Raw genomic sequence first — 72089 nt, forward strand, 5'->3', positions numbered from 1 at the left:
CTAGGATTTCGCCTCAAGGAAGAATTGCTAAGTAATTCTAGAGACTTAAACTCTCACAAAGGTTTAGTTCAAACTAATTAGTGACACAAACCATTTAGTCAAGCTATGAGCACAATCAAGAGAGGCAAACTTTCAACAATGAAGGGCAACCAACATGTTAACTTAAACAGGCAGCTTAAAACTCAAAAAGAAAGACATTCAGTTTCAAGAACTAAGTGGAAACACGACATCGTCATCGAGCCCCCCTAGGCAACACTAACAAAGACAAGATACAACCCGAACATAAAACAACAAGACAAACAACAACAACTATAACAGAAAAAAAAAACAAGAACACAAATAGAAAAGACAATTGAAAAATAAATACTGAGGCTGAAAGAAAAAGTACTCCCTCTGTCTATCCCTCGGGGTCATCCTCTGAAGCGCTAGAGTCTTCCGGAGCTTCTGGATCAGCCCATCGAGCAAACACTTCTTGTGGGAACACTGGGAAGTCAACTATCGGCCTTGGCGCCATTCGCTTTAGAGATTTTGCTAATGCAGTGTCACGCGCCTGAACATAGCGAAAGTAGGTAAGTTGCTTCTCCTCAAGGTGTGCTAGGCGATCCATGATTTGTTCGTGCTGAGTGCGAGGAAGATTGGCGGAAGTCGTCTGACTGCTAGATGGCTGGTGACGTTTGGGAGGAGCAGTCGAGGGTGTGCAATGAGTGGCAACACGCTGAATCGAGACCAAATCAATGCTGATCCGCTCTCTTAGAAGTTCTTCATCGTTCCCAATAGCGGCATTACCCGCTAGGCAAATCTGAGTGATGAGAGCTGGGAAAAATAACTTGCCACCTTTTTTCTGAAAACACTTCAAAATTTCCTCATAAATGATCTTGCCCACATTTATTTTCTTGCCTGCCAGGATGCAATACAATAAACAGAGGCGTGTCTGACTCACTGTGGTGTCATGTGTTGTGGGCATCAAAGAGCACTTAATAAAAGCAAGCCAAACACTCGCTTCAGGTCGTAGAGATGAGTGTAACAAGGTGCGGTGGCCGGAAGACGAGATAGACCATTCAGAACCCGGGTGAGCAACAGCACGAAGCACGGCGTCATATGGAATAGAGGCTGGGTTAATCCTCCAAAGAGCAAACTCATCCTCAAGCGGAGCTCTCAATCCATATAATTCGTTAATCACATCAGGAGAAAAAGGGGACACTCTGACCCCTCACTCTAACGACATCAGGATACTTTGGATCAAGAGCAGCATAAAATGCAGGGGCAACCGAGGCCACAGCGGGCTTAGGAATTGCACAAAATTTCTCCCACTTGTGCTCCGCAATCAAATTGGTAATATATGCAGGTAAAGCTTCCGGGGCAGGGAGAAAGCTGCGCTTGGCCAACTGGCTACGGGTTCGTAATATCTCAAACCGCTCTTGATGACGGACGGGGTCGGCTTTGGCTTTAGGACGAGTAGTGGGGTTCTGTTTAGGTGGTGGAAATGTGGAAGCGGTGCGCTTAGGCTTGGGTTGGCCCTTGGAGGTTGAGGGAGCGGCTTTGGCGGGTGGAGCTTTGGGTTTAGGTGAGGAGGCCTTACGGGGACGAGTACAGGGTGGTGAGTGTGTGGTGGAGGAAGGCAAGGCAAGAGTTGGTGGGATTGGGTGGGTTGGTTGTTGTGGTGGAGGTTTGGGTGATGTGTTGGCCGGAGCTTTACGCTTACGCGATTTGGATTTGGTGGTTGTCATGGCTCAATCTCACAATAATAAGCTCGAAAATATCTGCTAAACAAGTCACACTCAACAGAGCATCATTAACCAACAAAACCACATCAAGATCAACAGCATATCAACTCATTTAAATGACATTAACAACCAGCCCAATTGCAGAGCCACCACTAGAATTCAAAATCAACGTTCACCACAATTAGCCCGAGAATATTCAATCTGTTGAACACGGTGAATTCTCAAAAGGCAGTCTTCGATCAACAATAACAACACAGAACCCCCACATAGCAACAACAACAACACACTTAAATCATTTTACCACCCTCATATAAACATCAAAAGAATGCAACCTTAGCCATGAAACAATCACAAGATACCTTAAATGCAAAAGGGAATCCACACTCCGATGGTGGCTCGGTTGCAGGAGAAACGAAGCAATGGCTGAGGTACAATGGTTTCTTAGGTGGGTTTGGGTTTCTAAGGTGGAGTTCATCGATTTGGGTTCTGGCTGGGTTCGGCTGTGGGGAAATCGGAGCAAGGGGCGAAGGTGAAGGTCGACTCGGCTGGAGCTGGGTTCGCCTGGAAAAATGGAGGACGGAGGTGGGGCGGTTGCTGAGGTGGACAGAGGCGGATGGGCGTGGGAGGCGGTCGGGTCTGGAGAATCGAAGCAGGGGGCTTGGTTGAAGGTGAAGCAGGGGGCTTGGTTGGGGTTCGAAGGTTGAAGGTGAAGGGGTCTGGGAGAAAGGTCGGGTAGGGTAAAAAAAATATTTGAAATTAATTTTTTTTTTTATGTAATAATAGGATAGATTAAAATAAATATAATATTAAAAAATAATAATAATAATAATTTCTGTTATGTTTTATTTTTTTTGATTTTTTTTTTTTGAGAATAATATAAATATATATATAAGTAAAATAGGAGTAATATGTAATAGATGGACCTTTCATCTCGTAATGTGAGTGATATTACGCCTGCTGTAGCAAAATTTCCACAAAAGTTCAGCAAAAATCTTGCTGAGTGCTCTTTGAACATGTATTACTTTTGCTAAAATTTTGCTAGAAAAATGCTGCAGCAGGCGGAAGTTCTCCACATGAACGAAAATTCCTTTTGTGCTTCACGTAAATGTCAAGAAGAAAAGTCCATCAAAAATTTAGCAAAATCTCTAAACTTCCAAATCACCTCCAAGGCTCCAAATTGTGTTCCGAAACCACCTGAAACATCAAACCAAATGTAAAATCCACCCAAACACCTAAAAGAAAAATGAACAAAAAAATATAATAAAATAAAAATAAAGGAAAATGAAGAAATATATACTTTTTTTTTTCTCATTTTTTTTTTCACTCTTTTTTTTTTCTTTCATATTTTTTCTATATATATATATATATTTTTTTTTTTTTTTTTTTCAAAAATATTTACAATACTTGTTCTTCTTCCAACATTGGGTTGCCTAAAAATAGAATTGACAATTCGAACACAAGGCAACCCAACCACCTTCCGCTTCATGCATCCTCCAAAGTGATTGAGGTTTTTGCTCGATCGACCTCACCACCAAGATAATGCTTTAGACGCTGCCCATTCACTTTAAATTCCTATCCGGATTGCTCATTACAAACATCCACAGCTCCATGAGGATAAACTTTGGTTATGGTGAATGGGCCCGACCAACGAGACTTCAATTTGCCAGGAAATAACCTCAACCGCGAGTTAAAAAGCAAAACTCGCTGCCCTTTCTCAAACACTCGAGGTTGAATTCTTTTATCATGCCACTTCTTGGTATTCTTTATAAAGTTTGGCATTCTCATACGAAAACAACCTCATTTCCTCAAGCTCATTCAATTGTAACTTTCGAGCTTCCCCCGCCGCTTGGAGATCCATATTCAACTTCTTCGTGGCCCAATAAGCTTTGTGTTCCAATTCAACGGGCAAATGACAAGCCTTACCATAAACTAAACGGTAAGGAGACATGCCCAAAGGAGTTTTGAAAGCGGTTCTATAGGCCCAAAGAGCATCATCCAACCGTTGTGACCAATCTTTTCGAGTAGGATTCACCACTTTCTCCAAAATTCCTTTGATTTCTCGATTGGAAATCTCCGCTTGGCCATTTGTTTGAGGATGGTAAGCCGTAGCTATCTTGTGCTTGACACTATACTTAGCCAGAAGAGCCGCCAACACTTTGTTAACAAAATGAGTTCCCTCATCACTAATGAGAGCTCTTGGAGTCCCAAAACGAGTGAAGACATTCTTGTGTAGGAATTTCATCACCACCTTAGAGTCATTAGTGGGACTTGCAATTGCTTCCACCCATTTTGACACATAATCTACAGCCACCAAAATGAATAAATTTCCAAAGGATGGGGGAAAGGGTCCCATGAAATCGATGCCCCAAACATCAAACAACTCTACCTCGAGGATAACTTGCAAAGGCATCTCATTTCGGGCAGAAATATTACCAACCCGTTGGCATCTATCACACCGTCTAGCGAACTCATAAGCATCCTTGAACATGGAAGGCCAATAGTACCCCGATTGAAGTACTTTTGCAGCTGTTCTTTGGCCTCCAAAATGCCCCCCATAAGGTGATGAGTGACAATGCTCAAGAATATTTTGAACCTCTTCTTGCGGCACACAACGCCTTATCACACGATCAGCACACTGTTTATAAAGAAAAGGTTCATCCCAATAATAAGACCTCACATCATGGAAGAACTTCTTGAGTGGTTGCCCTTTTAAATCAGATGGAGTCCTCCCACTCACTAAGTAGTTGGCAAAATCAGCATACCAAGGAGTGGAGTCTTGGTTTACTAAGCTCACCATCAATAAAGCTTCATCGGGGAACATCTCTTTAATTGGCTGCTCAACTTTCTTTATCTCATCATCACCTTCTAGTCTAGAAAGGTGATCAGCCACTTGATTCTCAGCTCCTTTTTTATCCCGAATCTCCAAATCAAATTCTTGAAGAAGCAACACCCAACGAATCAGTCTCGGTTTGGCGTCCTTCTTGGCAATGAGATACTTGATTGCGGAATGATCCGTGTACACCACCACTTTGGTTCCAACAAGGTAAGCTCGAAACTTGTCAAAAGCAAAAACCACAGCCAATAACTCCTTCTCTGTAGTAGTGTAGTTCAATTGGGCGTCAGCTAGTGTTCTGCTTGCATAATAAATTGAGTGGAACACCTTCTCTCTTCTTTGACCAAGAACAACACCAACTGCAAAATCACTAGCATCACACATTAGCTCAAAAGGAAGTGACCAATCGGGGGCTACAATAATGGGAGCGGATACAAGAGCTTTTTTCAAAGTCACAAAAGCTTCATGGCAGTCTTTGGTGAACTCAAAAGATCTATTCTGCTCAAGCAAAGAGCAAAGAGGCTTGGAGATTTTTGAGAAATCTTTAATAAACCTCCTATAGAAACTTGCATGCCCCAAAAAACTTCGAATTCCTTTGACAGTAGTAGGAGGTGGCAGCTTCTCAATAACTTCAACTTTCGCTCTATCCACTTCAATGCCCTTGTTAGAAACTTTATGACCCAAAACAATTCCTTCTTGAACCATGAAATGGCATTTCTCCCAATTGAGAACTAAGTTCGTGTCTTCACATCTTGCTAAAACCTTCTCCAAGTTAACTAAACAAGTGTCAAAAGACTCCCCAAATACCGAGAAGTCATCCATGAAGATCTCAAGAATGTTTTCCGCCATATCTGAAAAAATCGCCATCATACACCTTTGAAAAGTGGCGGGAGCATTGCATAACCCAAATGGCATATTCCGAAAGGCAAAGGTACCATATGGACAAGTGAATGTTGTTTTCTCTTGGTCTTCCGGAGCTATGGCAATTTGATTATAGCCAGAATACCCATCAAGGAAACAATAGAATTCTTTTCCCGCCAAACGATCAAGCATTTGATCAATAAATGGCAGCGGGAAATGATCTTTTCGCGTGGCCTTGTTCAACTTCCGATAGTCCATACAAACACGCCATCCCGTCATCGTTCTTGTAGGGATCAACTCATTGTTTTCATTAGCTACCACCGTGACTCCGCCCTTTTTTGGAACACATTGAACTGGGCTTACCCAAGAACTGTCTGAAATGGGGTAAACGATGCCAAAGTCTAACCACTTGATTACCTCCTTTCTAACCACTTCCTTCATGGTGGGGTTTAGCCGTCGCTGCTGCTCTACAGAATGGTTGCACAAATCTTCCAACAGAATCTTATGCATGCAAATCGAAGGACTTATACCCTTGATGTCCGCCATGGTCCAACCAATGGCTCTTTTGTATTTCTTCAAGACATCAACTAACAAGCATTCTCTTTGGGCACCCAACATAGCAAAAATAATTACCGGCAAGGTCTCTCCATCTCCCAAATAAACATACTTCAAGTGACTAGGCAACGGCTTCAGCTCCAACTCGGGTGGTTCTTGAATGGAAGGCTTAGGAGGCTTGAAATTGTTCTCTGACAACTCCAAAGATTCAAATGGCCTCCTAAACTTAGTGAAAGGCTGCTTTGACTCTACCCAAGTAACTTTGGTTTCTTCATCTTCACTTAAAGCTTCAAGCTCTTCAAGAGAACTTATCATCTTTTCCTCTTTCGAAGCTTCCTTGTGAAATTTTTCAGCAACAATAGAATCAATCACACTTATGCGAGAGCATTCCTCAATCTCATCCGGAAACCTGATGGCATTGAACACATTAAAAGTCACTTGTTGATCATTCACCCGCATAGTAAGTTCCCCTTTTTGCACATCAATCAAGGTCCTCCCGGTAGCAAGGAATGGCCTTCCCAAAATAATAGGAACTTCTCTATCCGCCTCATAATCAAGAATGATGAAATCGGCCGGAAAAATAAACTTATCAACTTGTACCAAGACATCTTCAATTTTTCCTTCCGGATGGGCCATGGAACGATCAGCCAATTGCAAAGTGACGGTGGTTGGCCTTGCTTCTCCAATTCCCAACTTCTTGAAAATAGACATGGGCATTAAATTAATACTAGCTCCCAAGTCACATAAGGCTCTACCCACATCTCTTCCGCCAATGGTACATGGGATTGTAAAACTTCCGGGATCTTTCAACTTAGGAGGAATTTTGCTCTTCAACATGGCGCTACACCCTTCCGTCAAAGCCACTGTTTCAAACTCACCTAGCCTCCTTTTCTTTGTCAAAATGTCCTTTAAAAACTTTACATAGTTGGGCATTTGCTCTAAAGCTTCCACTAATGGTATGTTGATGTGGAGCTGCTTTAGAACATCAAGAAATCTTCGGAATTGACCATCTTCTTGCTGCTTTTTAAATCTTTGAGGAAATGGTGGGGGTGGCTTGCTAAGTAACTTTTCTGCTGCATTTTGATGAGGAATTGCTGCAGCATTTTCTTCAGGTTGCTCCTTTGCCATATTAGAAGGTTCAACATTTTTCTCTACTCGACTTTGGATTGAAGTGGGCTCATTTTTATCCTTAGCTTCTTCCTCGTTTGACTCCAGAACTTTACCACTCCTCAAGATTACCGCCTTGCAATGCTCTTTCCCATCTCTTCTTGGATTTTCAGTATCACTAGGCAAAGTACCTTGTGGCCTATTTCGAAGCTCATTAGCTAGTTGCCCAACTTGATTTTCTAGAGTTCTCATGGAGGTTGCTTGACTTTGGATCGCAGTGTCATTCTTCGCCATATAACTCTCAGTTCTTGTCATGAAATTTTCTGTCTTGGCCATGAAATCACGCATCATACTCTCAAGAGAACTTGTTTGGGTACCTTGTTGTTGTCTTTGTTGAAAGGCTTGTTGAGAAAAACCAGGTGGAAAGTTGGATCTAGGGAGCATAGATGAATTGCTAGTACCAGCCCCTTGATTTCTGTATGCCAAGTTTGGGTGTTGCTTGTATGTTTGGTTGTAGGCATTCTGACTTCCCATGTAAAACACAGATGCAGGATTGAATGGGCAATTGTCAAAGGTATGAGCCTCACTACAAAAAACACAAGAAACCTCCTCAAGTTGTCCCACAGGTGAGGAAACATTCTGTTGACCCATTTGTTGACCCATGCTCATATTTTTGATCATATTTGACATAGAAGCAACTTGGGCAGATAAAGCAGTAATGGCATCAACTTCAAGAACACCGGCAACCTTCTTCCCCAAAGGTACTCTAGTAGTGGGCCACTGATAATTGTTGTTGGAAATTCTCTCAATAATATCATAGGCCTCATTATAGGACTTGGCAAGTAAAGCACCATTTGCCGAAGCATCAACCACCATTCGAGTATGAGCATTGAGACCGTTGTAAAATGTTTCCATTTGGATGCAATGAGGGATACCATGGTGAGGGCATTTCCGCAACAATTCCTTGAACCTCTCCCATGCCTCATACAAAGACTCATCTTCAAATTGTTGAAAGGAAGTTATTTCCTTCCGGAGCTTGGCATTCTTAGTGGGAGGAAAATACTTCATCAAAAACCGCTCCGCTAATTCTTGCCAAGTTGTAACCGACGCAGAAGGCAAGGAGTTCAACCAAGCTCGGGCTTGATCTCTCAAAGAATAGGGGAACAACTTTAACCTCAAGGCATCCTCCGTAACTCCGGGCAATTTGAAAGAATCACTCACCTCCATAAATAGACGAAGGTGAAGGTGAGGATCTTCGGTGGGTATACCACTAAACTGTCCCATAGTTTGAAGCATCTGGAACATAACTGGCTTCAACTCAAACTGTGGAGCTTGAATTTCTGGCCTAACAATGCCCGGATTGAGCTCATTGAAAAGAGGTGCTGCGTATTGTCTTCAAGACATCGAGATTCACCTAGAGGAACACTCAGTTGATCACCTCCAGAAGAGAGCCACCAGCACCCATGGTTGAAAAAGTTGACCAGAATAGCAAATTCCTCAGGCAAGAAGAGAGAGTGACCATCTTGAAGAGAATCTGGCGAGCACGCGCCAAGATGGAGTAACTCCATCCATCACCCCAGTTGGTGAAAATGGTCTGCCAAGGCAAAGAATCCTGTCACCGATAAGGCACCCTCCACCACCAACACCACGAGATTCCAGTACCTCACGCTATCGCCTCAAAAAATAGAAGCGAGTATACTCTGTGAGCTTAAGATCCCAAACTCACCACTATGAAGATGAGATAAATGATCTCCGGTAGAAGAGCCAAAAGCTAAAAACTACGGTGGTTGGCATGCAAAAGGTGTTGAGTGACATACTCAAAGGCAAAATCCAAGCCTCGCACTTTTTGTACAAAGCCCCCAGCAAGAGCACGGGGTCCCAACTACGCCTATTGGTGGGGGTAACTCCATGTCATCAACAGATAACACTCCTAAGGATGAGAGTGGAAAAGGGCCCATCCTTAGACAAGGACCCAATAGGTCATACAAGACATATTGAGTGTTGTGTTAAAATTAGATACGCAAGTGCACGTAGTCACAAACAAGTAATACAGTGATAAGTAATGAGTATCGTCTCCACAAGGACTGTGAAAATAGAATTTCTATTGCAAAAATTAATTACCAAGCAACAAGCCTAAAAACTAAAATTAAATGATTAATGAATCAACTAAAGGAGTAAGAAAATAAGTAAATTAACTCAAAAGTAGATGCAAGATGAAAATAAAATTTAGTTGTAAGCTTTTGAAATGTGAAAGGCTTGAACTATTGAATCCCCCTATGTTTAGCAAAAACTGTGCGTTTTTGCTGCAGCAAAAAGTTAGCAAATCTTTAGCAAAAATCCCAGGTTAACAAGAACTCCATTAAAGTGCACAAAACTCTTCCAAATTTTATGCAATCAATCCTTGGACCTGTTCAAACATATTCCTATGCCAAGCAAGCTCAAGAATACCATTTCAAGCATAGTTCTCAATTGTTACACAAGGATATAACATATTCCTATGTTATTTCAAATCTAATCTAAAAAAAAAAATTAAGAACTTGTGTCATTCAAGCTAAGTCCATTACATTTAACCTTTCCAGAATTAAATATAACTCAATAATCAAGCTATTGGTGGCCAAACAATATCAAGAAATTAGCAATACACACACTTGAATGAACATGAGAATTTTTACTAAATATTTGCATAAGAAAATTACTCAACTAAACATAGGGTTCTTCAACAATTCAAACCATTAAAAAGTTTAGCTCATAGCTAACTTAAGAACCACCATTACAAGATAAAACTTAGACATGGAGTTTGAATGTTAAGTTAAAGAAATTAAAAGAGAGAAGAAAGAAATAGCAAACAATAATAGAGGATTTTTCCAAAAGGATGGATGTTGAATCTTGTTGTGCTTCTCCTCTTTCCTCCTTCTTCTTCTTCTTCTTTCAATCTTCTTTTTTTCTGTGTAAAAATGGCAGCCAAAAGCTCTCTTTTCGTTCAGCCCTTTTTTCTCTAAATGGAGGCTCCCTTCTTTCTTCTCTCTCCTTAGGTTTTGTACCTTTTTGCCCCAAATAAACCCTACACATGTCATGTTGATAGCCTCTCCATGTAATAGCTCCAGCCACCATTCTTATATTGCCACATCATCTCCACAAATGCCACCTCTTTTAATGAAATGCCAACTCACCCTTTTTCTAAGAAAATAAAACACATCAGCCACAAATCTGTTTGCTGCAGCAAAAACTTCACAGAATTTCAGCAAAATTAAGAACATGACTAACTTGCTATTTTCTTTGCCAATTTATGCACAAGAGTTATTGGTTTTAACTAACAACTTCAAAATACACACAAAGACATAAAACACTGAAACTTTCACAAATTAAGAGACAAACATAATTTAAATGACACACAATTACATAAAAAAAAATGCTTAAGGTGATATCAAATAACTCTTTACTCAAGAGTTATCATTGAGCCTACACATTGTAGTAAGATTGTAATGAGGGAAACATCTCGTGATCTTATAAAGGGACTTCACCGAAAGAGTCTCACGATGGGGGCACTGTGCCTGCACCCCCCTTTCAAGAGAAAAGCAAACGAAAGGTTTTATCCTTCAACCATGGTAGGAAGCCACACAACGATGGGATTGTTGGGGTGTATGCCTTAAAAACAAGTATTTAATGGATAATATATTATAGAATATATGAAATGCAATTATAAGATAAATGAATACATTAATTATATAAGTATAATTAACAAATATCTAAAAATTTCTTATTTATATGGAGATGTTATAATCTTGTAAGGTCATATAAGAGAATTAAGATTATACAATATGAATAAAACAAGTTGATAGTGTATTAAAGTAAGGGATCTTTAATATAGAATTACCAAGTGCGGTTTACTATACATTATACTCTAGTGTGTATATTTTGATCCAGGTCACATATGTGGATAGACATGTAGTAAAGGTGTTGTGTATAATTTGATTGTACATGACTAGACCGATATGTTAATAACATCTTTTATTAACATGTCGTTTACCATGAAAGAGTTATTCATATCACAATGATAATCATTAGTAGATCAGTTTGAATTCTGAGTATACATGAACTCCCATTTGTGATCATTGAGTTCTTTGATTCACTCATTAAAGTTTCTCAAAGAAGATGATTCTTACAACTTCTATTTGGGAGCTTAATAACATGAGTGGTTGAGAACATGTTATACAATAATGGAATACAAGCTTTCCAAAATAATCGAATATTAGTTCCCTTATAGTGTTAATCCTGGTAGTGCTAATAGTTGGATACAAATCTATAATTATATTATAGATTAACTATTCACATTGAACTAATGGTACATAAGAAATTAAGAGATAATTAGAAGGGTAAAACGCTAATTTTGACCCAACTTTAATTATGAAAATAATTAGAGGGCGAGCTACTTATATTATTATAAATGGACTACAAGTAAGAATTCTATAAATATAATTCTATATTGTCAAAGAGTGCAATTCCATATTTATAGTTGAGTAATAATAGAATTAATAAACTAAATTATTCTATTGATGAGTTCAATAATAATCTCGTGTTTATTGGAGCTTCAAAATATAGGTCCATGATCCCCAAGTCACCTCCATACAACACTGTACAGGGGAAGGTTTAATTTGATGAAGAAATTTTGAGTGAGAATTAATTTTTATGAGAAATAATTTGTTAAGGGCAACATAGTAATTTTGTGGAAATTATTATTTTGAATAATTACATCAATTATAAATTATGTAATTAGTATTTAACTATTTTGTTTTATTTGATAAAACTATATTAATTAGTTAAATATAATATTATTCTTAAATAATATTAAAGAGAGAAAATATTATTTTCAAAAATCTCTCGAGTTTGCTTTGCTAGGGCTTGACTTTCAGCATCCTATTGTGGCTATGGCAAGCCGAGGTCGACCGCAGAAGAGTAACCTCTAAAGAATTAACATGAGCGCATGGAAGAAGAAGAAGAAGAAGAAGAAGAAACGGGGACCTACTTCCTCGGAACAACCTCTTAAGGTTAAATTGATGGACAAAATTTTAGGGGTGGAAGCTATTGAGTTCTCAAAACTAGAATTGGAAACAAATATTGGGGGTATGGAGGATGTTGATGAGATTGTTCTCTCCCCTAAATCATCTTTGCAACAAATACAAAGGATGGATGATATTAATCAGGATTTCAATCGATGAAATGGATTAATAAATGGAAGTAGATATTTTATATGAATGGACTCTGATTCTTTGTACTCATTATCAAGGAATAGGTCATGTGGCATTAGAATGCAAGAAGAAGGCAATTCAAAAATAAAAATGGGTAGTCAAGAAGACCTTCTTGGAGAAAGAGAAGAACAAGATAAAGGAGGTGGATCAAGATGGCTTTCAGAAGGTGAAAAGTGGGAAAAAGATTATGGTACAACAAGACCCTCTAGGAATCACAGAGATTAACAATGCTTGTTAAGCTTTAGGGGAACATGAAGATAATTATGCAACTATGGAACACATGAAAGAGTTTGAAGATGAGGCAGTTGGACTAACAACTAATGGGGGGTGAACCTCCTCAAACTCATGGATAGAATTATGAGTTGTAATGTTAGGGGGATCAACAAGCAAAATAAGTAGGCGGAGGTCAAGAAATTGATTACTTCATTAAAAATTGGCTTGGTTGGTGTCCTTGAAACAAGAACAAAGGCTTTGAAACTAGGGGTTGCGTATATTACTATGTTCAATGGGTGGTGTTTCTCTACGAACTTGGCTTGGCACCCAGGGGGAGAATCATTATTAGTTGAATTCCTAGCATGTTTGATGTCAATATTCTTGGCATGTATGCTGGATGGAACTGAGGGCTGTCTTCCAGTCTGGGCCTATCCAGTACCTAACAGGCTTCCAGTTTGGGCTTGTCGAACATCTTCTTTAAGCTCAATAAAGCCTTATGCCCGATCAAGGAAGTCAGTCATGTTTTGAGTTGAGTGTCTGCGGATATCTCTCCATAGTTCACTCAAGGGTAGTATGCCACTCATGATGATCATGTACCTGCCTTCTTCTGTTAAATTCTTAACTTTGGTAGCCTAAGTCATAAATCTTTAGAGGTCATCTTTTAGAGGTTCCTTGGGCCTCTGTTTTACTTCCACCAAGTCTTCTAGCATGTACGGTGTTTGCCTAGAAGATGAGAACTACGTGTAGAACTCTCTTATGAAAGAGTTCCACGAATTGAATCTCTTAGCAGCTAGTTTGAAAAACCACTATCGTACGGTTTTAGACAAGGTTGCAGGAAAAATCCTGCAATGGGTATCAACCTCCACATTTTGTAAATCCATCTGGATTTCAAAATATTTGATGTGAGCCAAGGGATCTTTTTTCCCTATGTACATCTTCCAAGTAGGCATCTTGAGCTTGGTTGGCAAGGGCAGTGCATTGATGCGCACAGAGAAAGGTGACCTTCGGGTCCTGTCAAGTTCTAAGTCGGATAACTTTGGGTCGAACATGGCTTGTATCATGTTCTTGATTTGATCTAGTTGTGCTTGCACCACAGGATCAACTTCAGCTAGCCTTTGTTCTCTCAATAAAAGCACCAAAATATTGATTGTGAATTTAGCCAACTGACGTCGAGTCTAACTATGATCAAATTTTGCTTATAACTGTCACGTGAGTAATGATAAATAATGTAAAAGGACAAAAAGATTTATAGAGGTTCGACTCCTTTGATCAGGTAATGGCCTATTCTCATTTTAGTTGTATTCACTCTTGAGATAATATCATGCAGATTACAGGCTAAGACCTTGTAATTTCTAACTATGGCTCTCTTTAGTATTACAATGATGACAATGTGTGTTGCATGTGAGAAGTATATGAAGAGAGAGAGAGAGAGAGAGAGAGAGAGAGAGAGAGAGAGAGAGAGAGAGAGAGAGAGAGAGAGAGAGAGAGAATTCTATGCCTTAGTACTTCTAAGTTCTTAAGTGCATGAAGTGAATTCAGGTTCAAGTTAAGATTTTTTAGCGTGGTCACTTTCACGTAGGGTTTTGACCCTTTTATATAGTGTTAGGGTTTATAAATTTGTTGCATATAACAAGTAGAAATATCCCTAGAAAGTAGGAAAGTTACATTCTGGTGTTGAATCCCTAAAATTGTGAGCAGTTAGAACTATTCCGAAGTTGTAGGACGCTTGGAGGTCTTCTAGAATGCCCATGGAAGAAAACACAACCCATTTAGGTTGTCCAAAGCTTGGTTCACTCTTTGGCTAGTCTGCCTTATTTGTAAGTTGTCTGGCACATGCTGCTATCATTGGTTGGCAAGCTAGGGTCCGACCAAGTCTTGAAGACCTGCCTGGTTCTTCTTATTTGATTCCTTCTTGTGATCTTGAGAGTTGAGGAATCGTACAACACTACCCTGTTCGGTTAGTGATGAGTTATTCTCCACATGTCTTCTGTTTTTGACCATGTAGACATGTCAAGTCAAGTAGACAAAATTAGAATAACACGTATTTTATTATTTTTATTTTGCATAAAATACATATATTTTTAATTTATACTCATTTTTTCTTCCTTTTAAAATACACATATAAAATAAAAAATATTTTCAATATTATTAAATAATATTAATTTATTATTAGAACATTAATTATTTGTTCATTCGATCAACACAGCCAAATATAAGTGTGATTAAAAAATATATATATTTTTAAGTTATTGATATTTTATCATAAATATAACTTGAAGATGTCGCTTCGATGAAAGCTTTATGTATGTATTTTGCAACATATAAAAGTATGAAAAATCTTACAAAGCTATATATATGATAATTTATTGAAAAGTATAAAGACTCACATATATATAAATATAGGGCAAGACTATGGTAGGACCTAGCAAAAGTTCCCTACCGGTAGGGTACTTTTTTTAACCATTGATTTTAGATCGTGTGGTTATTATGATATAAGGTGTATACTCTTACGATAAGACTGCTTGTATACAATTAAAACTTTATACATTATAATAATATTTAATAATATATTTATTTTAAAAATAAAATAATATTAATAATTTATAAAAAAAATATTAATTTTTAATTTAAATTATTATTATTTTTTAAAAAATTAGTTTAATTTTTTTTTATATAGATATTTATTTTCAAAAATAATTTTAGTTACCAACTTTGCTATTAATATAATATTAATCAATATAAAATATCAAATGTGAAAAAAAAAATACTTTTTATAAATATAAAATAATTTAATATTAAAAAGTAACCAATCTAAAATAACCGATTCAATCTGTATTTTTACTGATTGAATTGGATTGAATTTGAGCTATTGTGCAAATTGAATTGGACCCAATAAATTCACACTTAGTACGAATCTATGAGCAAAATAGTGTGAATTGAATTAGATGAACACAACAACAATCCGTTATCATAGGAGACATTATTTAGTAGATGTCATAAATTTATAGGTAAAAATGTTATTATTTTTTTTAAAAAAAATGTATTTCTAATTTAAAATATGTAATTTGACACTTAGTATATTGGTATATTTTTGTGTTTTTAGATCTTTAATAGTTATAATCTTAATTTTTCGTGATATATATTATTGTTATTGAAATATTATATATTTAAACCGCTTGGGGCCTGGTTATAGGAGAGTGTGTGCGTGTTGGAGGTTTTGGATTCGAGTCCCAAATTATATATTGTAATATATAAACCCTTAATTCAAAAAAATTATATATATTATATATAATTTGTAGTCACTAATAACTTATAATTGAATTATGAAATTTTTAAAATGCTCAAAGCCTCAAACCCAACATCATGCCGCCTGTATTTGATAAAGCAGGTTTTTTTTTTTTTTTTAAAGAAGAAAAAATCAGCTGTACAAGAGTGCATTAATATCAAATATACAATATTTTTTCTTTATGTTAATGGTTCATTTAACTTCCCTATGCTATGAGGTAAAGAGAAAGGAGAGTACATTAGATTTCTCCTATAAATATATATATATATATATATATATATATATATATATCCACACATATTATTGATTTTTGTACAACTAGCTAAGTATAAAGGACAAATCTTATTACCACGTTTTTTTTTTCAAGAAAAAAAGTTTGATATTGAGGTATAATTTCTCATTTAATAATGTAATTACAAAAGATTGACCATACATTAGAAAAGAAAATGTACTCTTAAGATAAATTTGGGGCTTTATTAATTTTTGTACCTAATATAGTTTATTTTTTTCTTTTAAGATGACAAAATTTTATTGAAGAATATCTAAATGATACAAGAATAAGAAAAATCCTTCAGTCCATAACAACTAATATGTAAAATAGTAAAATAAGTATAAATTAAAAATATATGTATTTTATGCAAAATATAAATAATAAAATACGATATATTTATATATTTTTGAGGTAGGAATAAAATTTCACAAAATATATATATTTCATCTCCTAAAGATGTACAAATTATTAATTAGTAAAATAAAATAATAGTTTAATTAGAATGGCAAACTTGTAATAAAATTATAAAATTATGGGTATTTATTAGTATAAATAAGCATGGATTCAAAATGACACTTGCAATAGAATAGAAAGAGTGCAAAAGAAAGTTTAAAATAGTTGAGTATTGTTATTAGGTACTAATAGTGCTTAATACTTTTTAGATATGTTTTTTAAAAATTATTACATTGAGTTATATTACACTTGATACTTAATTAGATTAATAGCGATATTGACGCGTAAGAGAGTGCTAAATGCTACTAGTATCCTTTAGCATTTCTCAAAATAGAGTGTGCTTAGCACTCCTTGCCCATTTAATCTAATGGAGAAATTAATTACGAAATTTCTTTTATTAAATGAGTGTATTCTTAATAGTTATTATCTATGAATGAGTAGTATTAGAAAAATTTGAGTTTTTTCTTTTTAATTAGAAAAATATCTCATTTTTATGTTATATGGTCTGAGTTTGTTTCATTAGCGAGAACAAAATAAGAAAAAAATATTTTTCAGCAAAAAAAATGTTAAAAAAAGTTAGTTTGACTTAAATATTTTGTATATAAATATATTTTTTATATTTAATTACGTAGTTGAACTAAGCATGAATTTTTTTTTATTATTATTTATTATTGGATCAAAATTGAATGGTTTAATATTTTTAAAATTAATATTTATAGTTAAATTTATTTAGTAACCAAGTAATATCATTGAGAAGTCTTCAATATATATAAATCAATTATTTATTATAAATGATCTTATTTAAATGTTAATTATTTATTATGAATTACGGTCGAACCATTAAGTAGTAAACGCTTTAGATTAACCGAAAACGGTCTCGGCAAATTATGGTCTACCACAAAAATAAAATTATTACTCCTCTTGCAAGAATTGCATTCAAGCAGTATCGTGCTGTATCAGGTACTATTTAACAAAAATATTTTTTTTCTTCATAAAAGTCAATGATTTTTGAAGTCTATCAAATAGGCATTGGGTTCTATCAAGTTTTATCGACCAAAAAGAAAAAAAAATAATAAAAATCTACAACTTTTATTTTTATTAGATTATCCAGAACCAGTCACTACCACCCTATTATAAATTATAATCATCAGATTTACCAGTAACTAAGAATAAGTGAAATTTGTTTAATGGCTTATTGCCACCTACAAATAGTATTGTGGGAGTCATCTGTAAACACAAATAATTAAAAATATAAATTTTTGAGATTAATAAGATGAATAAATTACATTTTAATTTTCAACGGAACTTTCTTTTTCATAGTAGATCTTTTCTCTCTTAATTATTTCGTCCATCCTAATTTGCTTCTCAACCATACATTAAAATTATCTTAAAAATCCAACGTCAAATATAATACAATGTTACTTACATTCTTACAGAACAGTTACATTCAGTCATCAAATCAAAGAGTTAGTACAATTTGGTCATTACAAAGTTATTTTGGTCATCTGGGTTTCTTCAATTCACCCTAAAAAATGCAACAGAAAGAAGATAAGAGTAAAAGCAGAATGCATCTTATTCGTAGTTTCTCTAAAATTGGCTAATCACACAACATCAAAAGCTTACATTTTCTCAGGCAAATCAAGTTACAAAATATTACATTGACAAATGACTACACTTAAGACTGTGAACAAGAAAGAGAATAATAACAAAAAGGCATATATCAAAATCTTTGGTACATTATGTACAAGAATGTGATAAATAACCCAATTTGGGAAAATAAAGAATAAGAAAGAAATAATTCCCCTCAGAAAATGAATTCTATCAATAACTCAATGTGCAGTAGAACTGTAGAACAACAAATTTTCAGTATTTTTATGTTCATTACTTGTTAGACCACTGGAACTCAATTTCCAAATTCCGGGATGGCCCACTTTTGCTTTCTGGCAACAAGGTGTACTCTCCAGCAACTGCTCCCAGCATCACCACCCGATCGATCTGGATAGTTACTTTCCCGAAAGAACTCTTTAAAATGATCAAAAGCAATTTAGTTAGCATTTAGAAATTCCAAGGAGAATAGAGGAAAAGGGATTTAAAAAATAAAATTTGATATGAGAAAATTGTGCACTGTATGCTGTACAAATTACTAAAAACTAGAGTTTCTACACTCTATATTCCTTCTAACATTGGTTTCGTGGTATGCGTACCTTTCCCATTTTGCTCTTGTTCTTGCATGATATATGAAGTTTCTGGCCTTTGGGAGGGCTCTCAAAAGACCAGGTAAAGCTCTCATCCCACTCTGGGTTGGGGCCAGTTGAAACAATCTGACAAATAAACGAGATCCATCACAGTTAGAAACTAACACATAATACATACAGAGCAGTGCATTGAGAGAATGTGGAATAAGGTCAAGAACTCGAAGATTGGACAGGCACATACAGAAAGTTAATTAAGACTACAAAGGAACAACAGTAAACTGAAGGATAACCCTCTTTTACCTTGGTTTGCTTGGGTGTAGTGTTGCCAAGTGTAAGCTTGCAGAAGACACTTGGGTTTCCAACTGACTGCTTCATATTGCTTCCGCGCTTGATTATGACCACCAATGTTCCTGGTAAACATTGCAACAAAAACTCAGCCTTCTCCTGAAATCTTGGTGGACCAGATTGGATCAAGTATTGGAGCAAGGGAATGGCATCTGCAGCTGCGATTGATTGCGCCCTAGATACTTCAGCTGGGCAAGCTGACCAAGCTTGCCTCAGAAGAAAAAGTGCATCCAAGGCAGCCTCTTGAGTCGCCTCCGACCCTGTCTTAAGGGAAGTAACAAGATGAGGAATACTTAGTGTTGCAGGTTCGGTGGCTCTCAAACGTGGGAAATTACCAAAAAGAGAATTTAGAGCCTTCAGGTACTCCTCATTTACAGTTCCGGTGGCCCACAAATCTTTCTCAATAGCAGCTGTCATGTCAGAAAGGTGAATTAGACTTGACTTTAAAGTTAACTTTATTTGCTGGGCAAAGCAACCCAAGAAACCCACTGGTTAGTGGTTACCGGCTACAGTAATATACAAAACATTTTACAGAAACACAGAAACTGTCTTTGGCTATATCTATGCACAATTGAGGACACCTTTTTGGATTATAATATATATATAAAAAAAACATTACTGTAAACATATATAGGAGAGAACAAAACAACAAAATTAAGTGAAGTCATAAGGTTAAGGTTTCTTCACATGTTATGTTTGGTTTGAAGGAATAAAAGAAATAGAAATGAGAATGGGAATAGGAATAAAATGGAATTAAATTTAATAAGCATATAAAAAATACATGAAAACATTATTAAATTTTTTTTCATCTAGCATTGAAATGGCATTTCCACTCATTTTGAAATGGAATAGTCATTCCACCAAAATGGTGGAAAAATCATTCTGTTGGAATGGCATTCAAATATTTTAAAATGCAATCAACAAAGGAATGGAATGAAATTTGATTCTTTTCCATCCCATTACCCCCAACAGAACACACCCTATGTTGTACACCTGGACACAGATATAGTAAACACCTTTTCACCATAGTGAAAATGCAAAAAGTTTCATCAGCAAACTATAGAAAGCCACAACAAATAAAGTTCATATACTCTTCGTTGTAAAAACAGATAAGTCACAGGAAAAGAGAGCAATGACTTACCAGTGATGGATCTGACAGTTTCACTAGAAGCATATTCTTGAATCGTATGATTTGAAAATAGAAGTTTAACAAACATTGCAGCCTGAACAGCTGTTTCTGGCTCACTTGTACCAATCAAATCCAGCACAACCTGAACTCCACCAGCCTCGGCAACCGCTCTTTTATTGGATCGACTATACATGACAAGATTTTGTAAGGCGCATATGGCTACAACTTTCATTTCATCAGTTGGCTGTTCTTCAAGCACATTAACCAAAGCACGGCAAGCTGAAACAGCATCAGCACTTCGAGCAAGACCCTCATTCTGGAAAAGATCACCTAGAGCCAAAGTAGCCAGTAATCTTGCTTGCTGAGCTTGGGTTTGGGGATCCAAGAGGTACTGAGACAATGGCAAGATGGCAGTCTTTGTAGCTTTAGTTTCTCTAATCTTAACATTGTTCAGCAATACCTCCAATAATCTTGCAGCAGTCTCCTCACACTGGTGGCATCTGAGAAGCTCCAACAGAGCCTCTATGGCACCACTTTCAGCCATTGCCTCAGCAGTGGTTGCATCATCACTCTCCAAAACTAGCAGAGCATTCAAAGCCCCAGTTACCGTACCTTCTGATCCAGAACGAAGCAACCTCACCAACACAGCAACAGGCACTTCCAAATAAAATTCAGAACTAAATTGAAGAATACTGGACAAAACAGAAGCACCAGACTCCCACAAAGCATGGGGAAGTGAAGGATCACTTTGTAGTATCACTTTGGACAGTTCTATAACACCACCTTCTTTTGCAATTTCATTGGGCCATGTTAGTGCAATACTAACAAGAGCCTTTACAGCTCTTTGCTGCAATATGTGAATACCAGAGCCAAGAACGCGTATTAGAGGAGCAATCACTTGGTGTGTCACAGGATCCTTTTGAAGATGTTCCTCTGAAAGCAAATGTGATAAAAGCTCTGCTGCCAATTGTTGTACTGCAGGAGAAGGAGAATCAAGTAGCGGGATAAGTGGTTCAATAGCTTGGTGAGATGTTAAAGTATAATCAGCACGACATTGTGGATGCTCCAAAATGTTAACAAGAACTTGTAATGCACTATGCTGTCCATCAGGACCGAATTCTGATCTTGTTAACAATACGAATAGAGGCTCAACCACTTTTGCAGCAGATGGTCCCTTAGCAATGCTAGCATTGTTGGTCAATATCCTAAGCAATTCTGCAAAAGCTGCACAGAGAAAATCTGGTGCTTCATGCAGGATATCAAGTACGCTTTCAATCACTCCAGCTTTCACCATTTCCATCTTACAAGCAGGCCTGTCTTTCCCTAGCTTCACAAGAGCTCTAGAGATAGCCTCATGAAGCAAGTAATTCTTACCATAAAGAAGGCCAACAAGAGGAATAACTGCACCATGCGCAGCAACAAGTTCTGCCAGTTGCTCATCATCAACGAGCTTATCCAATGCACGGACAACTGAATGCTGTGCAGGACTAAACTCACTTACAAGAAGAGACACCAAAGGTTCAACACAGCGTGCAGCAGCCATTGTCGACCTGATTCTTGTATTTCCAAAAAGAACACAGCACAATTCAGCAGCATCTCCTTTCAGCTCCATTGAACAGCTAGATGACAGGATTCTGCAAAGAACATCTACAGCGTTCATTTCAACATCTGCTACTGCAAGGGCTCTTGATGGGTTCTCACTCAACAACCTAACAAGTGCAGCAATAGCAGCATGTTGTTCTCTTTCCAGGCCAGTATTGAGAATCTCTACCAAGGGCTGAACAGCTTGCCGAGCAGATTCAGCATTCCTTATATGATCAGCAGAAAACAAGCTTTCAAGTGCTTTGGCAGCACTATACCTAGCTGCCCTTCCTCCTAACCGTAAAACCGCAACAAGTTGACCAACAGAACCAAATGCAGATTCATGTTTCCTGATTTCAGCACTGCTGAAGAGAAGACCTAACAGATCAGTAGCAGCTTCCTCAGTTGCATCTTGGGGACCAAGTGATAGATACTTGGTCAAAGCCTCTAAAGCTCCTGACTCTACCATGACAATTTTGTTTGACGGACAGTCCTTTGCAAGCTGAGTCAGAATCCCTAGTGCCAGAAATGGTGCCCCAGGACGATCAGGAATAGGCTTAAGAAGATCAACAAGTAGAGGTATTGCTTTTCGAGAAGTAGCACCAACCCTTATGTCATCGACTCTAAACAACCTCTCAAGAGCAACTTGATCAGGATAACGCACCAAACCAAACTCCTCTGACAAATCAAGAAGATCGCTTATATCACCATCAGCACAACCAAGTAAAGAAATAAGCCCACCTGCTGCTCCAGAGTTTGCAACAGATAGAAGTGTTCCCCTGCTACCATTGCAAACAAGACTGGCCACTGCCTGAGCAGCAAAATATTTGTTTGTTGAGTCCTCTGACCTTAACATGTTGGCAACTGCTGGGATACTTTTCATTGTTGCATGCGATCTTATGATATCTCTGTCTTGGAACAAAATTGCTAGCAATAAAGCACAAATCCATATGCTGTTGTCTTCTTGAAAATCAATCTGCTTATATCAGCACAGAACAAGGGAGAGAGGTTAATGACATGTAGAAATTTAGAATTTTTTTTTTTTTTTTTTTTTGAAAGAAATGTAGAAATTTAGAATTGAATTGATACAGTTTGCTTTCTTTTTCTCTTATCTTGAATTAAATACATAGTCAAGAAATTTAGGGCATTACCTGAGAATAGCGAGAAGAGCAATTTGAGATCCTGTCTGTGAGGACCTCAACAGCTCCAGCCTCCATAATAACTATTTTGCTCTTTTCATCATGACATGCAAGTACAGAAAGTAACCATATGGATAAATCAACGCCAGAAATAATGGCTGTGCTCATAGCAGATTCATCTTTCCTTGTTTCTTCTTTAGTATGTCTGAAAATGCAAATGGACTCTTTGTCGTTAACCACTACATTTTCTGCAGAAGACTGAGAAGAACTGACCATTACAACAAGAGACTGGATGAGAAGGGCACATGAATTTGACTGACTAAGATCTTCCACCACTCTCCGGTGACTAACTTTTGCAGCACAAATAAGAAGTGCAACTCCTCCAATCTTAACTTTCAAGTTCGTAGAATTGATCACCCTTTTGGCAATTGATGATATGCATCCAGTGGCTATAGCAACTGTGTCCCCCAGAACAACAGGTTGATCTCTACAAAGTCGTGACAATATTTCAATAGCCTTGTCCTGCAACGTGGGTGATGCATCAGCAATAGATAAAACAATAGGGGTTATGCTTTTGGGGTAGTCAGCCAAAACTGCCCATGCAGGTTTGATCTGACCATTAACTCCTTCAGACCTGGACAGAATAGCAAGTGCATCCAGTGCTTCCGCTGTGGCAATAGATCCACTGTTAGAAGATTCTATAAAAGAAACTAATGCAAGAACAGTTCCAGAACGATTAACACAATCATTTATTGCAAAGTCAAGTTGGCGAGACTGTAGTAGACGAGCAATTGCTGCTGCAGCATGGGTTTTCCCAGAGACAGTGCCCTCACGCAAAACCCTTGTAGCGGGCAAAATAATTTCTTCAGCTACTGCTTTCTCTGAAACTTCATTATCCAGAATAAGATTTGCCAAAGCACATGTTGCCAGCTCTGCAATTTCTAGAGCAGAAGAATTAGCAAGGATAATTAATGGAGACAATGTATCTCTAGCAATAGCAGCCACATCTCTATTCTCCTTAATTGAAAGAAAGATTGCAGCAAGGCAACGTGAGGCCTCAACCAATATATTTTCAGATTCAACATTGAGCAACTTCTTCACTGACCCAAGAGTTTTAACAGCAAAGCTACTTTCACGTAAATCTTTCCTAGATTCAAATATTCCAGCTAGCGCGAATGCAGACTTGGCTTGAGTCTCTTCTTTGGTTGAATTCAAAATTTTCACAATTGTCTCAATTGCATCATTAGCAGCACTACCTTCACGCAATATATCATTGAGAGGAACCACGGAAAGCATACTTCTTAAAGCATCCAGCACATACATTTTAGATTCAGGAAGATCACTGGTTAATAATGCAGTCAGCTGGCTAATTGTTGCAGTATCAGATTTGTGGATTAAATGATTCAAAGTCTTAGCTGCGATTTCTTTCCCATTAGGACTTCCATTCTTGAGAAGCCATAGAAGTGCAGGAACAGCATCAGCACTTTCAACACATGCACGTATATCTTCACTGTGATTGCAGAGATTCCTAAGGATTGTTGCTGAATCTTCTTTGGCTTTCACGGACCCAGTTTCTAGAATCTGAACCAGAGGAGGGATGCCACCAGCAGCAGTAATAGCCCACTTACTTTCATCATTTTCATTAGATAACACACAAAGAAGTGCAACTGCACATTCCTGTTGCTGTTCAGATGAAAGTCCAAGAAGAGAAATCAAGAGTTGAACCCCTTCACGGCCCTGAAGTGCACGCCATAGACTGCCATCATTGTTGCAAAGTGTAAGAAGTGCTCTTACAAGCTCATCCTGAACTTCATTTGTTGCCATTGTGATCAAACCAACAAGCAAACGTTTCGCATCAGAATTTGCAAGTTTAGCTGAGAGTATAGGATTCCCATATAAACTGGCCAGGGCTTCTATAGTTCGTTCTTGCACAAGAAATGGTAACCGAGGTTTGATTTGTGTAAGCAAAGTCTGCTCGACATCCAAAGCATCTGAAGCTCTAGTTGATTCTGCTTTGCTATCATATATCATCAGAGCAGAAGCTAAAGCCCCTAAGGTGTCAGCAACTTGGGCAGGTGAAGAACATGATTCAAGGCTTTGACCAAGACTTGATATGACATATGATAAACCACCAGAAATGTTTGCTAAAGCACACATAGCATTCTCCTGCAATGCTTGAGCATACTCACCCTGCATAAATTCTTTTGAAGGGGCTATTGTGGCATTTATTAGAACAGGAATACCATTAAAATTAGCTATCTCACGTCTTGCTTCTTTGCACTGGGCAGAGAGAGATTTAAGAGCCCCTGCAGCTTCTGCTCTAACAGGAGCATCATTACCAGGTCCCAAGAGCTTGAGTAGTTGTTTGGTTGCCTCTGCAGCAAGTATCTTAGAAGAAACAGATGCATCCTCCATCATCACACATGCCATAAGAAAGCAAACATTAGCTTGGGTGCTTGACTGTCCAGTTTTCAGCAACTTTACAAGTATATCCACTCCTCCAGCTTGCAATGTTGCACTCCAGAATCCCTCAGTGCTAGTTGAAAGGTTCTTTAGTGAACCAGTCAACAACTCATCAACTAAATTACCATTCTTGCGCCCATTTCCTAGCTGGTCCCAAAGCACTGGCACAACCCCTTCAGTTGAAAATATTTTTGATCCAACATGATCCCTAGCACCATCTTGAGAAACCGCATAAATAGTCTTTGCTGCAGCAACTTGACCTTCCGCTGAGCTTGATTTGAGTAAACCAAGCAAAGGTGGGATGCATCCACCAAGTAAGACCTTTACCCGAAGTTCATTCTCCTTACACAGAGAACCTAATACAGTAGCAGCTTGTATCTTCACACCAAGCGATCCTGATCGAAGAAGAGAAACAAGTACTGGCACTGCCTGGGAATGAGATCCAACAGCACTGAAAGCATTTTCGCGTGTATCAACAAGTTCCAGCAATTGCTTCAAAGAATACTCCTTCTCTTGTACGGATGAGGAACCCTGTCGTAGCTGTTCAATGCATTGGGCAACGCTTGCCAATGTCCCATCTGGATCCTCCATGCTGCTACGATCTCTGTAAACCATACAAGCATGTGAGACAAAAAACAAGAATTTAACAAACTTAACATTGAAAGAACTTGATTTCCATTTTGTTAATTGTGGTTGGATGTATATGTTTGTCAATTCCTACAATAAATGGTCATTTACTCAGCATGTCCCTAGGTTGACAGGGTATAAATAAATTTCATTAAAAAAATAAAAAAAAAAGGTACTCAATATAGAATAAAGGGATACAGAATGGAGCATACAGAAATCATCATGTCAAGGGCAAGAAGAGGAGTGCAACTAAAAAGCATAACCATAGCCAATATATGCCTTTCAAAAGGAAGAACAAGTTTCACTTATTTAGAGCAATGAAATGTTATGAACTACTTTCTTGGAAAAAGAATTGAGACATTCGAATTAAATGTAAAGTTACACTTAGCTTAGTAAGTCCCAGCTGGGGTTTGAACCCTAGAACCTTACTCACACACGCACTCACCCCACAGCTTGAGATAGCTTTAAGTGGCAAATAACCCAACTATATTGTGAAAGATGGATATAAAAATCGGGAATCTTCATAATCGGTGATTAACAAGTTGTCATTTAAGACATACAGAGTATCCAAGCTAAGGCAGCTCTCATTACATGAAATCTGTCTACTATTTGTACAGAATGAGGATACTACAAAGAAAAATTTATGGAGCTCTGTAAACTAAATGCAAATATTAAGGGTGGTCATAGGCATAGCCTAGTGGTTTCACACTTCTCCTCACAATGAGGAGGTCTCAAGTTCGAATCCCCTCCCCAATGTCAAACAACAAAATGCAAATAGTCAGTAGTAATAATTATATGAAGGAACAGTCTAAAAATGACTTCAACAGTATAATTCAAATTTCAAATCTATTCACATGCAGACAGATGCTTGCCTAAACTAGGGAATGTTCCCACTCCAGAACGCATGAGCATACAATGAAATAGCTTACAACGATCAAAGTTTTTTTTTTAAAAAAAAAAAAAAAGATTGCAAATTGCGCATAATGAAACTTGAACAAACCTTGACCCCATCTTTGCAACAGAAAGTGGAGTTGGAGGCTCTGAATCTTGAACTTTCATATCACCATTTCTTTCCTGTAACCATAAAATTGCAAGCAATGAGCAAAAGTAAAAAATCCATTAACTGAAGCCAAAGATAAATTATGACTGATTAAGTGCACAATGCCAATATAAGTGGCCAACTATTAACTATCCCTAAAATAGTATATATTATTTGCAAGTAGGTACTTCAGCAAAATCAAATAAATTTCAGAAAATATCCGCTGGCCAGTATTGTTGTTTCTATGTTTATGACCAAGATTGGAAAGGCGGCCCTTTTTTTCCTGGTGGAAAGTATGTGTCGCATTTCCATAAAAAAATAAAACGATTAAATGAATAGGTAAATAAAACAAAAACTCTGTAGCATCCCAAAAGTTGCCAAAATGTGTGCATGGATATTATTCCACACAAATGAAAACCAGCTTTCAGCACTTCCATAGACAATCACAGCTACTTTAGCTCCCACTGGTTATAAAACAGCTTTGGCATTCTACACATACTAGCATACCAGTTTTGTACGCTGAATTTCCTTTGTTTTTTTTGATAGATCTTGCATTTCAAATGGGATCCAGTCCCATCTCACACTGCTCTAAAGAGATCGATCTCACATATCTCATCTCTTCAATTATCTTACTCTCTTCCCAAAAAAAATATAAAAAATAAACACTAAAATTCATGCGAGAAAACGAGCAAAAAGAGTCAGTGACAAACCAAATCATTATTGGCCAGACTGCTGCCGTTGCTGGCGAACCTCCAAGACACTGTGGCGGCCAGCTTTGCTTCACTTCACAATCCCAAAGAAAATCAACCAAGAACTCTGCCCTTCTCCAGATCTGCTTCAAAAACAAAGTCTAAAGCATCAAACCCTCCTGTCAAAGAGCAGTACAAAATCCCATTGATCATTCAACTAAGAGGTAGATCAGACCATACTAATCGAGCTGAAATCACCACTATATACAAGAAAGTTCAAGCTAAATGAACCGCAGCCATAAAATTGAATGAATGCATAGAGCCCAATCCAGTTACTGCTATCAATGAGCTAACAAAGCTCAACAAAACTAATCTACTATTACATGCATAACTCATCACACGACTTCGCTTTCATCCAATTATGCTCAATTTTGATCATAGAGCAAGCGGCAGCACAAACCAAAGAAGAGATTAAACGCAGCAAACTCAATTAACGATAATTGAATCAATTCAATAACAAAAAAATAAACCCCCATTACCAATTAAAATCCAATCACATTCATTAAAACAATAAGCTTATAGCAAGATTTGGCTTGATTGCAATGAATCCAGAGCAGATCGACCACAATCCAATCAAGTCCTAAGCTTTCACAAATGAGTCAAAACAAACAAACACAAAAGAAAACCCCGAAAACGAAAGAAGAAAAGAAAAATGCAAGAATTTTATTCAACATTTCTTAATAAGATTCCAAGGAAAATCAGTAGGAGAAACCTCTTCACCTTAAAAAAATTCCCGGAAAATTGCAATCTAAAATGAATGCAACAGAAAGATAGAGAGAGGAAGAAGCTGACCTTAAGAGAAAGAGAAAGCGAAGGAGAGAGAAATGTAGGGGCAGCTTGGAGTATCAATTGGTTTCGTGAAATGGAAGCGAGCGAAGGAGAAGAAGAAGAAGCTCACCACCAAAAGCAGAGAGAGAGAAGAAGCTATACATATAATTGTCTTTGTTTCTCTCTCTTCCTCCTCAGGCTCAGAGAGGGATACGTTATTTTAGAGAGAGAAACAAGAGAGAGAGAGAGAGAGAGAGAGAGAGTGCGAGAGTGGAGTGAGAGAGAATAGTAGCCTCTCACCGTCACAGCCTAATTAGACGACCGACAATTTAAATCCCATTATTTTCACAGCTCAGCTTCGGCTTCAACTTGGATTTTTTTGACTTTCGCTCTCTTTCTTTCATTTTTTTTCCTTTAATAATATTTATTTATTTTAATTTTTAAGGTAAACTTTTTTTAATTTTTTAACAGTAGTAATGACCTAGGACTTAGTTGTGCTTTGGTAATTAGGATTTTCCTTTTATATAAATCGGATTTTGTTTTTGTCCTCAAAATATAATTGGTGTAGAGGTTTTTACTAAACATTTTTTGTGAATTATTTTTTCTCAAACTATAACAATTATTGTAAATATATTCTTTAAATACCATTAATTTTTAATTTGTTGATGTGATTGTAGGTAAAATGTGTAATATTACATTATGAAAGTTTGTTTAACTAATTTAAGTTTATTAAAAAATCTAAATTAAATTTGATGGTATAAAAATATAAATATATACTCTTAAATTATCATTAGACTGTACCATTAGACTATTATTTATATATTTATTTTTTGTTTAAATTTTTTAATTATATTAAATTAGCACTGTTTTAATGTTGCATTAACAAACTATTAAAATAAATGAAGGGATTAGCAAATTCAATTGAGCAAATACATTTGCAATGGTTATAATAGTGGAAGATTTTTTCCCTAAAAAATATAAAACAAAATTCTACAAATATCATAGTTCCTATTTTTAGAGAAGTCACAAGTTACATTATGGTTTTTCTTAACAGTACTCGTTTATAGGTGACGTTTTATGATTAGCTAGCTATATTTTTTAAAGTTATTTTTTAAATTATATAAAATTAAATACTTAATTACACTAATAGCGATATAATAACGAAAAAAATACTAGACACTAATAATTTTTTTTTACTAATTCTCTTATAATATTTTACTAAAATAAAAGTGCTTGTTTTGTTTTATTCTTCTTGGTCTCCCTTTAACAACTTTTAATTGCAAGGGTTAACCCTTTCTTTAGACAAGTAGAATAAAGAGGGATTTGGTTCAGAAGAAAAAAACTAAATAAAAGTGCGGCTCAGAATTGAGGAAAGCTTTAGTCGGAGCCAAGCCAAGCCAAGCTTAGCCAATGCAGTGTTAAGCAAAAATTACAATACTCACCACTAGAATATTTCTGTATATGTCTCTCTCTCTTAGTTGGCTTAGATTCAGCAATTGTTTATTGATTAAACAAGAAAGACCATTAGTGCCATGGACAGTAGGATACACCTAATAAAGATACAAATATATTTAATCTCTTTTTTCTTAGCAAATGTATTTTTCTCAACAAAAAAAAATAATCTGTATTCTTTCGAACTAAATCTTTTCGCCATTTGGTCATACATACAACATCTATTGAAACTATGTAAAATTTTACGAAAATAAGAAGTAAAGTGTGGAAGTGAAGTGTGTAAGTGAGTGAATAGAGTCTTAGATGAGATAGAAATACTTTATTAAAAGTGTATTTAAGGTATAAATTTAGAATTTAGGTTGGGGCCTTAAGGAGTACTAATTTTGTGTGGATGGGTAAGAATATGAAATGTGATATTTCAAAAATTCTCTATCATGTAATAAAGCTTTGATACAGTTAATTTTATAAATTTATTCTTTTTATTTTTTGCAGCAACTATTTTTAACACAATCAATCAAAGTTTTTAAAATAACTCTTCTAAACTCTTAAAATCAATATCAATATTGGAAAGATAGGTTAATAAAAATGTAGTGTTTACAAAGTATAATAGGTACAAAATTAAATTATAGTTGAGAACTTCCAATAGATAAATTATAATATTTCTCTATTTTAGCTCATAAAAATGCATCTTCATATTTAGTTAAGATTTATTTCTTTGTTAAATATTTTTTATTATTATTTTTTTCTCTTTCTTTCATATCATCTATCATCTATATTAATAAATACATAAAATATATAACATTTAAATTATGTAAAGAAAAAATAAAGTAATTGATAATATCTTAATAGTGTTATGTAAAAATTTGAAGTATAATAGAAAAAATAATGAGATATTTTAAAAGACATAGTAGTGAAGTTGATGGAAGTATTCTTAAATTATGTAAAAAGAAATAGAATTACTAATGGTGTTATATCAAAGTGTGAGATAAAATAAAAAAAAAATAAATGTTAATAAAGTAATTTAAAAGAAAGAGTAATAACTTTATAATTTAATGATCTTTTTCTCTCTTTTTTTTTTGAAAACAAGCGTAGGTTATATTAAAATAGATAAATTCTAGACCTCATGGTCGTTACATAAAATGTTTTCCGGAATAGAATTGATCGGGATCGATCCGTAAACCTGGTGGGTAAAAGCCCACTTAGCGACATTGTGAGCCGCAAAATTACAGTTTCTACTAATATTAGAAAAGGTACAACACATGAAAGAAGGAGAAGACTTAGAACAAAAGGAGACATAGTTCTCTAGAGCCCAGTGGGACGCCTTCCCATTGAGAGCGTTGATTACTAGCCTCGAGTCACTCTCCACAATAACATAATTAAGCTTCAAATCTAGAGCTACTGATACCGCCAGACAACAAGCCGCCGCTTCTCCGACCAGAGCTTCCGAGAAGTCCAATCGGGATGTGTGAATAGCGATCACCCTCCCTAGGTGATTCCTCGCAACAACAGCTGTGCACATACTCTCCAAGCCCACACGAACATCACAATTTAACTTTATCCAATCCAGAGGTGGAGGCGTCCAGATGTCCTTCCCGGGAGGCGAAGGACCAGGCAAGAGAGAAGAATGTGCCTCAGCATAAGAAGAGCAAATAAGGTCAATACAATTATGAATATTAGGGGGACAGTTGTTATGTACTACGTCATTGCGCATTCTCCATATATTGTCCACAACTATCGAGGCATAAAGGAACACGTCTTCAACTCGGAGACCCCTTTTATTAAGACTCCAAATAAACTTCACCCAATCCCAAACTCTAATACCAGTGTCGCCCACAGGGAAAATCCCCCAAGGGGAGGAATGCCATAAATGCATCGCTACATCGCAGGTAAGAAACAAATGTTCCATAGTTTCATCACCCAAACCACACAACGGACATCTGGAGTCTTCAATCTGAAATCTTCTTTTAATCACTGCGCGAACCGGGAGAGCTTGGGAAAGAATACACCACCAGAGAACCTTATGTCGCTCCATTAAGTTACTATTCCAAAGTTTATTCCAAAGAGCAGGGGCGACATTACCCTGAGGAGCTCTCTCCATGGCCTGGGCCACGTAAGCCGATTTGGTAGAGAAATTCCCATTACTTTCCAAAGTCCACATCCAATCGTCATTTCCCGAACCCCGAGGTGGGCCCATTTTCAGGATAGCTGACACAGTTTCCTGGTCGAACAAACTAGATAGCTTAAGAGTGTCCCACCCACCCATGGGGGTAAGGAGGTCAGCCACACACATATTATCCATAGCAACACTTCTGTTTGGTCTCGGGACGAAACCTTTTAAGTGAGGGATCCAAGGGTCCCTCCAGACGCTAGTGCCTCTTCCATCAGCCACCCTCTTACAGGCCCCTTTCCGAAGGATTACATTAGCTTTAACAACGTTCTTCCAGAACCAAGAGTCCGACTCTTTATACTTGCAATGGAGAAGGTCTTTTCCCCTTAGGTATTTGGCCTCAAGGATCTTGCAACAAAGCGACTGACTACCATTCAGTAAGCTCCAACCCCACTTAGACAAAAAAGCGAGATTCATTTCTCTGGTTTTCCGAAATCCAAGGCCCCCTAAAGACTTAGGGAGACACAATTTATCCCAGGCCTTGAGATATAGGCCATGGTTCCCTTTCTCAAAGCCCCACCAGAAGTCGCGGATCAAGGCGTCAATCCTAGTCACAAGCCGGTTAGACAACTTGGTGGTTTGCATAGCATAGATGGGCATGGACAGCCCAACAGATTTAATCAAGGTAGCCCTTCCCGCTTTTGATAAGGTTTTGGCCTTCCATCCCTGGAGCTTAGAAGTAAGATTATCAAGGATGAAGTTAAAATCGGCATCTTTTTGTCTAGATCTGAACATCGGCAAACCCAAATACTTGATTACTCCCTCTGGAGTACCAATACCCAAGGCTTCCTTAATTCCTGTTCGCATACCAGAAGGGGTATTTTTGCTGAAAAAAATTGATGTTTTAAGCTTGTTTACCGCCTGACCCGACCACGAGCAGAACTTGTCGAGACAATCCCACAAGGCTTTCGCCTCAACTAGGTTAGCCCGGCCTACCAAAATGAGGTCATCAGCAAAGAACAGATGGGATAGCACCGGGCCCCCCCTACTTAGCTTAATTCCATGGATAACTCCCTTCCCAATAGCTTCTTCTACCAGCCTAGAGAGCACTTCCGCTGCACAAATGAACAGGTAGGGAGATAATGGGTCCCCCTGGCGGATACCACACGAGGGCAGGATCTTTCCTACCGGACCACCATTAAGGCAAATATTGAGGGAAGCGGTGGAGATGCACTGAGAGACCCAACTGCAAAACTTTTGAGGGAATCCGAAACAACCTAGGACATGATCGATGAACTTCCAACTTAGCCTATCATAGGCTTTAACAAGGTCAATCTTTATCGCAAAAAAACCCTCTTTTCCTCTTTTCCTATTGAACGAGTGGATGATCTCTTGAACCAACACATTATTATCTTGAATATTCCTACCCGGGACAAAAGCAGCTTGTGTTGGGCAAATGAGCGTGGGGAGGATAGGCTTAATTCTATTTGCAATGATTTTGGAAATGACCTTATACATCACATTGCAAAGAGAGATGGGCCTAAATTGATTCGGTCTTTTCGGGTTCTGCACCTTAGGAATCAACACAACATTCGTAGAATTCACACCCTTGTGCATTCTACCTCTTTCAAAGAAATCAGCGACAGCATCACAGAAATCATCTCCAACAGACTCCCAATAGTGTTTGAAGAACAGAACAGACATGCCATCAGGTCCAGGGGCTTTATGATTGCTCATAGCGAACAGAGTACTTTTAATTTCTTGCCGGGAGGGGCACTCCACCGCCCTAGCCTGGTCCTCAAGAGAAATCATTTCCCTAAAAAGGTGACCACAATCCAGCGGCCTATCAAAGTTAGCTCCAGTAAAAATATTCTTAAAGAATTCCAAAAATTCCTGACCAATTAGTTCTCGATCATTTAGCCAGACATTATGTTTGTTCAAGATGCAGTCTATGGAATTCCTTCTTCCTCTAATTGCAGCAGATAGAAAGAAGAATTTGGAGCATTTATCTCCATCCTTGAGCCACTCAATTCTCGCCCTTTGTTTCCAATAAACTGCTTTTCTGGTTCTTGCTTCATTCAGATTCTGACGGATGTCACACTCTAATCTCCAGTCTCTTGAGCCAGCAGGCAACAGCTGAACTCTATCAAGTTTTTCCTCCAAATCTTTTATAACCACATCAATTTTACCAAATTGCGTTCTCTTCCACTGAAGGAGCGCCACCCTGGTGGCACCAATCTTTTTAAAAACTCGGGCGGGGGCCCAAAGATGGTGCACCGAATCCCAGGCATTAGCAACAACAAGCTTACTTCTTCCATCCCTCGCCCAATTTTCCTCAAACTTGAAGCACCTTTTGAACTTGGGCACATTCCCAACCGTATCAAGGGACAAAGGTCTATGATCAGAAGTACTCGTCTGGATTGAACAGAGAATAGCTTTGGGAAACAAGTGAAGCCAGGCGTCATTCATGATGCCTTTATCCAGGGCCGACTTCACGTGGCTGTCTCCCGAGCGGTGATTGTCCCACGTCATCATGTCCCCTTGAATGCTCATGTTAATTAGACCACGGGACTCCACCAGGTTAGATATGAACGGGATAAAGGGGTCTCTACCCGACGAACCCTCCCGCTCAGCGGGATTAAGGACAAAATTAGTATCCCCAAAAATCAACCACGGACCCCCAAATCTATCCCCTAAGGTCATGATCTCAGTCCAAAATAACTTCTTGGCATTGTTGTAGGGCGGTCCATATACACACGAGAGAAGCCAAGGGTGGGTTGGGGGGTCTGAGTAGACTATCCCCGAAATGTGGTTTTGAGAGCAAGCGATGCATTCAAAACAAAAACCAGTCTTCCATGCAAGAATGATTCCCCCCGCATTACCAATAGGCGGCACAGCAATATGAAAATAAAAGTGAAAAGCTTTTAGAATACGTACCAGGGGATTGGCATCCACCTTAAGCTCAGACAAGAATACAAAATCCGGAGAGCGCGATCTGAGCAGGGACTTCAGCTCCTGAACTGTAGAGGTCTGCCCCAACCCTCTACAGTTCCAAGCAACACCTCTCATGGCGCCTGTGGAGGAGATTTGACATTCTCCTCCACAGGGTTAGATGAGTGGACAGATAAGCTAGATCCCGACTCTTCAATCACAAAAGAGCCAATCAGATGATCTCGGTTGGCTCCAGAATTGCAGCTGGAGCTCTCACCGGAGGCCTCCTCCGAAGGCTCCTCAGACAAGTCATCGACCTCCGCTCGTGTCTCAAGGATCCTCTTCTTAGTGTCCCAAGGAAAGTCTCTGACTACACCATGATATGGAATACATCATTTTCAATTTCTTAATTTAACTATTATTGTTTGAGGTAGTGCTTCGGTGGATTTGGGCGATACAATTTCAGTATTGTTTAGTACGGCTACTTCTCATATTAATTGTGTTGTTGTCTTAGTTTTTTAGTATCCTTTATCTGAATAATTTGCAGTTTTGGAGCTTAAGTGATAATAGCATTAAGTTAACAAAAGATTGCTAAGTTGGTTCCAAGATAATAATAATAAAAAATATATATAATCTCTTTTCCTGTTGTACATAATATAAGTATTTTCAATTTTCCAATTTATTTTGTAATATAGTATCAGTAGTACTTATTGAGCATTTTTTGACAACAATAACAACATAGAACATGCAAATATTTGTTTGTAAATTTGGAGGCTGAAATTGCAAACAAAATTATTGAATTTGAGCTTCTTAATCAAAGTATTCTTCTTTGTCTCTAAGCATTGGATGTGGGACCTCAAAAAATGAGTGAGACTCAATACCAGCTGCTACTTCAAATTTGTATGAACATCAAAAATCAAACAATTTGTATTTAGCTTAGTTGTACTCTGACTGGACATTGGGACCCATTTTCCTATTTAAATATTATAATATTCCTTAATTGATTTATCACCAAATGTTGATTAAGACCCTTAAACTTGTATCACTAATTAATATTCTATTTTAATATGAAATCAATTTCAGATTTGCAGTTACTCTGAGTTTTTTAAACTAAAAAAAAGGTTTGAAATATGTATTATTGTTGGAAAATTCAGTTGAGTTAGACATTTAAACTGTCCTTAAATTATATTATATAACTGTAGAATTAATGACTTTGGATTATTAGTTTTTTACCAGTCAGTTGTGTATGATATTTTAATTTGTCGTTAGATATAAAATTGCAAAAATCAGTGTGATGGTGGTTGAATGATCTATTCTACCTTATTGTAGAAATATCAAGTGTTAATGTTGATTTTCCTTTGAGAAAAAAAATAAAAAAAATAATTTGGAAAGATTTAAATATTCAAAGATCAACGACCGTGGTGATGTGTAAATAAATGTACATGGACGTCTTTTAATTGAGATATAATTATTATTATTAGAATAATAATAGTATCTAATATCTTACATTGATATAAATTTAAGGGATTTTTACAAGTTTATTCTAAATTATATATTTTATTTACAAAAATACGATTAGACATACATTTAAACTTTTTATGTTTTGTTTTTTTACATTTTTACTGTAATATTTGGAGAAAGGAAGAAGAAGGAGAAGAGAAAAAATAAGAGAGAGAGAGAGAGAGAGAGAGAGAGAGAGAGAGAGAGAGAGAGAGAGAGAGAGAGAGAGGATTGGAGGAGAACGTGGCTGATTTTTAGAGGTTGGATATTCCGGGGATGGGGTTCACCTGAGCTCATGGCAGAGAGCGACGAGGGTAGACCATAGAGCTGAGAGAGAGAAACGGAAAGAGAGCTAGGGCCTCCATCGACAATCTGCCATTGTTAACAGTTAGAGAAATGGAGGTCCAATATTTGACTTGAATTTTTACATCTTTACTTATGAAGAAATATAATATATATTAAATGAGTTATTTATTCTTTCTCCGATAATGGTAGGAATGAACAAAGGGATTGACTTATTTATGTGTATCTACAAACACATATTATTGACTCTTTTACATGTGTCTACAAACACATGTACATATAATTTTTTTTTGAAATTTTAGATCTAAAAGATGAATGGGTCTTTTTGTTTGCCTTTTAATTATATTTGTTTTTATAATTTTTTACCTGTTACTTCAATTAGGTGATTAAAATTATATTTTAGTTATAGCTTAAAATATATTAAAATATGCTTGTATATAATGTGTTTGTTAAAATGATTGTGAGAACTAATTTAAAATTAACATGTCTATTAACATATATATCATGCTAATTTGTTAAAAATATTTCAGAGTTGCCAAGAAAAAAAAATGATTATATATGCTTGTTATTAGATCCATGTGTTTTGGGGTTGATTTCTAGTTAGTAGTTTTTGTAATACAATTGGTTGATATGTAGCTGATTTGTAGTTATTTTTAAGTTTTTTTTTCTAATTTTATGAAGATTGTATCAATGTTCTTTTTAAGTTGCTTTTGGCTTGGGTACGTAATGTATTGATGTTTGGTTGATTTGTATATTAAAATAGAGTTATTTTTTTATTATTTATTCGTTCCTATTTAGTTGTACAATTGGTAAAATATCAAATCAAATTATCTTAAATGAGTATATATTTAATATTTTTTTGGTACATATATTTTTAAGTTGATGTACAAGTAATTTTTAGTTGTTTTTAAGTTTATTTTATTTTTCAACAAAAGAAAAAGTTTTCTTTTTGAGGTTATTATTTAGTTGTTTGTTTGTTATTATTTAGTTGTTTAAATTAAAAAAATAACTTTCTATTTATTTTTTATGGATACGTATATTTTTGAGTTGGTGTACAAGCGTTTTGTAGTTCCTTTTAATATTTTTTTTAAGATTATTGATATTTTTTCTTTGACTTGATGCAATGTGTCACTCTATTTAAAGTGTATATTAAGGTCAGTTTGTTTTTGAGTTGTTTTTTTACTGTTATTAAGTTGTTTAACTAAGTTAAAAATGATTATGTATTTAGTATTTTATGGACATGTATATTTATGAGTTGGTGTTGAAGTGTTTTGTAGTGAGTGAATGCTTTTAAATTTAGTTTATAAATTACAAGTATTTTTTTTTCTTGGAGTTGATGCAATCTGTAGAATTATTTTACGATGTATATTTATTTTACATATTACAGTACAATTGTTATATAATTATTTTTTTTTTGTTGTTATCTAGTTGTGTTAAAAAAATGAATGTCTAAACATATTTAGTTTATCATGGACACATATATATATTAAGAATGTTATTTTATTATTTTTTTTAAGATTATTTGTGTTTTTTTTTTAAGTTAACACACTGTGTTGGTGCCTAATAATTTTTCATATTAAAATAGAGTTATTATCTAATTGTTTGCGCATTGTTATTTAGTACCAGGTAAAAACTAACTGAGTATATATTTTATTTTTCATAGATACATATTTTTTTGAGTTAATGCATGAGTATTTTGTAGGTTTTTTTTCGAGATGATTTATGTGTTGTTTTTGAGTTTCTTTTGGGTTGATCAAATTTGTTAATGCCTAATTAATTTACATCTTAATATGAAGTTGTTATCTATTTATATTAAAGTGAGATTGTTATCAAATTATTTATTACTACATATATTTTTTTTTTTTTTGTAATATAGTCATTGTTTTAGTTTTTATGGTACATATTTTTTGAGTTTACGTACAAGTATTTTGTAGTTACTTTTATTTTTCAAGTTAATTTTGGGTTTATGTGTCTTTATTGTTATGTATAATTATTTTTAAGTTGATTTTAAGTTTATGTGCCGTTATTTTTATATATAATTATTTTTAAATCGGTTTGGATTTAAGTACATTTATTTTTATATATAATTTTTTTTTAAGTTAGTTTTGGTTGTTTTCAAGTTGTTATTTCGTTGCTAATTAGTTGTTACTGCATTGAGAAAAGAAGTCCAATACGCTCAAGTACACTTTGTCTAAAGTTGGCACGTGGCAGCCACTGGCATGTTCTGACGCTGTAATATTGCATGCGTCAGTGAACTTTGATGGTTTTGTCCCCTCACTCGCGTGTGAGCCTCACTCGCTTGCATAGTCTACTATTGTGTATTTTACTTCTCCTTTTGCAAGTGGGCTTTGTCTCACACCGTATATTTGTAAATAAAAAACTTTGTAAATTGTATTTTTGAAATCAATAAATAACATAAATATTTATTTTCTCATTATAATTGTATTAGTGTTTATTTTGGGTAGTATTAACTTAAAATAGAAAAAAACCCCTAAATTTAATAATCTTTTTAGTAGTGTAAACAGGATTTGATATTCTTCAGTACAAACTTTTTTTTTTTGACATAAAAGGCTTTAGAGAAAGAAGGTACAAAGCTGGAACCAAAACATTCCAGCATAATTCTTCATCTTGCCCTAGTGCCCTTCGAGCCAACCTGTGAGCATTACAATTAAGCTTTCTGTTTACATGACGAAGGCCAACATTAGGGAAAAGAGACAAAGAACTTCTAATATCCTCAACCACATCAGAGAGAGCTGAAAGATCACTCTTTTGACCATGAACTTTGTCAACCAACAACTTTGAATCAGTTTCAACCACTGCCAAAGGAATTTTGATGTGATGACACCAAATCAAACCAGCTCTCAAAGCCAAAGCTTCTGCCATCAAAGGTTGAAAGTTTCCTGCTGTAGGAATGGACAAACCAGCCACCAAATTACCCCGCCAATCCTTAATAACAGCTCCAAATCCCAACTTGCTTTGCTCAGCACATAGTGCTGCATCCATGTTAAGCCGATAGCAGTTTTGTGGGACTGTCTTCTCTATGCCTGAAACATGTAGAGTCTGAACTGTTCTATACCTTTTAACATTGCACACAGCTTCCTGATAATCTGAAATAAAAGAGTTAATCCAAGCAACAACATCAACAGGGGCCATATTCGAATTTGCAAATAACTTTTTATTTCTAAAGTTCCAAATGGCCCACATAGTAGTTAGCAATAGTATTAAATTTTCTTTGCTCAGCTGATCAAAACCATTAAGCATAAATTTTTTCACATCAACATGTTGATTAGAAACATAAAAGCTTCGAAGAGGAGAAGCTTTCCAAATTTTAGCAGCTCTGGGACAATCTAGCAAGGCATGAGTAACGGTTTCAGTGGGATTCCTACAGATAGAACAACAAGGGTGAGGGATGGTTTTCCTAAGAAACAAGTTGATGGCTACTGGAAGAATATGATGGTATACTCTCCAAGAAAAGTTTTTAACCTTAGGTGGAAGATTCAAATTCCAAAGGGTTTTCCACCAAGCAGTAAAGAAAGAAGGGTTAGAGGAGGAAGGAGGGAGAGATGCACTATTAGCGAGATGATAAGCAGATTTAACAGAAAATATACCCGAAGCTTCATGATTCCAGACTAAAGTATCATCCCTTTGAAGACCCCCAATTGGAACTTTAAGAATAGAAGAAGCTGAAAAATCATCAAAATAATGGTATAACTTGTCTCTATTCCAAAAGCCCTGATCATCAATAAAGAAGCTAATCGTATTAACATGAGGCATATCATTACTTCTAAGGCAAGGGAATTTTATCTCAGGAATCCAAGGGTCCTGAAGAGTCCTAATAGAGCATCCATTACCAACCTTCCACATCAAGCCTTTTTTAAAAGATCCCTACCCCATAAAAGACTAGACCAAGTGTAAGAAGGAGAATGCCCAAGTTTAGCCTCAAGGAAACCATTATGTCTAAAATATTTAGCTTTAAGAACAGTGGCAAGAAGAGAATTGGGAGTTGAAAAAACTCGCCATGCTTGTGATTATGGGAAACAAGAGACCTGAAACCTAGGCCACCGAAAAACTTTGAAGAGCAAAGAGTACGCCAAGTTTTTCAATGAATTTTAGAACCTTTCCCCATTGAACCCCACCAAAACTGAGCCATTAATCTCTCAATTTTATGACAGATTAAGGCTGGAAGTTTGAAACAAGACATGGTATAAGAAGGAATGGCTTGGATAACAGCTTTTAAAAGCACATCTTTACCAGCCTTGAAGAACAACTTTTCATTCCAAACAGAGAGCTGCGAACCAACTCTCTGAACTGCGAGTTGAGGGCATAGTAGAATGAATTCAAGAGCTCAGGGGACAGAGTGATGGTGGGGCCACTACTCCTCCTACCTCTGGTTTTGGTATGGGTGGTAGTGACTCAACCACTTATCATAAGAGGAAAGTTTCATTTGCGTCTAGTGGCTCGAATTAAAAACAAGAGGTTTTGAGGGAACCAAGGCTGTGGCAATTGACAGGGTGGTTCAGAGAGTCGATACACTTACCTAGAATGCCTAGTTGTAAGAAGCATCATCAGGGTAAGTGTAAGGGTCGAGCATGTTTCTAGTGTGCTGTTGTTGGGATTTATGCCCTAAATAAAACTCTATTTCAATGTAATCTCTATCATTTGAATATCAATAAAGAGATAGAAGTATTTTCATCACTTATTTAATGTGTCATTTGGTTCATGTTATCATTTATATGTTTATTTGATATATAAATTCATCCAAACCCTTATCACATTTATGTTCTTGTTTATTGTGTCGTCACCACAATAGAAAGTAATCAAGATTATGTGATTAAATATATATTCCTAGATTTATCAGTACATTTGGTTTAACTGATATGATAATCTACAACATAGTTTACTTGCACCTTGGATAAGTGTTATGTCATTTCTAAGACATTGGTTAAAGTAAAGCTTGGGTTGGATGTATGGAGTATGCATCAGAAGGGAGCGATATTGAACTTGAATCAGATATGATAAATTTACCGTAATATCTATTCGATTCAACATCACCTAGTTGATCCTAGATCAAATGATCTTAATCCTGACATGGTTAGGTTCAATCTCAAGAGTATTATACATGTTCTTTGATTTGTTATTTAAGCCTACTTTTTGGTCAGGGTGATACGTATATTTTGGGAACATGGTAGTGCAATTGAGTGGGAGCGCTAATCATAGATATGGAATCTATAGCTTCTATCAGGACATAGAAGTGAAATGATGATTTCCTTCGAGCTTGGCTAAACAGAGATAAATGGTTGAGTACTCATTTCATTGATTATGTTAGTTCACTGAAATATCATTTATAGGTGGCTAAGTGTTTTAAGGATAAAATACATTGAAGGGTGTAACGGTAAATTAATCCCTATACAATGTAAATCATCCATAGAGGATTATTGATTATTGGAATTATAACAATGGATAACTAATAGCGTATCTATATCGTGGAACATATAGAGCGTTCTATATAACTGAGAGTGCGATTCCAAGTTCTATGGTGGATGCAACGAGGAATTAATAAGTCAGTGAATTTACTTGGTAAATTCTAGATCTGCTTATTGAAAGCTCAGATATATAGGCCCATGGTCCCCATACTAGTTGAGACAATACTATTTGTAAGACTCAGTTAATTGATTTTGATTAATCAATTATAATTCTAAAATTAGACTATGTCTAGTTTATGAATTTTTACTAAGCAAGGGCTTAATTGTGAAGAAAATAGATTCTAGGGTTTATTTATTAATTAAGAGACTTTGTTAAGTCTAATTAATAAATATATTGAATGGAAATATTATTTAATAATTAATTTTTAGTTATTAAATAATTAGAATTGGCATTTAAATGGTTAAATTGGAAAAATGGCATTTTTGAGAAAATAAGATGAAAAATGAGAAAAATGACAAAATTGTAATGTGGGGCCCACAATCCATGGCCGGCCACTTCACAAGGGTTTTTCCACTTTATTTTTCTATATTTTAATGCTAATTAAATCTAACCTAACCCTAAGTGGTTTCCTATAAATAGGCAGTGATGGCTAAAGGGAAAAGATGATGCATCTCATTCCTTCAGTAAAAATTTCATGCCTCCTTCACTACCCTAGCTGAAACCCTATCTCTCTCTTCCTCTCTTCAAAACCGAAGCCTCATAGTGAAAAGAGTGAGTGCCCACACAGATCAAGTGGTACTCAATCATAGTGTGTAAGGCTGTGAAGAATTTAGTTTCAAGAGAATGAGATTCGAACTCAGATCTTGGTGATACTCTGCTACAGAAAGGATACAAGGGTTAGAGAACTAAGTGGAAGGAGACATTATATTCCGCTGCAACCACTGTAAGGTTCCTAATACTTTATGTGTGTTTATTTCATATCGTTTTAGAAGTTCATATTTAGGATGTTAATAACATACTTGTTAGTAAATCTAGATCCTGATAAAATAATTTCAACAGCTGTAACTAGACATTACAAAAGAGATTGCCCGTAAATAAAGAAAGAAGAGCATAAGACAGAGGCAAAGCCCGCTCCAACTATGGTATTTTCCCTTACTCAGGCTAATGCTGAAGCTAGTCCTTCAGTAGTAACATGTCAACTTTCAATCAACAACTCTTTTTACTCTGTATTGTTTGATTCTAGAGCCACGCATTCTTATGTGGTGGCCAGGGTAACTTATAGGTTGGATAGGTCGTGTGACAGTTATGAAACATGGTTTGGAAACCTGTTACCTTGTGGGAATTAGTTATCTCCAAAAGATGGGTTAAGTCTATGTCAATTAGGCTTGAGGGCAGGGAGTTAAGTGATGACCTAGTAGAATTGGTTATAGCAGAATTTGGTATTATACTATTTCTTGTCCAAGTACGCTGCTAGTATTGATTGTAAGCGGAAGATGGTAATCTTTCAACCTGAGGATAAAAAGCCATTTGTATTTGTGAGGGTCAGTTCAAGGTTCTTAAATTCCAATAATCTCGATGTTGAAGGCTAGAGATTTTTTGGAGGAGGGATGCTTAGGGTTATTTAGCAGTGGTATCAGATTTCACACCACCCGAGTCCATTTGGCCAAAAGATATTAAAGTGGTACAAGAGTTCTTAGATGTATTTCCAAAAGAACTTTTAGGGTTACCATTGCATCAAGAAATAGATTTTGTGATTGACTTAGTACTTGGAGTGGAGCCAGTTTCAAAGGAACCTTATAGAATGGCTCCCACTGAACTCAAGGAATTAAGATACAACTTCAGGGGATGCTTGACTTAGGGTTAACCCGACCCAGTGTGTCACCATGGGGAGCTCTGGTGTTGTTTGTTGAAGAGAAGATGGACCACTTCGCATGTGTATTGAAGTACAAGAACTGAACAAGTTGACAATGAAGAACAAGTACCCTCTACCTAGGATCGATGACATTTTTGATCAACTTCAGGAAAAGACAGTCTTCTCTAAGATTGATCTTCACTCAGGCTATCAATTAGTTGAGAATCTGAGAGGAGGACATTTCAAAGACTGCCTTTCTTACTAGGTATGGCCACTATACGAATTCTTGGTTCTGTCTTTTGGACTAACCAATGCTCTAGAATCTTTTATGGATCTAATGAATAGGGTATATAAGGTTTTCCTAGATATATGTGTCATAGTATTTATCGATGATATCCTGGTGTACTCTCAATCAGATGTGGAGCACGAGGAACATCTACGGATGGTTTTACAACGACTATGTGAACATAAACTTTATGCCAAATTTAAGAAGTGTTAATTTTGTTTACCTCAAGTGTCCTTTCTAGGGCACATTGTTAGTAGAGATGGGATCATGGTTGATCTAGAAAAGATTGAATTCTCAGGGATTGGCCAAGGCCAAAGACAATCACTGAAGTTAGAAGTTTTCTGCATTTAGTTGGGTATTACCACCAATTTGTAGAAGGGTGTTCCAAGATCTCAATGCCCTTAACAGAGTTAACTAAGAAAAATCAACAGTTTATATGGATAGACAAGTGTGAAGCAAGTTATCAAGAGCTGAAGCAACAATTGATTACAACTCGTGTATTAGCTCTACCGTCAAATCAAGAAAAGTTCATGGTTTACTGTGATGCATCCAGACAGGGTCTAGGGTGCGTGCTGATGCAAGTTGATAGGGTTATTTCTTATGCTTATCGTCAGTTGAAGGAGTGCAAACATCGATACCCAAATCATGATTTAGAACTTGCCCCAATGGTCTTTGCTCTGAAAATTTGGCGACACTATCTCTATGGAGAAATGTGTGAAATCTATACCGATCACAAGAGCCTTAAATATTTCTTTACTTAGAAAGATTTGAATATGAGATAGAGTCAGTGGTTGGAGTTAGTTAAAGACTACTATTGTGAAATTCTCTATCATCCTGAGAAGGCCAATGTAGTGGCAGATGCCCTAAGCAGGAAATGACTCGGGCATGTTTTCAACACAACTATGATTTCCCCTCAATTAGCAGTATATATGGTCAAAGAAGGTATTGAGTTTGTAGTCAGCAGACTTAATAATTTGACACTTCAATCAAACTTGTTAAGAATAATTGGAAAGTCTCAGTTGGTGGATCTAGAATTAATGAAGATCCAAGAAAAAGTCTTACCTACCCAAGCTAAAGATTTCTCAGTATCAGCTAATGGGATGTTACTTTATAAATCCTGAGTTTGTGTACCAACTAGTGTTGAACTTAGGAATAAAATTCTTGATGAAGCTCACACCACTCCCTATTCACTACATCCCGGTACCACCAAGACGTACCAAGATTTGAAACATTATAACTAGTGGTGCAGTATGTGTTGGAATTTATTTTACCAGGATCTTAGATCTACTCACAAGTATGTTGTTTAACACCCTAAATATGAACTTTCTAAAACGATAAATAAACACATATAAAGTTAAGAAAACCTTACATTGGTTGCAGCGGAATAATGTCTCCTTCCACTCAGATCTCTAACCCTTGTATCCTTTCTATCGCAGAGTATTATCAAGATCTGAGCCTGAATGTCCTTCTCTTTGTGTGTGATCCTTCACAGTCTTCCAATCTATGATTGAGGTACCACTTGCTGTGTGTGGGCACTTACTCTATCACTGAGGGTTTCGAAATTATGAAGAGGAAAAGAGAGAGGGTTAAGTTCGGCTATAGAGAGAGAGGGAAGGCTCAGTTTTCTGAAAAAGTAATTTTCTGACAGAAAGCTTGTTGAAAACTTGTTATTTTGACTGAGCCATCACTTTCTATTTATAGGCAACTACTAGGTTTAGGTTAGTAATTATTTGGCATTAAAATAATGAAAATATTAATTGGAAAAAGCTATCCAAGTGGCCGACCATAGGTGTTAATGGGCCTTACTTGGATTTTGCAGTTTTCACAATTTTTATTTCTATTTTCTCAAAAACGCAAATTTTCTAATTCTAACCATTTAAATGCCAAAACTAATTATTTAATAACTAAAATAGATTATTAAATAATATCGTCATTTAATTTAATTATTAATTAGACATATAAAGTCTATTAATTAATAAATAAACCTAGAATCTCTTTTCTTTACAATTTCACCCCTGCTTAGTGAAAATTCACAAATTAGACATAGTCTAACTTTAGAATTATAATTGATTAATCACAAATCAATTATTGAGTCTTACAAGCAATATAGTCTCAACTAGAATGGGGACCATGGATCTATATGATGAGCTTCCAATAAGTGAACCGAATTTACTAGGTAAATCCCTACTTATTAATTCCTCGTTGAATCCGCTCTTAGAACTTAGAATTGCACTCTCAGACTTATATAGAGCATATTATATGTTCCACGATATAGATATGCTATCTCATTTAACCATTGTTATAATCTTATTGTGATCAAAGATCCTCTATATAGATGATTTACATCGAGATGGGATAATTTTACCCTTCTCACCCCTCAACGTATTTTGCCCCTTAAAACACTTAGCTACCTGTAAATGATGTTTAGTGATCTAAGAATTAGTCACTTAAACAAGAGCTCATCCATTTACTTCTATTTAGCTAAGCTCGAAGGGAATCATCACTTGACTTCTATACACCAGTAGAAGCTATAGATTCCATATTTATGTTCAGCACTCCCACTCAATCATACTATCATGTTCCCAAAATATACGTATCACCCTGACCCAAAAGTAGGCTTAACTAATAAATCAAAGAACATGAATAGTACTCCTGAGTTGAGCTTAAGCATATCAGGATTTAGATTCTTTTAATCTTAAGATCAACTACTGATATTGACTTGGAAAGATATGACGGTAAGTTTATAATATCTTAACTAAGTTGCAATATCGATCCAGTCCAATGTATACTCCATACATTCGAAACTAGTATACTTTACCAATGTCCTGGAAAGAACATAACACTTACTCCAAGTGTAAGTACACATCATCGCTGATTATCACATTAGTGTAAATCCAAAACACTGATGAAACAGGGACTTAGTCTTTTGATTCATATAATCACAATCACATTCCACTGTATTGACGATACTGTAATTGTGAATAAACATATGATCTGGACTTAACAGATTTGTGTGTAAATGTAATAAACATATTAAACCATTAGCATGTAAAATTCATGCAAACATAAATCACTTCAAATTTCTTATATTGATAACTAATCAGATTGTAAAGGGTTTTATTTAGGGCACAAAACCCAACAGTATGATATGTGAGCAAATGCTTGATTTGTCACCAGTGTCAAATAGGTTAGACTATGTTAATTGTTTAGGTTGAATTTTTAATTGACGTATTAAAATTTGATGGGGTGAAACAACAATTGGGACAAGGTTTGGGGACAGAAAATTTGACTCCGTCCAATTCTCTCTCCACTATATGCAGCAATGCTACCTGTCCTCAGATTAATACTAATTCAAATTTTTGTTTAGTTAGTTTTTCCTGAACACTTTTTCTCTCTTTGTTCTGGAACTAAAATATTTTGTTTTCAGAAATTGAAAATTGAAGTAAAATAGTAATATTACTAAAGAATACACAATAATTTATTGATATATAATGCATAAATAAAAGATTATTTTTCTTATGTATATTTACTTTTTTAAAAATAATAATATTAATTTGTATTATCATTTAATATTTTTTGACCAATCATTTACTTTACCTTTATAAAATATTTTTTTTGAATGGATTTTTATAAAATAATTTTAATTTACTTAGATGAATAATAATTAAATATGTAGGTTTTTTTTTTTTTCTCTTTCAGATCTTATAAATATAATCTTAAAAATTTGTGTATGAAAATTATTGTGTTTGCCAAAATTATTAAAACATTATACATAATCTATGGGTGACTATTCAATGGTTATATTTTTATTGTAACCATATGATTACATTTTCTTTGACCTGTAATAGCAGGTTACGAATAGGTAAAAATTCTATTTTTAGAATTAATTAATTATAATTATCTATTTTTAAAGTAATTAAATAAATATTTAACAAGATATTTTTTAGCAATTAAAATTTATAAATAAATTTTTTTATTTATATATAAATCCATATTATGATTATTTTAACACTTAAGCCATTTAATTATAATATTTACAATTTTTTTACAAAAATCAAACTTATTTTTATATAAATTAAAATTTTGTCCTTATAATAAATTTTTAAATAATTAATTTTTTTTACAATTAGATGATGAGGCCTCAAGCTAGTGCTGGGCCTCAAGCTTATAATAAATTTTTAAATAATTATTTTTTTTAATAATAAAATGGCTCTTGAGCTATTTTCTAAAAAGTCACCTAGACATGAGTTTAATGGTTGTTGCCCTGAAGAGTTAGTGAAATTATCTTATGAGATTCTAAAAAAATGTCGAGGCTTTCCTTGCAATAGGGGTCATAGCTGGTTTACTATCTAGAAAAATGAAGGTCCAATCTGAATGGAAAAAAATTCTTAATGATATTGATTTTGAGTTCAAAACAAATCCTCAACTCGTAGGAATTTTTGAAATTCTCTCTCTCAGCTATGTTGATTTGCCTTTCCACCTCAAATCTTGCTTATTGTATTTTGGAACTTTTGTAGAAGATTATTCACTTCCAAAAGGAAGACTGTGTCAGCTATGGATTTCTGAGGGTTTTGTTCAAGTAAGGGAAGGAAAATCATTAAAGGAAGAAGCTGAAGGAAAATGAACGTAATCTTTCACATTTGTGGAATCCAACATTTCCTTTCTTCTTTCTCACCATAATCTATCATAGTTTCAAACCATCTGCCATTAAGTCCCTCTCTTCTTTCTCACCGTAATCTATTATATTTTTTACTTTTTAAATATGTAAATAAAAAAATTAACTAATTAAGTGTAATAATTTTAAATTAAAATTATAAGTATAATAAAATTTTAATTATGAAATTATATGTGTATAATTTTAAATTATAAAGAGTTTTGTTATAAAAAAATATAAATAATTTAAGTGTAAAAAAATAAATTGCTAAAAGGTCCTTATTTAATAATAAATTGCAAAAAATTAATTAATAATTATACTTAATTTAATTTTGAAATATAATTAATCCTAATTAAAGTTTTAAAAGGAAATAAATTAACAGGTTAATATCATGTTACAGGTCATTTTTTATTTATTTTTATTTAATTTTCAAATTAATCATAACCATTTAATAGAGATTCAATGACTAAAAAAAATATAACCATGACAGTTACAATAAAAATTTAACCACTGAAACCTACTCCATCAATCTATATATATATATATAAATAAAAAAAGATTGAATGCATAAAAAAACTTTCATAAATTAGTTGGTACTATTTTTTTAATTATAGATAATATACATTATACATGTCTTCTAATTTTATCTTTCATTATCTGAGTTTTTTTAATTAATTTTTAATTTTTATTAGAAGAAAAATGAGTGTTTTAATTTATTGTGTAATTTTTTAAAAAAGAAAAATAAGTGTTTTTTATATCAATCAAATATAACATTAAATAAGTGGGACCCGTGATAAAAGTCATTTCCAATCTTCAACAATACACCATATTTTAGTGGTCATGAACCCTCTTTTATATCCACAAAATGTAATGAGACCCATTTTATTTAAAATCCTTATAGGATATTTTTTTAATGCCTCACTAGAAGAGTCCATATATAACATGTAATATATATATATATATATATATATGTATATTATCTAATTTTTTAGAGACAATTCAATGCAATAACTTGATTGGTATATATGTTATGACGTTAATAGTTTGATAAGATAGTTTTCTTTTTTATTTAATTGTCTAAATATTATTAGACTAATCTTTTAGTTTTATTTTAATGTTTGATAATGATGATAGTGTAAACTACCTAAATCACACAGTGTAGTTTTCGTGTTTTTAAGATCTTGCGGTGCGATTACGTTTTAAAAAATTACAAAAACCACATATGCGGTTTAGTTTTAGAAAATAGTCTAAGCCCACACCATCCGTATCGCGAACACCCTTATGAGTGAGTGTTCCTTTACTTTCATGTTACTTTGTGTTTATAACATTTTCTTCATCTTTAACTTTTTTTATTCATTTGTATTTTGAATATGTGTTGTAGCATTTATTTACTCAAAAATATTAGTTTTTGTATTTTATTGCAGTTTAGTTGTAATTTTTTAATTTCCACTCCATTGATAATAATATCTCCAATATAAAAACATATATTAGAATATTTATTCCTAATTTTTTTTTCATAGCAATTTTTGCTAATTATAATTACAATATTAAATCTGTAAATTTAATTTTTTTTTAAAAAAAACTCATGATAATGCATAGTTTCGACAACAATTGCGATACTCCAGTTTATTGCACGTGTTTAAAAAAGCTTCAAACTTATTTTTGTCATTGTAAATCTTTTTTATAATATGCTAAACAATGTAACTATAATAAATACCGTAATGAAAAGAAATTAGAAAAAATATATGGTGATATATGTTTTTGGATGCATAAATTAAAAAAGTAAAATAAAATAAAAAGTTTATAATTAGTACTCATTCTGAATAAAAATTAGCGCTAAGCATTTTACTAATATGACATTTTATTTATTCTTTTGACACTCTCATGATTTAGCACCTTAATTACATATTGAAACCTAGAATTAAATAGGATAAGCTTCGAAAGAGAATTCAAGGCTGGGAAGGGCGTATTTTATCTCGTGCAGGAAAGGAGGTTTTGCTGAAATCTATTGCTCAAGCCTTGCCGAATTATGCTATGAATGTTTTTCTCTTGCCTTCAGACACGTGCAAGGAGTTAGAGCGGCTTATGGCTAAGTTTTGGTGGCAATCAGATTCGAGTAGTGGTAAAGATATTCATTGGATGAGCTGGGAGCAGTTGTGTCGCCATAAACATTCAGGGGGATTGGGTTTCTGAAGTTTGAGAGACTTTAATTTGGCTCTTTTGGGGAAGCAATATTGGCGTCTGTTGGTTAATGATGATTCTTTGGTTAGTAGACTTTATAAGGCAAAATATTATGCTAGTGGTAATCTATTTTCTACTAAATTGGGAGACAATCCTAGTTTTATATGGCGTAGTATTCTTGAAGCTAAAGATCTAATCCATGCTTGTGCTCAAAGAACTATTGCTAATGGGGAAAATGTCTCCATTCTTAATGATCCTTGGCTTCCTCATAACTCTAACAGCTATGTTGTCTCACGGCACCCTGCTCTTGTGAATAAGTCGGTTAGCTGTCTCTTTCAAGTCGATACTCGTGTTTGGGATGAGGATGTTGTGCGAGATCTGTTTATTTCCCGTGATCAGGATCTTATTTTGTCCATTCAGCTTAGTGATTCAGCCGCTAATGATGGTTGGAGTTGGAGACTTGAGACTTGTGGGAATTATTCAGTTAAAAGTGCCTATAAATTCTTGCAACAATCCAAGGGTGCTTGGTCCCGAGATAAAACTCCAAGAGCTCGAACTCCAAGAGCTCGAACTCCCTTCGATCACCTTGAAGAGTGCTTGAATCCTCCCGATTCAAGGCTTAAAGGCTATCTCCCGAAAGCCTATACAACCATCTCCCGAAGGTTGTGTGCTTGTATCCTCCCGATGCAAGACTTCAAAAGCAATCTCCCGAAAGCTTGTAAATACCCTTCTCCCGAAGGTGCACTGATGTTCTTCTTCGTTGTAGACTTGAATACAGACTCAAGACAATACAAACAACAAATAAATAGAGTAAGAGTAGAACAACTCTTCTCTACAAAACAAAGACACTCTTTCCTTAAGATATGAATACAATTCTAAGTGTATGAAAGAGATGCAAAACCTAGCTACTATAAGATGTATTTATAATGAATATACATCTCATAGACAGCTTACATTCGGTCTGAATAAGATCTCAACCCACTAGAAACTTCCCTAAAATAATTCTTCAATCAGTCCAGGAATTTCCGTTTCTGTACCTACAGAATCGTGGGCAGTAACTACAACTTTCCTTTTATAGAAAAGGAAAGTTTAGCTCCGGTTTTCTCTTCAAGAAATCTGATCTAAGAAAATAGGAAACTCAACATAAGATCAGATTACACAGCTGGTTAGATAAAAAAGAAATGGGTAACCAAACTTACCATTTTTACCTTTTTTCCAAAAATAGGAAAGCTAGACAACTTTCCTTCCAAGTTTGAATACACAAAATAGGAAACCATATTAAAGTATACCAGCCGAAATTATACAAAGAATAATAAAATATTTTTGTCAATTAAATATGCCAAAAATGGAATTAACAATCTCCCCCTTTGGCACTTTGATTGACAAAACATTTTATTATGAGAAAACCTGCATCAAGTGTTAGAAACCAAAGCAAATAGCTTCTTAAAGATAAAAGAGTATAGAAAATACTCCCCCTGCATGAAAGCACCCTAACACATAAAACAAATAACTTTTTTTGGACGGAAAAGCTTGCAAACTGAAGAACACAACTTTTTAAACGGAAAAGTGTTAAACCACAAACAAGCAACTCCCCCTAAAACCAAGGGTCCAGAGTTGTAACAAAGGGTTCAATGAATCCAAAAAAAAAAATAATACTACTCCCCCTTTTTGTCTATCAAGGAGCCAAAGATAACAAAAACAAACATGGACAAAGTCATAAGTTCAAATAAACATTAATAAAAAGTAAAAGATAAAAGATTGAACCACTTATTCATCATCATTGGGTCGGAAGTATTTCATGATGCTGTCCATCTTCCTAAGAAGCAGGGCCTGACTAGTCTCCATTCTTCCCAAACGCAAATTGAATTCTGCCATTTCTGTAGGAGCAGAAGTTGAAGCAGATGCAGCAGCAGGATCATTTGTAAGACCAGGGGAAGCAGACCGAGCCTTTCTTTGAGCAGCTTTTCCTTGAGGAGGCTTCTCAGGAATTTTGAAAGTGGGTCCAACAGCAGGCATCTCAATTGATTCATTCTCAAGAATCAATTCCTCTTGATCAGATAAAATTTTATAGATTAAGTGAGGAAAAATGAGATTGAGCCTAGGTTTCTTACCCTTTCGAAGAGAAATAATTTGCTCCCAAATCATGTCAGCCAAATCAAATTTAACACCAATTGAAACTTTATACAAAAAGAAAGCAAGTTCATTTGAAACATTTACCGGATTGGAGCAAGGAAACCAATTGGATAGGGCAAACCTCATGAGAGCAGCATGTTGATAGGTGAGTTGAGACATATGCATGGTGTCGGAGAGTTCAATTTCATTATCACCAGAGAGATAACCGAACACCTTTTGACGATCAAACTCCTCATCAGTTGGCTCAATTCCCATAGGCAAATTGAGAGCCTCATCAACATCCTTCACAGTAAAGGAATACCACTGTCCTCTGACAAAAACTTTGCCAAACATGAAAGAGTTCTCATCGAGAAACTCATCAGTGATGTTAGCATAAAATTCCTTCACAATTCTATCCACATACCCATCAAAACCGATCAAGGTATCTACCCATTGTCTTTCTTTCAACATGTTATACACTCCAAAAGGCTTATGAGCAATAACATTAAAAAATTTCTCCACAGTAAAATTCCTATTCTCATAGAATTTCATATCTCTAGCATGATCATTATAACAAAAATAATGAGAGTGGGGCTTGAAGTTATCAAGAGAAATACCAGAGGGCCTCTTTCTTTTCTGTGGAAGAACAGGATTTGGAGAGACAATGGGCCTTTTTCCTTTGTCCTTCTTTGGAACAGCAGGAGGGACTGGAACAGGTTCTGTAGTGACAGGCTCAGTTTCTGGTTCTTCACTCTCGGATCCAGAATCATCAACAGCAAGAAGATCTTTGGGCACAAATTCTTCACTTGAATCGGACAAGCCCTCTGAATCATGATCCTCCTCACTTTCTTCTGGTTCAAAATCCGAGGAAGAGATCGAAGGGGGATTCTCCTTGAGATTTTTACCCTTGGAAGATGAAGAAACCACCTTTTTCCCTTTGGATGCAATTTTAGGTTTAACCACTTCAGGCTTTTTAGGAGTGGAAACCTTGGACCTTGTTCGAGAACTCACCGTGGGCAAGGTCACCAAAGCTTGGTCGACATTAGGAACACCATTCGAAGAAGAGGATTTCGACAATGTGTGATCAGATGAATGGGATTCATCATGATCACCCAACCCAGGTGTTGAAGAAGTAATAGGAGAGGCACCAACAAGTGGAGAGGAGAAATTTGCCACTGATTTTCGAGCTTGGGTCTTCGATTTCTTGGCAGACTTCGTCGGAGCAGAAGACGAACCAGAAGCTCCGGTTGTTGGTGCAGGCGGCGCAGGCGGGGTGACCGGAGAAGCAGAAGCAGAGCCACGAGAGGGCTTCTTGGATGGTTGGGCATTCTTAGTTTTGGCCATTTTCCTTTGAAAACCCTAGAACACAAGCACTCTTACACTTTGAAAAAGTTAGACCTTTGAGAGAAAAAAAATGAAAAAGAGAAGAGAGTGGTGATCGTGGGTGAATGGGTGGTTGAACATATATAACATTTCAATTTTAATTACCCAATAAGAAAGAAAATGGAAAAAGGAAAGTAACTTACTTACCTTAATCACCACGTGGGGAGAGGAAAAAGGAAACCAAAAAAGGATTTTCAATATTTGGTCAATGTTTCCTTAAATGGAAAAAGGAAACCAAAAATCCCCACAAAATCTAAGAATTTAAAAACCCTTACCAAAACCAAAATTGCCACCAAAAAGAAAACAAAAATAATTAATTATTTAAGTACAAGTTTCCTATACACTCCAAAAAGACCAAATCTCCACAAATAAAGGAAACATTCTAAATAAATAAATACAATTAAAACATGTTTCTATAAAATGAAAAAATAAAAGAAAATAAATTTGCAAGGATTCGAAAAAAATATGCCCCCCCTTTTCTTTTATTTTTTCAAAAAATGCCCCCCAAAGAAAAATTACAAATAATGAACAAGAGAACACACAAAGACACAAAAAGCACTAATCACCACTGAAGAGCAAAAAATTGTGTCTAAGAACATAATGAAACATAACAAGAAAAATAACAAGAATTTTTAAGAAAGCTCAATTGACAAACTCGATCACTCATTTCTCTTTTTTTTTTTTTTGATTAAAAGACAGAAAAATAAAATAACCTTGATATTGTTGCAACTAGAATTCACAATGTCCATTTGTCTTTGTCCCTGATGAAAAATTCAAACTCATAAGAATAATCAGAAATTATTTTATAGAGCTAATGAAGTAATTGAATGAGGTCATACCGGTTCACAGGAAAAACTGACTCAGTCACCAAGAATATTGAAGCACATCAAACAGTATGTAATAGCTTTATAACCCATTTTTGAGAAGAAACAATTTTTACCACAAACTATGTCAAGCATTAGTGTGTGAAAGTGTAAGCAGGGAACATTGCCCAATTTGTCAAAAAGACTTTTTCTGATAAATTGTACCCATAGGAGACGCTATCACACTACCTCAATGGTAGCCATTTTCAATGGTAGCGTATCTTCTACATAACTCCTAATTACATAGTTCTAACTTACTCAGAGATGGCTTTCACACATTGAGATAGGTAGCTCTATTCATCCAATGGAGCTTGAACACACAGTTTTTGAACAACATTATTCGAAAATGGTAGCTTACATAACACTGTTTGATGAACCTGAATATTCATGTGAGGAGTGAACAATTTTCTTGACAAACATGTATGACATCATAATATTACAACATTAGCAATAAAATAATGACTGATATTCTTATAAGGTTGAAATTTTCTTCTAGGACAAAGACAAGACATTATGAACTCTAAGACAACTCAAATATCAAGGATTATGAAAAAATAAAAGCATTAAACAGTACAAACCCCTAAGGATTTCCTTAGAGAAATAAATCGGATCGAGTCAAGATCTTTAGTAAAAATATCTGCAATTTGTTTGCTAGTTTCAACATATTCTAAGACAAGAATTTTATTTTCCACAAGCTCTCTAATAAAGTGATGACGAATGTCTATGTGCTTTGTGCGAGAGTGTTGAACAGGATTCTTAGAAATGTTTATAGCACTAGTGCTATCACAAAAGATGGTTAAAGTTTTCAAGTCAAACCCATAATCAGCCATCATTTGTTTCATCCATAACAATTGGGTACAACAACTACCCGCCGCAATGTACTTAGCCTCCGCTGTGGACAGAGAGATTGAGTTTTGCTTCTTGCTATGCCATGAAACCAGATTGTTTCCAAGATAGAAACATCCACCACTGGTACTTTTTCTATCATCTGCATTACCTGCCCAATCAGCATCACTAAAGCAAACAAGGTTAGAATTAGTGTCTTTTGAAAACCAAATCCCAAAATCAATAGTGCTATTTACATAGCGAATGATTCTTTTCACAGCAGAAAGATGGGATTCCATGGGATTTGCCTGATATCGTGCACAAACACCAACACTATAACAAATGTCAGGACGACTAGCAGTAAGATAAAGCAAACTACCTATCATACTTCGATACAAAGTTTGATCTACCTTTACTCATTGTTCATCTTTGCTTAATTTCAAAGTTGTGCTCATGGGAGTGTTGGTATGTTTGGCTTTCTCAAGACCAAACTTTTTCACCAAATTCTTTGCATACTTGCTTTGAGTGACAAAAGTTTCCTCATCTGATTGCTTCACTTGAAGACCGAGAAAATAAGTGAGTTCACCTACCATACTCATTTCGAACTCCTTTTGCATTTGGGAAACAAAAACCTGCACTTCAGAGTTAGAGGTAGAGCCAAACACAATATCATCAACATATATTTGAGCAACAATCACATCAGAATTAATGTTTTTGATGAAAAGTGTTTTATCAACATTTCCTCTCTTGTAATCATGAGAAAGCAAGAATTCAGTTAGACGCTCATACCAAGCACGTGGTGCTTGTTTTAGACCATACAATGCCTTGTCTAACTTATAAACATGATCAGGAAAATGAGGATCCTCAAACCCTTTAGGTTGTTCCACATACACCTCTTCTTTTAACAGCCCATTCAAAAAAGCGGATTTGACATCCATTTGATACAATTTAATACCAAGAATGCAAGCTATGGAAAGAAGTAACCTGATCGATTCCAGTCTAGCTACTGGAGCAAATGTTTCATCAAAATCAACACCCTCAACTTGAGTGTATCCTTGGGCAACCAACCTTGCCTTGTTTCGAATGATAGTGCCAAACTCATCACTCTTATTTTTGAAGATCCACTTGGTTCCAATGATGTTCACAAACGGTGGTCTTGGAATCATTTTCCAGACTTTGTTTCGAACAAACTGATGAAGCTCATCCTACATAGCTAAAAACTAATCTTCATCCATTAGTGCTTCTTTTACAGATTTAGGTTCTAAAGAAGAAATAAAACATAAAAATTGAATTATATTGGCATATTTTCTTCTTGTAACCATGCTCTCATCCAAGTTTCCGAGGATGAGATCTGAAGGATGATTCTTTTTAACCCTGGAGGATGGTTCCCTCTCGTATTGGATCGTTGATTGAATTTAAAGGATACTCGCATTCTTTTGTTGTTGGTTTTTCTCGTAGCAAATGCATTCCTGCACAGTAGCCTCGATGACTGCTTCTGAAGCTTCGTCAGGTTCCTTTTCCTCAGCAGCAGGCTTTTCAAGCAAATCTTCAATCTGTTCTTCTGTGGAAAACTCAAAAAAATCTTTTAGATCATCAACAACAACATTAGCAGATTCCATAACAGTTTAGGTTCTCATGTTATACACACGATATGCCCTACTATTTGTGGAATATCCTAAGAAAACACCTTCATCACTTTTAGAATCAAATTTACCATTGTAATCACGATCTCGTAAAATATAACACACACATCCAAACACATGAAAGTGACTTACATTTGGTTTCTTACCTTTCCAGATTTCATATGGTGTTTTGTGAGTACCTGGACGTAAGAATACTCTGTTGATGGTATAGCAAGCAGTGTTAATGGCTTCGGCCCAAAGACGCTTTGTGAGCTTCTTGCTATTCAACATTGCTCTAGCCATTTCTGTTAGAGTGCAATTCTTTCTTTCAACCACTCCATTTTGTTGAGGAGTTTTAGGAGCAGAAAATTCATGAGAAATACCGTTAGCTTTACAAAATTCATCATATATGGTATTTTCAAATTCCTTACCATGATCACTCCTAATCCTAACAATTTTGCCAATGTTACAATCTTTTTCAACTCGTAATTTCAAACACAAAGATTGGAAAGCTTCAAAAGTATCAGATTTTTCTCTCAAAAAATCCACCCATGAAAATCGAGAAAAATCATCAACACAAACAAAAATATACCTCTTACCATTCAAGCTTTCTACCTGGATTGGACCCATTAAGTCCATGTGCAAGAGTTCGAGAACTCTAGAAGTATTCACATCTGGGACACTCTTGTGAGAAATTTTCAGTTGCTTACCTAACTGGCATGGTCCACATTTTCCCAATGACTCTTTACCTAATTTAGGTAATCCTCGAACAATCCCTGAAATAGACAATTTTTTCAGATTTTTAAAATGGATATGACCAAGTTTTTCATGCCATAGGTCAGTAACATTTTCAATGACAAAATGACAAGTGGCATACGTAGTGAGAGTATAACAATTATCACTAGATCGCAGCCCTTGTAACACAATTTCATCAAGAATATTATATACATAGCAATGATTGCTATCAAAGCTCACAGTATAACCCTGATCACAAATCTGACTAATGCTAAGTAGATTAGCTTTTAGTCCTTCAACCAACATGACATTCTTTAGTTTAGGAAGCCCTTCGAATTTGAGAGTTCCTATTCCTATGACTTTATCAGTAAGACCGTTACCAAATGTAACTTCTCCACAGTGCATTGGTCTTATGTTCACAAGAAATTCTTTTTCACCTGTCATGTGTCTAGAACAACCACTATCAAAATACCACATGTTAGAAGCAGCAGTTTTAAAACTAGTAGAACCTACCAAGCATTTATTTTTGACAACCCATTTTTGTTTTTGTAAAACATGTTTATTTCCAATGTAATTAGATTTAAACATGTTATGCATGGTTATGCATTTAGGTCGAATGTGACCTTTTACTCCACAAAAATGGCAAATAGGAATGAAACGTCTTCCAGTCCCTTTGAAATTGTCAAACTTACCGTGCTGCTTCTTTTCTGTAACAGCAGAGTGCTTTGCTGTAGAGACAGAAACCTGCGAGGTAGAAACAGTTCTTCCAGAAACAAAACTATTAGTTTTAACAAGAGTGGTATTAGAAACAGGTTGTTTTGGAACATAACCCAGCCCAGCATGATTGGTTTGGCCAGATTTTTGAATTTTTTCAAAGATGGTGGAACTTGGATTTAGCATTTTAACATTCTTTTTAATGTTATCAATTTCCTTGGTTAAAGAAATAATCTTTGACTCTTTTAAAGACAATTCAGATTCACAACATTTAAGTTTATCTTCCAACTCATTAATGTTGTTACACAAAATTTTATTATCTTTAACCAGGGAGCGATTTTCAGCACAAGTTTCCAACCACTTACCAAACATTACCTTGTAGGATTCAACCATGGAATCCTCATCAATTCCTGACTCATCTGATTCGGATCTGGATTCTTCCTTGTTGTCATTGATCAGGATATTGTTCAAGCAAATGCTCTTTCCTTTTTCCTGCAAATTTCTTGACAAAACACTTGTTAGGACAACCTTTTCTTTTTCATCCTCACTACTCTCAGAATCATCACTCCAAGTAACATTTAATCCCTTTTTATTTTTCTTTAAGGTATTAGCACATTCGGATTGAGTGTGACCAAAACCTTCACATTCTCTGCATTTAATACCTTTTTTATTGTTAGATGAAAAAGGTTTAGAGGGAATATTACCAGAAATGTTACCTTTTGGGTTCTTTGAAAAGATCTTTTTATTTCCAGCAGATTTCATGAATTTTTGGAAATTTTTTGCCAATAGAACCATTTCATCGTCATTTTCATCATCAGAAACAATATTTTCAGAAGCATTAAAGGCAATACCTTTACTTTTCTCATTCGAGAGACTTTGCTTACTCTTTTTCTTGATTTGTTGATTCAATTCAAAGGTTCTTAAAGATCCCATGAGTTCCTCAACCTTCATTTTGCCAAAATCTTTTGCCTCTTCCATTGCAAGCAATTTTGTATCAAACCTGTCAGGAAGAACTCGAACAATTTTTCGAACCAAGACAGATTCATCTAGTTTTTCTCCCAAGGCAAAAAACTCATTAGAAATATCAGATAATCTTTCATAAAAATCATTTAAAGTTTCAAGATATCGACATTCTCAATTCATCAAATCTAGTTTGCGGCATGGTAAATCGTGATCTCTTTACATCAACAGTACCTTCAAACTGAATTTGAAGGATTTCCCATGCTTCCTTTGCAGATTCACAAGATGATATTAATTTAATAAAGCCTTCACCAACACCATTAAAAATAGCATGTAAAGCATTATTATTATAACTAGATAATTTTTCATCTTCAGTGGTCCAACTGAGTTCAGATTTTACCTGAGTATTACCTTTTTCATCATTTTCAGTAGGTTGAGACCAACCTGTAAGAATAGCTCTCCATGCCTTCTCATCTTGCGATTTGATGAATGCTCTCATCCTGACCTTCCAATAAGGATAATTCGACTCATTCAATAGAGGAGGTCTAGAGATAGAATTTCCTTCTGCAAACAAAGACATCTCACACAAAACAAGTTAAACGGAATAACCTCAAGATCTCACTAAGAATTTAGTGACTTGCTCTGATACCAATTGAAATTCCGTATTTTAATATTCCCAGTTTGATTATTTAATTAAATGATTAATTAAATGCGGAATAATAAACCGTATCGAAAACGCTTACGTAGTTACGAATGCAACTCGTAACTCCGCAGAAACCTTAAAAACAAACAGTACATAAAAGTAAAAACACACAAGATTTTTGTACGTGGTTTCAACAATCCTTTCAGATTGTTACTAGTCCACGGGGCCACGTCCAGAGATAAGATTCATTAGATCGGTATCAAAAATACAAAGTAATTGACTTATGCATAAATAGACTCCCTCTTATTGTATGCCGCAAGCTTGATGTATTCCACCTACTAACCGAATCTTGATAAAACTCCAAGAGCTCAAACTCCCTTCGATCACCTTGAAGAGTGCTTGAATCCTCCCGATTCAAGGCTTAAAGGCTATCTCCCGAAAGCCTATACAACCATCTCCCGAAGGTTGTGTGCTTGTATCCTCCCGATGCAAGACTTCAAAAGCAATCTCCCGAAAGCTTGTAAATACCCTTCTCCCGAAGGTGCACTGATGTTCTTCTTCGTTGTAGACTTGAATACAGACTCAAGACAATACAAACAACAAATAAATAGAGTAAGAGTAGAACAACTCTTCTCTACAAAACAAAGACACTCTTTCCTTAAGATATGAATACAATTCTAAGTGTATGAAAGAGATGCAAAACCTAGCTACTATAAGATGTATTTATAATGAATATACATCTCATAGACAGCTTACATTCGGTCTGAACAAGACCTCAACCCACTAGAAACTTCCCTAAAATAATTCTTCAATCAGTCCAGGAATTTCCGTTTCTGTACCTACAGAATCGTGGGCAGTAACTACAACTTTCCTTTTATAGAAAAGGAAAGTTTAGCTCCGGTTTTCTCTTTAAGAAATCTGATCTAAGAAAATAGGAAACTCAACATAAGATCAGATTACACAGCTGGTTAGATAAAAAAGAAATGGGTAACCAAACTTACCATTTTTACCTTTTTTCCAAAAATAGGAAAGCTAGACAACTTTCCTTCCAAGTTTGAATACACAAAATAGGAAACCATATTAAAGTATACCAGCCGAAATTATACAAAGAATAATAAAATATTTTTGTCAATTAAATATGCCAAAAATGGAATTAACATATATGTATATATGTCATATATATGTGTTCATGAGTCTATATCATATATTATATATAGTAGTATATCATTGTATTATATGTATATATGTGAGATATATAATATGTAACATGTATATATGAGTAGTATATATTATATATATGTAGAGCATGTGATATAATATATATTAGTGAGATTAAATATGTAGAAATAATTATTTTTTATGTATTTATATGAGACATGCATATATAATATATGTTATATATATATCATGTATATTAAAGTGTATATATATTATATATGTGTGAGGTATGTAACATATATAGTTGTGTAATTAATATATATGTATTATGTGTATATGATATATATATATTATAATATATATGTTATATATATATGAGATATGTCAACATACATATTTGTGAATTTAATATTGATATTATGTGTATGTTACATATGAGATGTTGATTAGTAACATACATATTATATTAATATATGAGTTATATAGTATGATAATAATATTGATAGTAATATAATAGTGTTTATGACTATTATATGAAAATTATTATCATCTACTTTGTGAATAAAGAATAGATTTAAATTCTTTTTCAATTTGGTGGTGAACATCTTACTTTATGAGATAATAAAAGATGGATTTTGAAAAGTTACATCTTTTATTGGATTATAAGAGATAATCATCTCATATTATGAGATAAGGAAAAGTGGACTAGGAGAGTTACACTTTTATTGGACTTGCATTGTCATAAGCAAGAACAATTAAGATCATAGTGGTTCCAAACTTGTGAAATGAGTCATAAATTAGAAGAACAATTTTAAACTCAAATAAAAGTGAATCATGGTGGATTCAAAAATAGTAAAAAGATAACAAAATTAGAGAAGCAATTTTGAGTCTTAAATAATTAAAGTTGTGAACAAAATTGATGAGAATTTTGTTAACAAAGTTGTGAACAAAATTGATGAGAATTTTGTTAACTTTAGTATAATTTTGGGCTAATCTCAATGAGGAGATAATCTTAATATTATGGGTAAAGATAATCACATTATTTTGTGAGTAATAATGTGAGTTTAATATTTTAGTTTTGTTGAGAAAACTAAAAATGTCAAATGGTATTTTTAAGGTGACCTTAAAGAGCTATAGAGACAAAGTGGTCTTCTATATTTTAAAATCAAGATATTATCTTGATAGTGAAATGTGAAAGTGTGGGGGTGATACTCCAACGTGAAAAGTTTAAGACATGTTTGGTGTCTTAAAATAAAGTGTAATTTAGACATATTTAGTGTCTAAATTAGTGTTGAATTTTGATATGCTTGGTATCAAAATTATTGAGAATTTGAGTTGTGTGAAAATTAATCTTTTATGATTGAATTTTCAAAGCTTAAGTACTTAAGGAGAAAAGTGGTCATAAAGTGAACACTATATTTTGGCATGCATGATTCACATGGAATCTATAGTACGTGAGAGGTTATAACAAATCGCTTAATCTCCGTACAAGATTAAAGCATGAATTTTCGAGGGATGGGATTTAAACTCCCTTAGTGTTTTACTCATTGATGGTAACCTATCTTAACACTAGTAAAAATTTAGTCTTAAGTTCAATAGGTAATAATAAGTCAATAGAGTGAATTTGGTACTCAATTGTCCCATCTATGGATGAGTACATGTGGTGAAATTTGAGGGTTAAAACCGAAAGGTTTTTTAATGGAGCTTAAGCTTAAGAAAACTCACTTAAGCGTAAGAAGTGTCTAAAGAGTGGTGAGACACTAAAACTCCACCTATATGGACTAGAGGTGGTGCCGCCTCTTATGAGAATTGGGAGTATTCTCTAGAGAGTCTATGAATTGGAATTTTGCACATGGCCATTAACGGTGCAAGAGCGAGACATGCGGTCTCAACTGAGCATTAGTGAGGGTGTATGTGTTATCATTGGTTTGTACTAAAGGAATAGTGGTTCAATGCTACGACAACTAAAATTTCATCAAACTTTGTGGTAACTACACTAAGGTAAAATTCAAATCGAAAGATATTTTACCTAATGCACCTAAGTAAGACTTCTTTAAAAGCATGTATTTATTCAATCAAAGTAGGGGAATGTTATATTTTGATATAATATTTTGATTGATTAAATAAATGTTACAAGTTTGTCACACATTTTAATCTAGTGGGAGATTGTTATATTATTTAATATAATAATGTGTATATTAAAATGTGGTAATATATGTTATTATGTGAATAATATATATTGAGTGTTTGGTAAATAAATTGTGTAAAATTTGATTTATTTAACCTAAAATTGTAACCTACACTTTATAACATGGAGAGGAGTTACAAATTTAATTGCTTTTGTAACTTCTTTTGGTTGATCATATTTTTGTGTAATAAAAGAGAGATTACACAAAATTGATGATATGATTCAAATATTATGAAATATAGTTGTTACAATTATATCAATGCTCATTATATGAGAGAAATGAGATGGCATTTTGAATCCTAAGAGTGATCACCTAAACACTATATAAAGGAGTCTAATATGCTTATTGAGAGAAAAAAAAAAGTTTTCTATCAAGAAAGCACTTTGCTAGAAAACCCTAAAATGCTTGATAATTCTCAAAGCTATTTCCATGAGAGTTCCCTTAGTGCTTAGAGATGGGGGAAATAAGCTTTTAGACAAAGGTGTAATACCTTGTTCAAGTCATGGTAATCCACACTATTCTACACTCTAGGTTGTGAGTGAGTATATACATATATTTATATATATATATTCTTCTCTTGTTATATATATTATATTACATGTGTTCTTATCTTCTTCTACCTTTCTTATATACAATATATAGTGTATATATATTGTATATTATGTGTTGTAACATTTCATTAATTTCTTTGTTGGTCCTTGTATTATATTGCAATAGAGTTGTAATATCTTGATTTTCTTCCATTGCAATAAAATCTCTAACAGCTTTAAATATTGTTACATCAGCTAGAAACATGCTTGATCAATACAAATTCGCTCATGGAAGGAAGGGTCTTTTGTTGTCTCCTTTAAATGATGGGGTGCATAATCGTGAGCGCTGGATTGCACCTGTGTTAAACAAGATCAAAGTTAATGTTGATGGGGCTTTATTTGAACAAGTTGAGCAGTTTGGGGTGGGTTTTGTAGCTCGAGATCATCATGGTACAATGTTAGAAGCTTTCAAGATGGGAAAGATTGGTTGTGTCCAACCCGAAATTGATGAGATCATAGGCATCAAAGAAGCTTTGAGTTGGATTGCAACTCATTCCTGGGACAATGTCGTGTTGAAAAAGGATAGCTTGATGTGTGTACAAGCTGTTCAAAGCAATGTTTTTATGTCCTCACAGTTTGGTCTTCTGGTTTAAGATGTTAGAAATTTGCTTTTGACTTTATCTTTTGTTAATTTGTGTTTTGTAAAACGATTTGCAAACAAGTTGGCTCATTGCTTGGCAAGAGACTCTTGTTTCTCTACAGGTTATGTGCTTTAGTTGGAAGATTGTTAATCTGAAGTGCATTTTATTGTTTTGAACGAATTTATTAATTAATAAATTTATGATTTTTACTCAAAAAAAAAAAAAAAAACTTAAAATTAAATAAATAATAAAATAATTAAGAAACTCCAATTTTTTTTTTCTAATTAAGAGACTGTAGTGGTTGTCTTGTCTACATCAAACTTAAACATTATCATTATTAAGGATATAAGGCTTTACATTACAGGTGTAGAACAAATTAGATTAAATGATTTACATCCCTAACAATAACATTCCGTAAACCAAATATACAGTAGACAACCTATAATGAAAATGAAAGGCTTTAGGTGCATGCAGTCATTTTTAGAGCCTGCACCTAAGCATCTTCCAATATTAATAGTGCTCTATGTATCATGCTATATTATCCTATCCTTGTTTCTCCCTTTGTTTCATACTACTACCCACATGGGTGTATATGTATATATAAATAATGAACATAACACATGGGAATATATATATATATTTATATTTTATATATGTTGCCTTTTATTTTAATACACACCACATCATGAACTTGTTCCATAATTATTAGGTATGAAAGTAATATATTTCTTAAAAAAACATTGATGGAAATAATAGATCTTGTTTCCTAGCAATTCTTTTATAAATGGTCTATAAAACAGTATACATCCTTGTGGAACACCCAACTTTCCTAACAAAATTTAATTAGTACTGTCTTTATCAGCTTGGGCATTGAATATTGTTTGTTACAGTCTCTGCCAACTATTACAGAAGCATATCCTGGTCAGAGAACAATTAGTTTTCCTCAGTTTTGAATGAGAGAAAAAAGAAGGAAAAGAAAAAGTACAAGATGCTACCAATGAATAGTTTTTAGCATTAGATTTTCATTCCCTAGTTAAATAAAGTACTATTTTATTTGCCCAATTACTTTATTCCTTGTAAATCTTTTGGATGCAATTGAAAGTAAAGTTAATACAACTTAATAAGACTAATCCAAAAAGAAGACAAAAAGGATGTATCGGTGACTTGGGACCAACTGATTTACCATTACCATAAATTCGAAGACAAACACAATTTTCTATGGATAATTCCTTACCATATGGTGAAGTGTTTAGTTAGAGGCAAATAAGAAATAAGACCGTCCAAAACAGTACTTTATCTGCTGGGATAATAAGATTTTAAGTATGCGATGATTAATAACTTTATTAAAGACAATAATGGATAAGTGGTAAATCCAAGGAGATAATTATGATATTAGAAAAATGAAAGAAACACATGCTAATTTTAGACTACATGTTGCTAACAACCAGAGCAGAATATGAGTGTTAGCAATTAATAAATAAAATACGAAAAATAATACAACTTCTGCATGTGTCCTTACAGCTCACAAGGCTCAGCCATGGTGCTAGTCACGCTAATATAATGGAGAATTGCTAGCTTTTACTTATTTTTTATATAAATTATATGCACACATACTGTATATTGTAATTAAACACATATATCTTATGTATATGTCATGTAGCATAATGCCCATTTCAAATAATTTCATTAAACACTACAAAACAAAAACATCACACTCAATTAGATTAGGAAACTATGATTTTCTATTGCCCATAAATTTTCTTCCACATCAAGATGCTACTCACAAACTCAAACTATGGCAAACCAAATTTTGATAACGTGTATACACATAAAAGAAGAAGAAGCAAAATTTTATTCATAAGATTTTTCTTTCTTTTTCAGAAATGGACAAGAAGCCATTTCTCTATAACATCAAAGCTCCACAGAATTCTCAGTTGTGAAAATACAAGTCATTTCCTTGTTCTGAACAATTATTAGTTGAACGTTTTCTTGATTTGTGTTTGTATATATCAGTACTGAAGAAAAAAAATTAGGCCGACTACCAAATCAATGAATTTTCTGACTCTCAAAAGGGCTAACATTAAAACTTGCAAGCCCCCAAAAATACAAAAATAGTAATCAAAATCACAGATTTATGTAAGGCTGATGGAAGTGGCATAAGATTGGAGAAGGGTTAGAGCTTGCTCTGTAATGGCTCTATTTCTGGCTCTCTTAACCCAGTCCCCAACTATTTCTGAGGCTTGGCTGCCTTGGACACCTTCTTCAAGAACATCTGCTGCTTCAGCAATTTTCCCTTCAGCCAAACAGGACTCAACTTTGTTGATGAGAGATTCTATTCCATCACCAGATTGGCTAGCTTCCTTCACCTGAAGGAAATTTCGATGCAAATATAAAAATGATCTAATAAGTGATATGTATATAGGAGGAAAGGGAAACGTAAGCTTGATTTTGTATCTTCATACCTTCAGCCAGGATGCTACATGCGCCAAAGAATGAGTTAAAACACCACCACCGCCAGGAGGGATTAAGCTGAAGTGTCGGAGTGTCCCTTTTAAGGCATCAAACTGACAAAAGAATTACTGAAGTTAGCAGATAAGGCTTATCAATAGGATTCATTTATGTAGTTCTTGAGTATCCAGCATTCAGATCTTGAATTGAAGCCTTCATAATTTGCATTTTTATACATGTTCAACTGACAAGTCGTCTTTGAGTGAAAAATCACAAGAAAGTCATAATAATACTGCTGAAATTAATGAGCTTACCCACAGTAGAAAAAATGTGTACCATGAGCGAAGCAAACAGTTGGTGTACAAATTAGACATTCAAGAACAATGAGAATGAAACAAAGAGCAAAGCAACCAAAATATGTTAAAATAATAATGTTCCAACCTCCACGAGTAAAAAGGAAAATAGGGTGTGATATGATTAGCTCAAAGAAGAATGAACAAGGTCTACAAGAGATTGACATAAAATACAACTAACTAAATAGGTAGTCAATCATAGGAGTGCATCCAATAGCATACAGAATAAAAGAACAGAAATAAGTTACCTTCTGGTCCAGTTGCAATAAAGTGTCTGTGCCACTGTTTCTTGTTTCTTCAGGGAGAGATGATAATACCAGATCTAAAATTGAATCTTTATCAATTCCTTCAAGATAATTGCGCAAAGCCATTATCTCTGACTGAATTGGCAACCCTTTCGAAAGTGCATCTTCCAGAGCAAGTGCTCCCTACAAGGCCCAAGGTCTAAAATATGAGATAATAATTGGGTTGAAAATATGCAAATGAATGTGCTGTTACTTTTTTTTACCAAAGCAAGCTTGTGAGCAGAGTGACTCCGGCGAGCCTCCTCAGACCGTGCATAGAATGCCATACACAAGGCATTAATCTGCAAGTAGAAGATATTATACCGTTTCAGCTTTCATTAGAGATAAATTTAGAAATGATATATTATGCTTTAGAGATTATCAAAACTACAGACAGATATTCAAATATCAAAAGTTATACATGAAACTAGTCGCTTTCAAAAGATTTCAGTGGATTTCCTTGTTTTCTGCCACATTTATATAGCAACTATTGAAGCATTTAACCAACTATGGTCACTCTTCTCTTCGGAAAAATATCACTAGCAATTTGATACAACCACTTGGGTTGAACAGGAACTTACTCCCAAAAGCTAGACTAGGAGGAGGGATACTAACAAATCCCATAATTGATCAATGTGGGATCCTAACAATACACCCCCTTTGGAGCCGACCTCCACGACAGCCCACTCTATGGTGACCTACTCTGTGGTGGCCTACTTATTTGGACTTGATCCACAGGTTGCCCCTTATGCATGTCGCCCCTTCCATAGGTCGCCTCTTTCACGACGTTGGTCCCACTTGAGGGTCATAACTCTAATGCCACTAGACACAACCACTTGGGTAGAACTCACTCTCAAAATTTAGCCTAAGAGAGGAGGGTGCTCAAGTGGGTTATATACTACTAACCAATCCCATACTTGGTCAATGTGAGATCCAAACACAATCCTATTCTGCCTCATCATTTCATTGACTCTTTCTTCTTCAAACATATGAATTAGGAATGAGAACTGATTGTAAAATAAGCAGATCTTACTTACATTAAGATTTGCTTCTGCTATTTTTTCAATTTGGGTTGCCTTCTCACTAGCAATTTTTGCAGCCAATTCTGCTTTCGCCAACTCTTCCACCTTGTTCAGCTTGAATTCAGCTTCATGCTCCTGCAATTGTAAATTACCAAATTAATAGTTATCACTCGGATGCTTGAACACTGATAAACCATTTTTGAGGCAGAGAATGATTTTGTACCAACTGTTCCAGCTCTGTCTTGTATTTCTCTTCAAGTTTTTCTTGAAGTGACTTGAGTGCAGCAGCTGCTTTTGTTCTTTCTCTCTTTAGTTCCTGAAGCAAAATAAAAGCTTTAAAGTTCAGTAATTCTAAGCTGTCATTCTCTAAATAGTGAGCAAGTAACAGAAAGTTTATATCTTCAGTTTCAGTTTGTTTACTCATTTTTTAAGGATAGAGATTGATACCAAAGAAAACGTAGAATTATCTAAATAGACATAAACTTGTATAGCACGTTTGCTTGTAATTCTTCCTTCAAGATTGTAGAACTTCAACATTTTAAAATTTATTTCTAGCATTTCAAATTGTAAGAAAATAGGTAAAACCAAAGTCTACCATATGCTCCATAATTTATCTAAAGCCACCAGCACTTTATGTCCTAAGACTCACAAGCATGATTACAAAATTCTCCTTTTTCTTTTACTCTTTTCCAAATATTTTCCAGTTCTTTTTTTAAAAAATAATAATAAGTAGATAAGAGGGTCTTTCATCAGAAATAAATTCACATATTCTACCTAATCAGGCCCCAATAAAAAGCAACCAGCAGAAGACAAAATAAAATTGAAAATTAAAACACTAAGGGAGATAAAGAAGCTTATGCACAGGGATGGAAAGAACTGCAACCTTGTCTAGCATTGCTGCCTCTTCTGCAAGCATCATTTCTCTTACTGCAGCATCCTTCAACTCCTTCTCATACTTTTCCTGTAATAATGAACCTTGTTAGTTAGATGGTCAATCATAAGAACTTGTTTCATAATGATAATAAAGCAAAGTACAGACCTTCAATGCTCTCTTTTCTTCCATATACAAACGAGCATCTAATTCAGCTTGTCTACTTTCAGCTGCATGAATGGCTTGTAAAAAGTCAAGAACTAATTTTCCATCTTTGGTTATGTAACCATCATCTAACTCCTCAAGTGCATTACTTAAGGCCTGTTCATCCAGATAAGGGCATTACAATTGGACATCCTTTTGCATATTTAGAATGGGAATAAGCAGAAATAATCAGCAAAAAGAATGCAAATTTTGAACCTCTTTTTCCTTGGAAAGGGCATTGTTGTCATGACCACCATGTCTATGCAAAGACGTTTCATTGTCCCCGGCCTTATCTCCTAATTGATATGCCTCAAGGAGAGAGCTAGGTTCTTCTACATCTTTAACAATTGCATCCTACAAATTTTTACCATGAGAAGAACTTCAAACTCTATAATTGAATTTTCAGGTACTTATGGAAGTTAAAAGATATGCAAGACGATGGAATTTAGGTTCCCAAATGACTTTAGTTCAAATGGTGATTGTTAAAATTCCAAAATATCTTAATGTTGTTAAAATGCATTGGAAGCTGTTTATGAAGCCTATCTATTTCTAGGTATGGGACAGATGAACTAGGCCACCTAGATCATTTGGCATTGGCTGCATCACAGTACCTTCCTTTTATATCATAAATGAAATAGTTAGTGGGAAAAGGGGTTGAAAAGCATGAAAGAACTATAGTATAATTCAGGTAATTAACACACAAGGAAAAACAAATCATTGAAAAATTCTACTTTCAAATCTCCATGTTCAGCTAAAGTTTCATGTATCAGTTTTCACTCTCAACATAATCCCCAAGAATTATGTTTCTTTTTTTATAAGACAGTAATCCAAAAAATTCAGCCAACTCTTACAATATCATTAGGATAATATAATCCAATGCAGATCAACCAAATAATAGGCATTGACACTATGGTGTATTAGTTGATTAAAAAAATGTAAAAACGACAATTACCTCCTCCCTTTCCTCTACAGTAAACTGCACAGGTGGTGCTTCTTTTGCTTCACTTTCTTTCTCAGCATTGCTAGTCTCAATAGATACTGGAGAAGTTTGAACCTCCTCATTTGATCCCATGTTAATATTTTCTTCTGCACTCTTTACCTCCACACTCCCCTCAGAAGCAGTCCCAGAATTTGAAATATGATCCTCAGATGTCATACTGCTTTGTGGGAGATCTGTCACATCTTTTTCTTTGATGGCAACTTCTTCAGGGTTTGTCTTGGGTTTTTCTTGCACCTGAGGCTGAACATCACCTTGACT

General features: G+C 35.1%; 3 protein-coding genes and 1 non-coding gene across 5 annotated transcripts in view; 1 reads left to right on the top strand and 3 right to left on the bottom strand.

Annotated features, from left to right (window-relative positions):
- The first annotated feature begins 8011 nt into the window (after positions 1-8011).
- Positions 8012-8118, top strand: LOC115724317 (small nucleolar RNA R71). Its single transcript, XR_004013114.2, has one exon. It is a non-coding gene; the product is annotated as a small nucleolar RNA R71 (small nucleolar RNA).
- Positions 8119-18142: 10024 nt separating this feature from the next.
- LOC115712269 (protein CELLULOSE SYNTHASE INTERACTIVE 1) lies at positions 18143-28864 on the bottom strand. Of its 2 annotated transcripts, none has more exons than XM_030640528.2 (8): positions 28609-28864; positions 27778-27899; positions 27029-27102; positions 22951-26005; positions 20231-22775; positions 19045-19499; positions 18754-18870; positions 18143-18571 (listed from the first exon to the last, which is right to left on the bottom strand). In XM_030640528.2, exons 3-8 carry the CDS (start codon positions 27085-27087, stop codon positions 18431-18433), a joined length of 6372 nt encoding a protein of 2123 aa, XP_030496388.1. In that variant the 5' UTR covers positions 27088-27102; positions 27778-27899; positions 28609-28864; the 3' UTR covers positions 18143-18430. The 2 variants fall into 2 exon arrangements, with proteins under 2 accessions (XP_030496388.1, XP_030496387.1); XM_030640527.2 differs by having other exon boundaries at positions 27778-27935.
- Positions 28865-31150: 2286 nt separating this feature from the next.
- On the bottom strand, positions 31151-35212 carry LOC133036921 (uncharacterized). The gene has a single exon (XM_061113696.1). It carries the CDS (start codon positions 35210-35212, stop codon positions 31151-31153), a length of 4062 nt encoding a protein of 1353 aa, XP_060969679.1.
- Positions 35213-67472: 32260 nt separating this feature from the next.
- The window catches only part of LOC115712611 (MICOS complex subunit MIC60, mitochondrial), a 5685-nt gene continuing 1068 nt past the window's right edge, over positions 67473-72089 (bottom strand). Inside the window, exons 3-12 of the mRNA XM_061114016.1 lie at positions 71784-72089; positions 71048-71185; positions 70796-70948; positions 70640-70717; positions 69980-70072; positions 69772-69891; positions 68959-69036; positions 68699-68878; positions 68112-68213; positions 67473-68015 (exon numbers count right to left, since the gene is read on the bottom strand). The exon at positions 71784-72089 is cut by the window's right edge and continues 392 nt beyond it. Coding sequence (XP_060969999.1) covers positions 67782-68015; positions 68112-68213; positions 68699-68878; positions 68959-69036; positions 69772-69891; positions 69980-70072; positions 70640-70717; positions 70796-70948; positions 71048-71185; positions 71784-72089 — 1482 coding nt within the window. The 3' untranslated portion in view covers positions 67473-67781. The remainder of the gene's footprint in view (positions 68016-68111; positions 68214-68698; positions 68879-68958; positions 69037-69771; positions 69892-69979; positions 70073-70639; positions 70718-70795; positions 70949-71047; positions 71186-71783) is intronic.

This window comes from Cannabis sativa, chromosome 4 (genome assembly GCF_029168945.1).
Source record: "Cannabis sativa cultivar Pink pepper isolate KNU-18-1 chromosome 4, ASM2916894v1, whole genome shotgun sequence".
NCBI lineage: Eukaryota > Viridiplantae > Streptophyta > Magnoliopsida > Rosales > Cannabaceae > Cannabis > Cannabis sativa.

Coding starts and splice junctions, on each gene's coding strand:
- LOC133036921 (XM_061113696.1), bottom strand. CDS start 35,212: ATGAGAGGTGTTGCTTGGAACTGTAGAGGGTTGGGGCAGACCTCTACA.
- LOC115712269 (XM_030640528.2), bottom strand. CDS start 27,087: ATGAAAGTTCAAGATTCAGAGCCTCCAACTCCACTTTCTGTTGCAAAG. Junction 26,006..27,028: donor GTTGCAAAGATGGGGTCAAG/GTTTGTTCAAGT, acceptor TATGGTTTACAG/AGATCGTAGCAGCATGGAGG. Junction 18,871..19,044: donor CTACACCCAAGCAAACCAAG/GTAAAAGAGGGT, acceptor TTTATTTGTCAG/ATTGTTTCAACTGGCCCCAA.